The following is a 71,155-nucleotide window of genomic DNA, read 5'->3' on the forward strand; positions in this document are numbered from 1 at the left end:
TGAAAGTGTTGTTTTCAAGCCATTGAGATTTATTATCTAGTTTATGTTGTTGCCAAACAGTGTTACAAAATAAAGTGAGGTGGTTGGGCATGATCTCTCCCGTGAGTGTGCAGAGGGAGCGTCACATGGCCCATGAGAGAGGAAGGGTGAGTGAGAGACCACAAATCCGAAGGTGACTGTTTAGGGCAGGTGTCCCTGCTGCTAAACAAATCACCATGAGAAACGAGAGGTGACCCTCTGGACTGGGCATCCCCAATCCAGAATGACCCAAAGCCAAACGGCTGAGGATCTTCTGGCCCAGCACTAGGACTTCTGAGATGAGAGACTTTGGAGAAGTCAGTGAGAGAGAGTGAGCAGAAGACCTGAGATGAGGGGAACTGTGGAAGGTCACTCACCTAGAGGAGACTGGCCGGTGTGGGATGGAGGCTCAGCAATGGAGAAGGAGAGATTCCCGGTCCGCATCCTCCTCAGCTGGCTGGGGAAGACCCCGTAAGGGAGGGAGGCCTGATCAAGGCTGGCAATCGAGTCACACCAGAAGGATTTGGAGGTAAGCCCAGGACAAGCTGCCGCTGCCTACTGCTCCTCCATAGGCTCCTCCATTGGCTCCTCTACCCCAGTTTGGGAGGGCCCACAGGGAGAGAGGCTGAATCAAGACCAGCAATCGAGTTCCCTGAGTAGGATTCAGAGATAAGCCCAGGACGAGCTGCTGCTGCCTACTGCTCTCTGAGTAGCAAACTCGGGGTGACTGAAGCCAGGACGATGGCTCCCCATCCCCATGGAACCCTCCGGGGTTTTGGCACCAAATGTTAAGTCGCTGAAGGAGGAACACACAAGGCCAGAGTGGTGAGGGATTACGGATTTATTCGATCATCCACACACCAGGTGGCTGAGCCTGGATGGCTCCAGCACCCAGTGAGGGCAGTCAGGGGCTTCTAAAGGACTTTTGGCGGGCTTTTTCCTGGGTGGGAACTTCTTTATGTAGACCCGGAGGAGAGAGAATGGAATGTGGTCACTGCAAGTAAAATGTGGTCTTCAGCAAAAGGAATGTCCATAGTGAAATGACCTGAAAAGCCAGTTCCCAGGGGAAGGGTATCAACTCAATTGCTCCATCAAACCTAACATTGTGCAACACAGCTGGTCAGGTGCAGAATTGGGGCCAAGTAGCTGGATCCTGTGCTCTTCATCACTTTGCTGGTGAGTTTCAGATTTTAAGTCTAAGCCTCTATAAGAACTGCCTTTTACTGTGACCCAGATTAAGACGTATGTTCTGTAACACAACCCAGCACCATATATATAACTGGAACCACTAATATTTCCTATTGTATTTTATTGTTTGAAACTGCTGGTCACTCCCCACCAAACTGACGTCAGGGTCCACTGAGGTTTGTGAGCAGAAGTTTGAAGAACAGGCCCACGTTTCCTCCTGCAGCCAGGGGAATTTTGTGAGGATAAAATAGGGTGGTGGGTGCCAAACGCTGAGCAGAGTGCCTGGCGCACACTGTGTCCCTACAGAGTGGGGATTATTGTTGACCTTGTAAACAGGCTGTAGTTATGGGAGGCAGGGACATGGAGGGGGAAACCCGAACTGGGCCAGAGTTGAATTCTTGCCAGTTAGCAGTGAGACTGGGAATTCCCCAGTATTTTTAACTTGTATTATCATGGAAATCACTTCCAGAAGAGAGCTGGCTGGCACTCCATCCTTTTCCCCTTCTGCACTGGAAGGGGTAGTTTACAGGCTGCTAGCCTCTCGGCTGAGACCCTAGGGAAGCAGTTTATTGATCTCTGTTTACATCTAACACTGGACACTATCCCTATTCAGATTTGGTCTTCATAGAGGAGTCCAGCTGGGAGACGCACTTGTTTCCTATTGATGCTTTGTAAATTACTGCTAGTTCAGTGACTTCAGACAACACACCTTTATTATCTTGCAAATGTGCCAGAGACCAATTCCAGCATGACAGCAGGGCACATCTGGGAATGGTTAAAGGCATTTCCCCAAACCTGAATAGGATACATTAAATTGATTTCTTGGCTGCCAGACAGCTAAAGGGCATCTTAATCTACATGTTATTGCCTCCTACTGGCCAAACACCTGAACAGGCGTAGGCTAATTCCCCCATTCTGACAATGCTTGTGAATACCCTTTGAAGTGTATATCTCTGCCTCGCCTCAGGACAAGTTGTGTTAATAAAAAGCTTGGGGTCCTGGGGACAAGGAAAACCTAAGACCTTAGACTTAAGACCTTAGAACAGCGGTTCTCAACCTTCCTAATGCCGTGACCCTTTAATACAGTTCCTCATGTTGTAGTGACCCCCAATTTCATTGTTATACATTGAACATAATTAAAGCATAGTGATTAATCACAAAAACAATATGTAATTATATATGTGTTTTTTGATGGTCTTAGGCGACCCTGTGAAAGGGTCGTTCGACCTCCAAATGGGTCGCGACCCACAGGTTGAGAACCGCTACCTTAGAACTTAGCTTCTTTAGCTAAGCTCCTCTGACCCCCAATGCCTTTCAAAATTATATTTCATCTCCGGATTCTTTATTAGTCTCTGGATTCCTATTTAACATCTACGCACAGCCTTTTCCAGATTCCTGAACCCTTCTTGATGCTGGGACAAGAACCCCGGCACAAATGCACTGTCTTCTAGAGGTCAGAAGTCTGAACTGGGTCTCACTGGGTAAAAGCAAGGTGCTGGCAGGACTGCATTCCTTTCTGGAGGCTTGAGGAGGATCCATTTCCTCCCCTTTTCCAGCTTCTGTCTCCAGGCCCCTCCCTCCTCCTCCCAAGCCTGCAGCAGCTGGTTGAAGCCTTCTCACACCAATCGCTCTGATTGGGACACTGACTCCATCACCTGGCCTGACTGCCTCTTCCATCTGCTAAGGACCCTGTCAGGACCTGGGGTCCACCTGCATAACCCAGATAGTCTGTTTTCAGATCCTGGATTTAATCATGCCTGCAAAGTCCCATTTTCCCTGTAAGGTCACACTCAGAGGTGCCAGGGATTAGAACTCAGACCTTTGGAGGGGAAAGGGGCAACTGTTCTGCCTACGCCAGAAGACAAGCCACACAACAGTGCCTAGAGCAGCAGGACAGCACCTAACGTCACCCAGCACTTGCTGCGTGGGCACTGTGCCGAGTGTTCTGCTTACGTGGACTGTTTCTTGCTGAGAACCCGAGGCTCTGGAAGACAATGCCGACTGCCCAAGGTCACACCCACAGTTAGCACCAGGGCTGCCTGTCCTCAAGGTCATGCCCTCAAGCACGAATGTGTGAATTCAGTGGTTGCAGCTTCTCCCCATCACAGACTCACTTTACTCTCTTCCCCAGGAACCTTAATTTGAAAGATTTTGTATGTGAATTTTTTTCATTAATGAAAGCAAATTTCTAGTAATGTCTGAGAACTTTGAGCTAACCTCTTTGTCTCTTTTGAGATTTATATAGCTTTAGCCACAATGATGCAACTTAATATTTTATTTAATGTAATTTGGCATCATTTTGGAAAAATGAAAACAGGAGCTCACATAACCCTGTTCACAGATGCCTAGGAATCCAGAGCAGAAGGGAATCAATGAGTGAGGCAGTCAGGAGAAATGGGTCTGACTCAGTCTCAAAGAAACAGATTTGGGACAGACCAAAGAATGAAGAACATGAATGACACCTAGGGCGTGGGACCAGGTTCACGACACAGGAACCTGCTAAGGAGAACAGGAAACAATGACTTTGTACAGATACCTGCACCGAGGCCTGGGAACACAGCCCCACAGGTTAAATCACTCAGTCAGGAAGGGTGCTGCTCGGCTTGGGGAGGCGCATCAGCTAGAACACGGACGGGAGGCATGAGAAAGAAGCCTGTACCTCACCTCTGGGAGGGAAACCTGCCTGGAGACTAACGTCACTATATCCCCTTTTAATTTTTCTAAATTTTATACAATGCACATGTATGAGAGAATGTAAGAGATAGATACATGCATGTAATGCATGATATATAAATTATGTGTAACATACAGATACAACCATGTAATGTATGCATGTAATATATATATATATACGCCTGTGATATATAGATACATGCATATAATATATAGATACACATGTAATATGTTATCCGTACAAGTAAAATACAGATATATAACATATTAAATATCTACAATATATAGGTGTGTGTAAAATATAGATACATATGTGTACTGTATCATACATGCATGCACATATAACACATGTGTGTATATACCTGTTATATATTATATGCAACATATAGATGCATGCCTGTAATGTGTTTTATGTGCCTGTAATATATAGATACATGCATGTAGCATAGATACATACACATAATATATTATGTAATGCATAGATACATTTACATAATATATACATGTACATAAGACTGTCTTTACTGACCCCCAAGTACCTTACTTAAATAAACTAGGCATCTATTCTAGGCACACATAGGAGCTAGGATGAACCGCCTCCCTTCTGCTCACCCCCAAGTAAAGCTAGTTCAGCAATTTTCTCACTGTCTTGAAAAATCCCTCTTTTGCTCAACCTGCTTCATGCTAAGCATCAAGAGCCTGGCGCCAAGCATGTCACTTTCCTTTTATACGTCTGCCCAGTTTGCTGAGAACCTACGATAGAACTGACTCAGAAGGCTCATAGGGCACCGTCACTCACCCCGGGACCCATGATCAGCTGCAGTCACACGCAGCCCAGCCCAGCCCAGGATCCTGGCTCAGACAACACCTGCCAGACGTCCTCATTCCCACCCCAGGCTCCACACCACCAGGGAGATGGCAGCAATTTGCCTTTTCAATTAGCATGCAGCTCCAAGGGGACTTCTATCTCATAGATCAACAGGGACCTACTGCTGTCCACCCGGCTTGTTTTTAAGAGCTGGCTAATGAGACAGCTCCTCCAGTGCCTCTGTGGGCGGCTGCTGGATCTCCGCGCTGCCTGAGCACTACTGCCTGCTCTCTCTGTGGTACGGGAAGCTCGGCAGTCAAAGCAAGTGCCCCGTAGGCCTGGGCAGCCAGCCTGTGGCATTCGTGCTGCGAAGGAGGCTCAGGCAAAGGAGGCGCTGGGCTTCCTTCCCTGCTGCGCGTGTAGGGAGAGCTGCATTCGGAAAGAACTCCTTGATCAGGCTGTGGCTTCCCTACATTCAAAGTCACAGTGTTAAGCACTTGTTCAGAGTTTAGATGTTATCCATGAGGTTATTTAAACAAGAACAAGTTACAGCAGGCACAGGAGGGATAACAGATCAAAACTCACTGTGCGGCCAGATCCAAAAAGCCATTTTACTTGTATTTTACAAGTAAAATACAGATATATAACATATTAAATATCTACAATATATAGGTGTGTGTAAAATATAGATACATATATGTACTGTATCATACATGCACGCACATATAACACATGTATGTAATATACCTGTTATATGTTATATGCAACATATAGATGCATGCCTGTAATGTGTTTTATGTGCCTATAATATATAGATACATGCATGTAGCATAGATACATACACATAATATATTATGTAATGCATAGATACATTTGCATAATATGGTTACTCTTCACGCATTTTGCCAATGTTCATGTGTAAGATCACATGCTACATTGTGTGAATGAAAGTGTTATAGCCAATTACCTGGTCTGCCTGTCTTACTTATGTCAGTCAGTACAGAAATATTCCTTGCACTCCTCATAGAAGAGTAATTTTAGAAACTATCTAAGGATGGAACAATTGCTAAGCCTCTAAAACCTGTTCTCTCCTCTTGGAACACCCGGGAGGCAGGAAATATGTTGCCTCTTGCTGCATGTGTCGCACAGCGTTCACCCTCAAATGACTGGAAACCAGGTTAAAGAAAACCTTAGGGTAGAGCCATGATTCAGAATTGAAATTAGTTCATGTGTCACATTGATGAGGCACTTCCAGGCATGTCATCTCATTTGTTCCCACTGTAACCCGCATGAACGAGGAAAGCAGATAGGTGCCGTGGGCCCTGAAGTGGAGACTGCAACCCAGCACGACCCTGCTAACATGTTTATCTGAGTGACTGAGGCCAAGCACTGCGGAGACTCCCAGAGCCTGTGCCCCGCTACCCACCAGTTACAGAGAAGATATTGCAAACACATAGTATGGCGCCTACTCTTAAAACATTCACCCCTGGGGGTAGCCACCAGCGGTCCCTAAAGACACCTTCTGGTGCTGGAACTCTGTCGCCCTCTGTAAAATGTGCCCGAAGTCTCTGCGAGCAGCTTTGCCCCAGCTGTCACTCCAACAGCGGTCCTCCACCTTCATATCACCTCTCCCCCTGTTTCCTAGGCAGTTCCACTCTACAGAATGACTGTGAGTCCATTCTGCAGCCCTGCCTCTCTCATCACCTCCCCTCTTCAGCATGAACGTCACGGAATGTCCTCAGGGTTTCAATACTGGTGTCCTACACATACACACAAGCTTCTTAATGGCCACGTGGTTTATGCACCACTCGAGTTCATCACCTTATCACAAAGCAAATATGAAGGAAGCTCCGTGGCTGTCCTGTTAGGTGCCTGTTAGGGACCCATTTTCACTGTAACTCTGGGAGACCACACCATGGATTCATGGACAAGGCCTCTGGTTTCCTCCCAGGCCTAGCACCTCTCCCTGGAGAACTTGCAGCTAGTACTTTGCTCTTAGGCTCAGCTTCCCCACTGTTAAAACAAGAGTTGTTGTGGAGAAAAAGCCTTTACCACCACCCGCCATTCCAAATATTTCATCCTAGGAGGACAGTCCTTTCATTGGAATAACGCAGCCAGCCCTCACTGCACACCAATCTCCCTCCGCACCTGCCTGCACCCCACCCTAGGGGAAAAGAAGCGTCTTACCTGACTTGTGAGCTTGGGGACCTAGTGGCTGACCCCTTTCTCTTTTTTTTCTCTTTGGATTCTTCCTGCCTCCGAGAGAATGTGTGCTGCTCCTCCACGTAGCACCCTGATGGGCAGCCTCCTCGGGGCAGGCTGGGTCTCTTCTGCCTGTTAGGTAGGTCAGGATTAGGAAACCCACTTGCCAATAGCTCTAAGTCATAATCTTCACATTTCAGGAGGAAGTTCACATTGTGGTCTCCATCTCCACTGCTCTTTTGCTCACTTCTCAGTTGGTTCTGAACTTTGGATAAAGAATATTACTTTTTAGCCCTATCATATCTCAACAGGGATAACAGTTATACCACAAGGTTGTCTTAATAATATTATATTTGGAAGAATATAAAACATTTGTATCTATAAGGAGTTAGTATTTCAATTTCATAGCCAGTTTTTAAGGATTTAGTCATTCAATCAGGTGACAGTTTTGACTAATTCTACTAAGAGGGATAAACTTAAGGTAATACCTAATTATGCTTGAAATAAAACATCTTCCATCCAACGTTGTCAGTTGTACATGGTTTATTTTTAAATATTTAATACAATTTTAATTTTGTAAGTAGGTGACATAAAATATTACTGCACTGGATACAGTCTAGAGTTTAGAAAATTATTGGAATATTGGCTGCAAAGAATTTTTTTAAATCTGGTACTTTTTCATAACTTTGCCTCTGTGAACTATAACACCTTTTAAACATGAACTTGTGTAGAGACCGCCTGGGAAGGCACATAGGCATTTCTTTAATTATTGTCAGCTGAATCCAGTGGCGTTGGCAGAGCCACATCCTGGAAACAGGCCTTGACAGAGGCAGGAGTTGTCAGCCTGACCTTCAGCCCAGGAGCCAGGGGGTGGGTTTCATTACCTAAATCCAGCCAAGCACCAGGAATGAATAGGACTGGGGCCCACCCAAGAATGCACATAATCTCCTTTGTCTTGACCTTTAGTAAAACTTCCTGGTTTTTGCTGTATAAAGTAAACTCGCTGTATTGGCTCTGGGTCCCTGTCTCTCCATCAGAGGACAGTGGTCCCACCCAGTCCCAGCTTTCCCTACTGTATTTGTGTCTGTCTCTTTCATTTTCTCAATCCCCTGTCGCCCCTACTCAGGAACTGGACCGCTCTCCAGCCGTGCTGGATGCAGAAAAGAGAGAAATATTTATAAACTTGTAACTTTGAAAAAACTAAAACTTGAAATGAACACACCTAATAATTCTGCATGCTTTTAACCTAAGAACGGCAGTCTTCAGCTGGCCACACAGCATCCTCCCATGGCCTCCAGTGAAAATGGGTGCACTATCATCAAGCTCACTCATTGTCCTGGGCACTGGTAAACAAAACAGAGATGGCCCTTGTATTCATGGAGATCGCATCAGAAAGTAAAGTATAGCCACATAGTTTTGATTTGCAAATCACTTTTCAATATTTCATAAGCCAGCCTTGATAATTCTCACTAAACTAAAATTGGCAAGGCCCCAAATACTTTGGGAAAGGAAATTAATATTGTGTATAGCCTTATACATAGTCCTGTTTAATTCTCATAATAGCTTTAAGAAAGATACTTTTTCACTATTTAATAGATGAAGGAAGTGAGTAAGGCTTGTCAAAATTACATAATACCAACGAAGTCAGGCACTGCGGTTACTGAAAGAGGAGACTTCTAACTCATGTGATCTGATTCCAAAGCCCCATAGTTTTTCGCTGGAATGGTTCAGTTCATATCAATATATATCCAAGTCAAAATTGTTATGAGAAAGACTTTTAAAGAATAAAAATGATGTACATAACAACTTTAATAAACTAGTAAAGTATTACTAGAGACACATCAATACTTTGATTGCTAGACTGAACTCCTTTAAACATATCCTTGCTCACATGTACAACAACTTTTCATATCACAGTGTTGACCTGTAACATAATTCACACTCCATCTCTCCTAAGTCTCACTGCCTGAGTGCAGTTGAACAGATTCAAGATGCAGCAATGGAATTTCCTTGGTTCAAATCCTGGCTCTGCCACAGAATAGCTGTGGGACCTTACACAAGTAATTAACATTGCTGTGCCTGTTTCTGCATCTGCACACGATGAGTAGCATCTAGTGCAGTGATGAAGAACCTTTTGAGCTCGGCGTGTCAGCATTTTGAAAAACCCTAACTTAACTCTGGTGCCGTGTCACATATAGAAACTTTTTGATATTTGCAACCATAGTAAAACAAAGACATATTTTTTATATTTATTTTATATATTTAAATGCCATTTAACAAAGAAAAATCAACCAAAAAAATGAGTTCGCATGTCACCTCTGACATGCATGTCATAGGTTCACCATCACTGATCTAGTGCCTAGTATTTTGGTATTAAATGACCGAGATGCAGATATGAGGGCTCTTGGCTGGGCAATAACTGCTCCATGAACTTGTCAGTGTCCTCTAACCAAAGACCACCAGGGGCACATCTGCCGCTCTAGAAAGCTCTTCCCTGTCTCACTGCAAGGAGAAAGGTGCACCCTGGGGGGAGCATGGGGTATCTCAGTAAGAGGCTATTAGGAAGAACTTACTACAGGATAGAGCCTGTCTTAGGTAATTTGGGAGCATTCAAGGAAATTGGGGATCTTCCCTGCACTGGATGCTGTCTGGAAGAAAGAGAAATTCTCTGATTGGGTATCTTAATTCTTATCTGCGCTATGAGAGGAGTGAAATCAAGCTAAAGCTGCAATTGGTAAAGAAGCAGTAGGTTCTCATTGTTAGCCAGGAAAGGGTGATGTGTGCTCATTTTGGGTTTTGGACTATTTCTTATTTATCTTTTCAGATATGATCATGAAGTGGCCTTATTTTATCTTGCTCCACTGCCATCACAAAGTAGTCTTGTCTGAGGCTGGTGTTCTCTGACCACGTTTATATTCAACAGGACTTCACAGATTCACAGTGATAGGCATGTTCCCAGCTGAGAGAGGCTGTGTTCTTCCTTCTTAGTAAAGGAGATAAGAATCGTTATTATTTACTTATAAACACCTTTTACAGTCATTGTATATCTTGAGCCACTCAGAACAATCCCAGGAGGTAAGCAGGGCCTCATTCATGTCACTCCCAGTGTGACAGTGATCCCTGGAATTGTTCAACAAGGCCGCGGTGGCAGGGCAGACATTGCCATTTCACTTCCTGAGAGTTCCTGGTTTCCCAACAAACCTTCAAGTGCTCTCTGGCCCCTGTTCAGCTGCTGACGTGGGAGCCCTGATTCAATCATAGTTTCCACACCATTTGCCCTCATGACCTGGACAGCCTGGCCAGCACTGCCTCTTCCACAGCTTTGTCTGTGTTTGCCCAAAACAGGACACTACAGAGAGTGCTGAACTTACAACCTCTTTCACACAGTCACTTCAAAGCAAAAAAAACGTATGTGTGTTTTGGTTTAAAAAGTTAATATACCTTAGTATATTTTGCTCAAATTATTCTGCTAAATTCAGGGGCTGAAAGTTAAATGCAGATGAGCGACTAGTAGCATAGCTTTCCACACTCTTGAAAACCTGCCAAATAAAATGTCAAAGGAAAGTGGAATTTCCCATGAAATACCTAATAATAATAAATTTTTACCCAGCACCATCTTTTTGTAGCTGGGAAATTCCCTCTGGCTAGTAAACTTCTCTCTTGAGGCATTATATAAAGTGAAACTGAAAGTGGAATACCCCACTGATAATTGCAAGCAGTTCCCAGAAAGAATATGGGCTTTGATTCAAACATATTGGTTCAGGAACCCAGTCTCTGTAATTCACAAACTGTGACTGGGCAATTTACTCCACCTCCCTCATTGCATTACCATGCATGCTTCTCTCCTCTAGCATCTGAGCGCCCTGCACTCCCCTGCCAGAGCACATGCGTCTGTAATTGCATTTCAGGTCTCTCTCCCTTGAACACTAACAGCATGGACCATGTACAATTTGTTAGCCTTGTATTTCTAGCACCTATAGTTATGGCACATAAAACATTTGCTCTTTATTTGTTGCCTTAGGGGAGGTGGACTGGAGATCTGGAGAATCTGGAAGGCTTTCTTTACATTTTATATGTTTTTATAATTCTTGAATGTTCTACCATGCCAATTTGGTACATGTGCTTCTTTTAAATTAAAAATGATATTTATACAAAAGGAAGAAAATGTTTCTTATGCATAAATAAGCTAATAAATAAGTTAATAATAGTCTCCTGATCTATCCAGCTTCCTTTTTTTTTTTTTAAGCATGGGATCAAAATAGTTGATTTTAAGGCAAATTGTTTTCTCCATCTTCTTCTACATAATAAACCATATGTATAATTTGAGGACTAACATGTAACTTCATTTGAATGTAATTTTTCTTTTCTTATGAAAAAGGGATAGTCAGTCAGGGGTGTCTTAGATTCAGAACATCCCAGTGTGAGGTTAGGTGGAGGAAGGCAGCAAATGGGGAAGATTCCTTGGGCCTTTTGTTTCTCGCTCTAGTCAGCTCATCAGAGCTTTGAAAATAAACTACCCTTTATCTTCTTCTCTGTGTGTATAGATCTATCTGGGCACCTACTTCATGGGACAGGAGGACTGTGGGTTGCGGCATGATGTAACTAACCCTGAGTCCCTTGGCCTAATGCCATCAAATACCACCAAAATCCTTACTCCATTCACTCCACTCTGAACTTTTAGCAAGCAAGTTTTCCTGCATCAAATACTTCCAAAGACTTTAGCTGCTGATCATCATACTCTGAATGACCACAATAAATCCATCAGCTTTTCCAAAGGACTTCTGTTTCTGAGCCACACAATGCAGATCACGCTGAAGTGAAAAGATCTGAGTCAGAATTTATGTACCAATTGAATGTTTTCTACCAGTTTATGCTCTATATTTCCCATTTTAAAGGCTTATCAAAATGATCGGTTTCAATCCTATCTAATAAAAGAGAAACATGGTAATTAGCTGTACCTCTGCTACCCTTCCCATTGGCTAATCAGGGTGATATGCAAATTAACTGCCAGCCAAGGTGGCGGCCAGCAGCCAGGCAGCTTAAAGCGAACATGAGGCTTGCTTGCTTCAGTGACGGAGGACTCCAACGCTCCCCGCCTGCCGCTGCCGGCCTCTGAGCTTGCAGTTTGAAACATTGTTAAAAATATAGAAGCTAAACAAAACCCCAGAAACCTGCTTTCAGCCAGCCGGGATCTCAGAGCTGAAGTTGAAACAGTGTTTTGATTATAGAACCCAAACAAACCAGATGCCTGCTTTCAGCAGCTGAGGCCTAAGAGCTGGAGCCAAGCCTCAGAGCTAAAGCTGGCCCAGAATAAAAAAGAAAAAAAGAAGCGGTTGGGAGCTTCAGTCACCCGCCAGCTGAAAACAGCCCTCAGCCCCTCACCCAGACTGGCCAGGCACCCCAGTGGGGACCCCCACCCTGAAGGGTGTGTGACCAGCTGCAAACAGCCATCATCCCCTCACCCAGGCTGGCCAGGCACCCTAGTGGGGACCCCCACCTTGATCCAGGACACCCTTCAGGGCAAACCAGCCGGCCCCCACCCATGCATCAGGCCTCTATCCTATATAGTAAAAGGGTAATATGCCTCCCAGCACTGGGATCAGCGTAGCCCCGAGGCCTCCCGGCACCGGAATCAGCGTGACAGGGGGCAGCGCCCAAACGTCCTGATCGTCCTGCGGCTCTGTGTGTGACAAGGGGCAGGGCCACAACCTCCCTATCCACCCTGCTTTGTTCGTGACAGGGGAAGGCGCCCCAACCCCCTGATCAGCCCTGCTCTGTGCCTGATACGGGGGAGCTCCCCAACCCCCTGATCGCCCTGCGGCTCTGTGTGTGACAAGGTGCAGCGCCCCAACTCTCTTGTGGGCCCTGCTCTGTGTGTGACAGGGTGCAGCGCCCGAACCCCCCCCCCCCCCATGGGCCCTGCTCTGTGTGTGACGGGGTAGAGCCATAACCTCCCCATCGGCCCTGCCCTGAGTGTGACAGGGTGCGGCGCCCCAACCCCCTGATCCGCCCTGCTCTGTGTGTGAATGGGGGCGGTGCCCCAACTCCCCTATCAGCCCTACTTGTGAGTGACAGGGGGGAGCTCCCCAACCCCCTGATGGGCCCTGCTCTGTGTGTGACAGGGTACGGAGCCCCAACCTCCCTGATTGGCCCTGCTCTGTGCGTGACAGGGGGTGGCGCGGCAACCTCCCCATCGACCCTGCTTTGAGCGTGACAGGGGGCGGTGCCCCAACCCCCCAATCGGCCCTACCCTGAGCGTGACTGAGGGTGGCATCGCAACCTCCCGATCTGCCCTGCTCTGAGCATAACAGGGGGCAGCGCCCCAACTCCCCAATCAGCCCTGCTCTGAGCCCGACCAGGGGCTGCACCTAGGGATTGGGCCTGCCCTCTGCCACCCGGGAGCAGGCCTAAGCCAGCAGGTCGTTATCTCCCGAGGGGTCCCAGACTGCGAGAAGGCACAGGCCGGGCTGAGGGACCCCCTTCTTCCCCCCGAGTGCACAAATTTTTGTGCACCGGGCCTCTAGTGGGAAAATAAAATGAGAATTTGATTAGGCTACAATCTAACGGGTGAAGGGAAAATTTCCTGAGATTTTATAATCTAAGTGAAAAATAATTTCTAGATTCTAATTCACCTGGTTAATTAATGAAGAGAGGTCTCTATTTCTGAACTTATTCTGGTCTACATTTTTGTTGAGTTGAAAACACAGAAGGGAAAGCAAGCAACATCTACTGAGGGTATGTCATCTACTAAACACCACACATACATTACCTTATTTCATAGTTACAAAAGTTAGTTAGAGCAGTACTTTCACAGAAGGAGAAAATAAGGCTCAAACATGTGAAGCAGCTGCCCAAGATACAGAGTTCATATGTCAGAAAGCAGAGAATTAAAGTCAGGTCTATGTTCTTCCAAACATCGTACTTCCTGGAAAAGACAGCCAATATAGCAAAATGCAGACTTAGAGATTCATGAAAGACTAGAAGAATGAAGCTACATAGAAATGAAAAAAGTTAACATGATTAAGTTCAAAATTGAACTAGGTCTACAGGTGAGATATTACTACAGACTTACTAGATAGATAAATAGTAGCAATACTAAATGCTGATGGGATGCAGAGAGATAGAGCCTCTCAGATATTGCTGGCTTTAATGTAAAATAACACAGTCACTCTGGAAAATGGTATGGCAGTCTCTTCAAAACACTAAACATGCCCTTACTATTCAACCCAGCAATTATACTCCTGGGCATCTGTCTTATAAATGAAAATGTATGTCTGCATGAAAACCTGCACACAATTGTTCTAACAGCTTTATTAGTAACTAGAGGCCCAGTGCACAAAATTCATGCATGGGGGGGGGGGACAGGGAGAGTCCCTCAGCCTGGCCTGCACCCTCTCCAGTCCAGGACCCCTCGGGGATGTCGGACTGCCGGTTTAGGCCCGATCCCTGCAGGATGGGGCCTAAACCAGCAGTCAGATATCCCTCTCACAATCCGGGACCACTGGCTCCTAACCACTCACCTGCCTGCCAGCCTGATCCCCCTAACTGCTCTCCCCTGCTGGCCTGATCACCCCTAACCACCTCTGGGGTCTTTCCACATTAAGGGTTCGGGAATCTGGAGAAGAGCTGCGTATAAATTAATGAAGAGACTAGAGAAGAAATATGAATTTGGGAGGCATGGGGGAGCCAGGGGAGGCTCCACCCTCTAGTGGAGTGGGCTCCCATGGCTTGTTATTCACACATTTAGCCTCCAGCAAAGCAGATATACATATCAAAGGTGAGGTGGTAAATAAAGGGCCAGCAGGTGGGAGAACTGCCTGGCTGCTCCAGCAGCAGGTGGTGACCTGCAGAGCCCGGTCTCGGCTGGAGGGGTCCGTCTGCCCCCGGAACCAGCTCCAGCTCCGCTCGCTGCCCTCAGTGTGCAGACCCAGTGCTCCTGGCCCCGCTAAGCGGTTCCACTATTTCTGGGTCATTTCTTTCCCCCGGGTTTTCTGCTCTTCTTTTCTGATAGTCTTTGTTACCTGAATGAGTGAATGAGTGAGTGCAGTGAGGAGAGGATATGAGTGCTGAGTGACTGACTGCGGGGAGGGAGGAAATGAGTAAGGGAATGAATGAGTGAATGACTGACTGAAAGAATGAATGAGTGAGTGAATGAGTGAATGAATGAGTGAATGAATGAGTGAGTGAGTGAATGAGTGAGTGCAATGAGGAGAGGATATGAGTGCTGAGTGACTGACTGCGGGGAGGGAGGAAATGAGTAAGGGAATGAATGAGTGAATGACTGACTGAAAGAATGAATGAGTGAGTGAATGAGTGAATGAATGAGTGAGTGAGTGAATGAGTGAGTGCAATGAGGAGAGGATATGAGTGCTGAGTGACTGACTGCGGGGAGGGAGGAAATGAGTAAGGGAATGAATGAGTGAATGACTGACTGAAAGAATGAATGAGTGAGTGAATGAGTGAATGAATGAGTGAGTGAATGAGTGAATGAATGAGTGAGCGAATGAGTGAATGAATGAGTGAGTGAATGAGTGAATGAATGAGTGAGTGAATGAGTGAATGAATGAGTGAGCGAATGAGTGAGCGAATGAGTGAGTGCACAAGTGAGGGTGTAGGGAATGAGTGAATGTGTGACTGACTGAGGGAAGAGTGCATGAGAGAAGGAATGAAATGAGTGAACAAGTGAACAAATGAGTGAGGAAAGGCGTGACTAAAGGGGCGAGTGAAGGAGTAAGGGAAGGAGGGAGGGAGGGAAGGAGGGAGTGATGGAGCAGCGCAGCCGGCTGACTGCGCACCCGCCAGGCACGCCGGGATGGACACGGGCGCCCCTGGAACTAGGGCTGGAGGCCGCGCTGCCCGCATCTCCGTCACGCGAGCGCGGGGCCGCCGGGCTGTGCCCCGCAGCGCGTCGTCGCTGAGGCGGGCGGCCCTGGGCGACAGGACCGCAGGCCACGGGCTCAGGAGCGCGTGAGGCTCTGCCGTCCTCTCCCTGCCCCCGCCCCCACCGCAGACCCGCAGACCCGGCCATACCTGGGCTCGCGCTCCCGCAGGGGCGAGGCCGGGTCAGTGCAGGGGACGAGTGGCGCCCGGCTCCCGCACGGCCAGCAGGGTCGCCCGCCAGCCAGCGGGCGAGAAGCGCGAGAGGCGCGGAGAACAGGCGCGGGGAGCAGCCAGGCGCGTGGGGGCGGAGCCGGCGGCGGGTGGGCGGGGCTGAGGAGGAGCCAGTGTGAGGAGCGGGGCCTGCGAGGGGCCGGAGGGCGGGGCCGGCGAGGAGCTGGTGGCGGGTGGGCGGGGCTGAGGAGGAGCCAGCGGAGGGGAGGGGCCTGCGAGGGGCGGGAGAGGAGAGCAGGGCGGGGCGGGCGGGAGGCGCGTCATCGCTGCGGCCACTGAGCTGCCAGTCTCGCTCCGGACTGCGGTCGGTGCGGCTCCGGAAAAGTGGTGGCGGGCAGTCGCGCGGGCATGGCCGCCTTGGCGACCTAGTGCCCACCTGCAGCAGGAGGTCTGGCCGCCCGCAGGGCGGAGCGGGAGCCGAGCGGGGGCGTGGGCAGCGGGGGCCGGGGCAGCGGGAGCGGCTGTGGGCCGGAGCCATGAGCGCCGAGCCCATCTGCAGCGCGCTGCCCGCCGTGCCCTCCCAGAAGCTCGCCGACCTGCGCTTCCTCAGCCGCGGCGCGTCCGGCACCGTGTCGTCCGCGCGCCACGCCGACTGGCGCGTGCAGGTGGCCGTGAAGCACCTGCACATCCACACGCCGCTGCTCGACAGGTAGGCGCCCCGCCGTCCCGCCCCCTCCTGACCGCGGCTGTGGCTGCGGCTGCGGCTGCGGCTGCGCGGGCGCCTGGCTCCGCGTCTGGTGCGGCTCGCGCTCCGGGCTGCGCTCCCCTCGGGGTTGAGCCGCGAGCGTGGCCGCCCGGCAGTCAGCGCGGAGCGCCGGGTGTCCCGGGGTCGGGCGTCCGGGCTGGGCCCGCTGGGCCGCGTGCGGCCGAAGCGCGGCGCCGGCTGCTGTCGCGGGAGAGCCGCCCCGAGGCAGGGCTGTGCGGCGGCACAGCGGCCTGGACCCGACTCCCACGCGACCGGTAGCACGGGCCGCCCGCACGTCCCGCGCGCAGGGCGGCGCGCGAGCAGGGTTTGGGGAAGCGGGACTAGTTTCTGTTTCCAGAAAGCGCTGCAGCCACGCGCAGCCGCGACGCCGCGTTGCTCAGCGGTCCGGTCCCTGCTGAGCTCACGGCCGAGCCCACGGCTCCGCGGGCGGCCGGTACCGGCTGCCCTGGTATCAGGCCCAGGTCTCGCTCACGGGAGGCCTGCGACACCGAAGGCGGTTCCCTCCCGGCTCACGCGGATCCCGGCCTCGTCAACACTGGGTGTGGCCTTGGCTTCTGCCAGCCGACGGCGAGTGCGCGGAGGTACCCGCGGCCTGCGCGTGCGGGTGGAGGGGTGGGTGTGCTGTGCAGTGGACTCTGCCGATGCGTGGGGCCCAGCGCCGAGGCCCCGTTACAGTTATTCTACCGCAGACAGCCTCCCGCGCGCGTTTTAATAAAAGTCTGTGCCACGTGAGGCCGAGGAATGAAGAGGGAGTTCCCCTTCCTTACTCACTCACACTTTTCATCATGGAAAACTCTCCACTCAGTGGGTAGGAACTAACTGTGGTCAAAGCCGCCATGAGACTGTGCGACGCAGGCATCACGAGCTTCCCTCCCACTTGCCTCCTGGGGCGGGACATCAGCGGAGGATTTGCAGAGTCTGATCCATGCCGGGCTGTGGAGGCGGTCGCGGGCTCTGCCTCGCTTAGAGCGGGGACAGTGCAGGCGTGGACCTGCCGGCCCGGCCTGGGTGATGTCTGCATGTGCTTTGGGATCACTGGAAAGGAAACCAGTTTGTGTTTAGGGATTGGTCACTCCTTCTCCATCACCTGATTTCTGTCCCCAACACTCTCCCAACGCCTGATGAGTAGATGGGTCCCATTGGTTCTTCAAACACCCTGTAGACGCCATAGTTTTTTGGCTGGTAATTTTGGTGGTATGTCTATAGAAGCTGTATTTCACAGTCTTATGTTTAAAAATATAAAACCCTATTTTAAACTGTTTAGGCTTTTTCTGTTTTCCCACTCACTCAAAATTCCCAAAACCTGATTTTAAGAATCTCCCTTCTTCTCTGATCACACACTGGAATGGAAAGAACACGGGCTTTAGAGTCCCACGAGGGCAATTCAAATCTGACTCCACCCTGCCACATGCTCTTGGTATAACCTCTAGAAAAGTATGAGTCTACTGAAGCCTCAGAGCCCTCAGAGTACAGTGGGATAATGAACCCACCTTTAGGGGTGATCTGCTATGATAGTGCCTGTGAAGTGGCTGACACACAGTAGGGCAGAGTAGAAGGAAGAATACCGCATACCCACCCTGGGAGGTGTGCCCTCTTCCAAGTCTTCAATTTTAAACATGTAAATATATATATAATCATTTATTCAAAACATAAATGACTAAGGTTTTGGGCTTGTTCTTCTCTTTGTTTATTTTTAAAGCAGGCCTCATTATCTGGTCTGGAACGTCTGCTGCTTTTCTTATTGCAACAGCCATTCTTGCAGAGCCTGGTGACAGACTCATCACCATCACTTACCTAGCAGGCTTCTTGCCATGGTTCTCTTCTGTTAGTGCTGCTACCAACCCATTCATCCCGGGTGAACACTGATGGCATCTTCAACTAACTTTCTTTCTTTCTTTTCTTCTCTCGGAGCCAGTCACCACCACAGCAGCCTGGACATCCTAGTCAGCTGATGTTTTCCTTTCCATTTCCACAGTGGCCTTTATAGTTTCAGGCTTTCATTGCTTCACATCTTAACTAGTATTATAGCTAATGCCTGACTCAAACTCTACCTCTTTCTGCTGATCCTACATCCTGCTGCCAATGAATCCTAAAAGTTGGTTCTGCTTATGTCATTTCTCTGCTTAAAAACCTGCATTCACAACTCAGAGACTACCAAATAAAGTGTCAACGCCCGCATCTGGCTTTAAGACTCTGAGACATGGCCCTGCTGCCCTGGTCACCTCCACCCTTTTCACCACTGCTACATGGCCTGATTCACAGGAAACTGAGTCCTCGCTCTAACTTCCTGAATACATTTGGTGCTTATCTATTAAACCTCTACTAAGTGCCAGGCACTGGTCCGGTCCTGGGGATTCACAGATGAAAAAGGCAAGGTCCCGCTCATCTCGGAGGCCACATGAGCCTTAGATGCCCTTTCTCCAAAGGCCGAGATTCTCTCCATTCATAAAGTGTAGTTGAAATCCACCTCTCTGAAGACTGGTGACTCCCGAGCCCAGTGTTTCCTGTCTTTTCTCTGGGTTCCCTCAGTCCTCTATTTATTCATTTAGTTATGTGTGTGTGTTTGTATATGTGTGGCACTAATCACATCTGCCTTATATTTTAAGTTTTAATTTTTTTAAATTCCTTATTTTAATTTTACTAATGAATAATTGCCTTATATTTTGTTTATTTTTCTTTTTAAATTTCTTTCCTTATTTTTAACTTTATTAATGAATAATTAATTATATCTACACTAATAAAAGACAAACATGCAAATTGACCATACCTTTGCTACACCTTAAGCCACGCCCACCAGCCAATCAGAGCGACTATATGCAAATTAACCCAACCAACATGGCGGCCAGCAGCCATGGAGCTGGAGTGAACAGGAGACTTGGTTGCCCCAGTGATGGAGGAAGCAAACCTTCCCCCCTGCCGCGGCCAGCTCTGAGCTCCACTCAAGGCAACAAAGTTTTAATTATAAAAGATAAATAAACCCCAGATACCTGCTTTCAGCGGGCGTGGCCACAGCGCTGGAGCAAGTAGGAGGCTTGGTTTGCCCCTGGCGATGGAGGAAGCCAAGCTTCTCACCCGCCCTGGCCGGCTCTGAGCTCCACTCAAGGCTACAAAGTTTCAATTATAGAAAGTAAATAAATCTCAGAATAAAAAAAAAAAAGAAGAAGAAAAAAAGGAGAGGCTGGGAGCTTCCTTCGCCGGGGGGCTTGGCCAGCCTGAAAATGGCCCTTAGCCCCTCACCCAGACTGGCAAGGCACCCCATTGGGGAACCCCCACCCTAAAGGGGGTGTGGCCAGCCTGAAAACAGCCATCAGCCCCTCACCCAGGCTGGCCAGGCATCCCAGCGGAACCTCCACCCTGATCCAGGATACCCTTCAGGGCAAACAGGCTGGCCCCCACCCGTGTACCAGGCCTCTATCTTATATAATAAAAGGGTAATATGCAAACTGACCCTAACAGCAGAACGACTGGGAATGACTGGTCACTATGACACACACTGACCACCAGGGGGCAGACGCTCAATGCAGGAGCTGCCCCCTGGTGGTCAGTGCGCTCCCACAGGGGGAGCTCTGCTCAGCCACAAGCCAGGCTGATGGCTGCCAGCACAGAGGTGGTTGCGGGAGCCTCTCCCGCCTCCTCAGCAGCACTAAGGATGGCCAACTGCAGCTTAGGTCTGCTCCCTGCTGGTAAGTGGACATCCCCCGAGGACTGCCAGGCTGCCAGAGGGATGTCTGACTGCCAGCTTGGGCCCGATCCCCCAGAGAGTGGGCCTAAGCCAGCAGGTGGACATCCTCCGAGGGCTCCCAGACTGCAAGAGGGCATAGGCCAGGCTGAGGGACACCCTGCCCCTGAGTGCACAAATTTTTTTGCACGGGCATCTAGTACAAATATAATTGTATACAATCGTGTGCCACTTAATGACAGGGATACAGTATAAGAAATGCATCCTTAGACGATTCTGTTGTCGTACGAACATCAGAAAGACACTTACACAGACCTGGTGGGGCAGCGTGCTGCTCACCTGGGCTGCATGGCAGAGCCCATTGCCCCTGGGCTACAAGCTGTGCAGCATGCTACTATATAAAACAGCAGAGGGTTAAACCTCAGGATGGCTGCCGTGTCACTAAGCCATAGGAATTTTTCAGGTCCGTTATAAACTACAGGACTACCATCCTGTATGGTCCATGGACTGCATATATATATGACTGGTATTTAAAGTATACTGCATGATGATTTGATACACATATATTGTGGAAACGTTACCAAATCGAGATAATTAACACATCCAAAGGCATACACTGACCACCAGGTATTTGAAAAGGTGTTCAACATCACTTACCACCAGGAAAATGCAAATCAAAACCACAATGAGTATTTATTTTTCTTTAAAAAGATTTCCGGGCAGCTTGAGAGCACAGACTGTGTTCTTTTTCATCTTTATATTCTCCATAATGCTGAGCACTTTTTATTCTTAATGAAGGTTCCTTATTTATTTGTTTTATGTAGGAATAAGCAAATGGACCTGGACCCTGATTTCCTCCCTCCCCCCGCGTCCCCCCCCCCCCTCCCCCCTGCATCTGTTAGAAGCACTCACCTGCTCTCAGTGTTCTCTTCCTGGGTCCCAGAGGATAATCCCTCAGGAACATTGGCCCTCATGCAGCTAGTACCTCGTTATTTAAATCTACATTGAGATGTCTCAATAGTCAGGATATTTGGGGAAATTTTACATGGTATGCAACTATAAATTTAATATAATTGAATCAGATCTGATTGTTTTAATACAACATAAATTTAATAGTTTAATTAGTTCACACACCAATCGTTCGAATACTGTAGACTTTATAAACTTACCCAGAGTGTTCTTTCCTTTTCCTAGAAAAGTATCATGATAGCCTAGGCGTAGCACTTTTTTCTGTCAGTGGCTTAGAGAAGTTATTTTGGTCTGTAAACAAACCTATAGGCTATACAGGGTAGGTGTTTTCCCTACTTTAAATGTGATGAAACTAAAGGACAGAGAGTTGCATAATTTACAAGAAGTCAAAAGCTGATTACTGAAAAAGTCCAGGCTAACTTAATATCATGGGCATGATAATTGTGTATTTTCCATTACTTTAAAATAATTATGCTTTTTTTTTCTTTAGTGAAAGAAATGATGTCTTAAGAGAAGCTGAAATTTTACACAAAGCTAGATTTAGTTACATTCTTCCAATTTTGGGAATTTGCAATGAGCCTGAATTTTTGGGAATAGTTACTGAATACATGCCAAATGGATCATTAAATGAACTCCTACATAGGGTAAGTGTTGTGCATTTTCAGTGGCTGTAATTCTGTTAATGAAGCTATAAAGTGCTTTGGTTATTTGGGGATAAATATAGATGAATCACAATAAGAATAATGAAAAACAACGTGGTGCTAAAGTTTCACCATCTATGGCTTCTTTTGTGTTGTTAAGAATAATGTGAAGTCAGGCCTTGTCTGCTAAGGAATGGAGGTTCTTTTGCTTAGGTTACTGCGTTCTACACTGAATTCCACTCTCCACGTGTATAATCAGGTAGGCATAAGAGAGAGAGAAGGTAAAGGGCACACTGCATGGTCCACTGTCCGGATTTTATATTATGTTAAAGACAATTTAGGATTCAAACTAAATGTCAATAGTACCAGTTCATAAAATCCTGAATTACTAGGCCAAATAAATCTATCTCTGAGTGCCAGATGCATTGCTTTTCCATGATTGGCAGTGGTGTGAGCTATTTACTTGTTTTCTCAAGGTACCAGTTACTCTGGCTTTGATTGTGAATCCCATTAGTAAACAAATTTGGGGATCCTCATTCTCAAAATATGTGTATGCTTCTATGGCTGTTTGCTTGAGTTGGTATGATCTCCAACCTGCAGTTTCTCTTAATAAATCTTTTTAAAACGCTCAGTCTAGCCCTAGCAGTGGATACAGCATCAACCTGGGGATTGAAAGGTCCGGGTTCGATTGCAGTCAAGGGCACATGCCCGAGTTGTGTGCTCGGTCCCCAGTAGGGGGTGTGCAGGAGGCAGCTGATCAATGATTCTCTCTCATCATTGATGTTTCTATCTCTCTCTCCCTCTTCCCTCGTCTCTGAAATCAATAAAAATATATTAAAAAACAACAACAGTCTATTTAGCGAGTTTGGTTTAGTTAAAACTTGGTAATATAAGGTGTAAAATCCTAAATCCCTACCCATCAGTGTTCTGGTGGGAGAAAGGGGGCTGCTGGCAGCGCAGCCTCTGGGGGAGGGACTTCCTCTTTGCCTGGGACACATCACGTTCTGTGTATGGTGTGAGCATCTCAAGCAGGATGGGGTGGGTGTGTGAGGTGTGTGTAACTACCACCGCAGCCAAGATGCAAGTATTAATCCAGCACAATTTCTTTTTGAGAGATAAGTAGGAATTCTAATGTTTACTTCCCACACCCAGCACCCACTAGATATTCTGGCAGCCAGGTCTGAGCCTCTGGATTCAGAATCCGAGAGCCTCCCCAGGGGACTGCTCATTCCTGGAAGGAGCCGGGACCAGAAGCTCCCATTTCACACACGTGCAGAGAGGACTTCTTCCTCCTTTCACCTACATAATTTTTAGAAAGTTACCTTTTTATGGAGTGAAAGGTTCAGTCACTGAGTGGACGGGGCTCTGTATATATCAGAGGAACTAATGTGTGACATGAGTATTTGTGTTTCTTTTGGTTTCCTGGATCGCATTGTTAGGATGGGTTTGTCTTGAAGCACCCTTCCCCACCCTCATGAACGATTGCTGAAATAAGTCAAAATACAGTGTAAGCACAAAAGTTTGACCCACTTTCATGCCAGGTGATCACTGAACTATAAGCTGATCCATTTGCAGAAAAAAAATCTCAAGAACAGTTTGGAGCTTTCAGTAGAAGCATACTGCTTCCTGTCATGGAGAAAAATATGCCCAGTGTCACGGTGCCTGATAGTCACTGCAGAATCTTCCCCAAGTATCTAACTTTTCTGAGTATACTCATTTTCCTGAGGTTCTGCAGTAATTTTTATGTTCGGAATTTATTTAATGAAAGTTCAAATGGATATCACTTGTAAGTACCAAGAAATATAAAACATTGCTTTAAATGTCTGTATTACATATGCTTTATAAATAAAGATGAACGTCTCCTTCTTAAAAACAAAATTCAAGGCTAATTTTTCAAGTTGAAATGCAAATAAATTAATTATATGAATAAAAGTATGAGATATTAATGCTTAGTTAATAAATATAATATGGTCACACTTTTTAATGGGTATAATGATTAGTTTTATATTAATCAAAAAATTAAAACATTAATTTGAACAAATGGTTTGGTATGTACTAGAAACAATTATGTGTGTGTGTGCTCATGTGTGCGCACAGTCTACTTGCTATAAGCCATAAAATGGGGAGATGGGTGTGGGTATGTGTGTACCTGTGTGAGTGTTACATAGATTAAAAAGTAATTGAAACTGTGTCAACTGAAAAAAGAAGAACCGATATCATGTAGTTACATTACCAATATAGACTAAAAGGGAATAAATATCAACACTATAAAGTTATTTTCTCTAAAAAGTAAGGGAAATAGGATACAGGGATGTTGATGTCAAATTTGTTACTATGTTAAAAAAAATGAGCATATGTTTTGACCTTAGTTTATGCTGCATTTCTCATGGAATATTTAATTCCTAAGTGTGAATATATGGGAATTTGGCCACTGATTTTGGTTTTGTGTCTTCTTGCATATATGAAGAAAACAGAATATCCGGAAGTCGCCTGGCCGCTGAGATTCCGCATCCTGCATGAAATCGCACTGGGCGTGAACTACCTACATAATATGAATCCTCCTCTACTGCATCATGACCTGAAGACGCAGAATATCTTACTGGATAATGAATTTCATGTTAAGGTCATTACTTTTTTTTTAAAGTTATGTTTATCTTTGTGATTACTAGCGTTGAAAAGACATTAGTTATTTTTTCACCTGGCCAAATGAATCTCTCTCCCTTTTCCATGTCCCTATTACAGCACAAAATACGAAAAAAATTACATTCTTGATTGAAATTGTGGAGCACACTTTTTTTTAATTTCATTTTGAAATTGTTATAAGTTCATACAAAGTTGCCAAGATAATACAGAGAGGTCCCATGTGTCCTTCACTCAGTTTCTGCCAGTGGTGGCATCACACACAATGATAGTACAATTTCAAGAGCAAGAATTTGGCATTGGTACGATGGACACATGTAGTTCTGTGTCACTTGGTCACCTGTGCACTGTCCCATGCCACAGAGAACACTCATGCTGCTCCTTCCAGCCACACCCTCCCTGCTCTGCACCGTCCCCGGGCCCTGGAAACCACCATCAGTGTTCCATCTCTCATTTCGTCATTTGGAGGATGCTTTATAAATAGAATCATACAGTGTGGGATGTATTGAGATTGGCTTTGTTTACTTAGCATAATGCCTTTGAGATCCATCCAAGTTGTTACTTGCGTCAGTAATTGTTCTTTGTTTACTGCTGAATTCCTTGTTTATTTGCCAATTGAGAGACATAGGTCATTCCAGTCTTTAGCAATTACTAGAAAGTTCCCACGAACAATCCTGTGCAACTTTTTGAATGAACATTAGTTTTCATTCCTCTAGGATCGATGCCCAACTGCTTGGTCACATGGTAAGAGTACGTTTAGCTTGTTAAGAACTATTTTACCCAACTACTTTCTGTCCAAAGTGGTTGCACCATTTTATATTCCACCAGCAATGCATCCTAAGACCCAGCTTCCCACATCCTCACCAGCATTTGGTGTTACCACCGGTTTTTATTTTGGCTGTCCTGATAAACGTATTGTAATAGCTCTTTGTGGTCTTAATTTGCATCTTCTTAATAGCTAATGATGAACACCCTCTCATGTGCTATGTGTCATCTATGTACCTTTTCAGGGAAATGTCTATGTCTGAAGCCATTTTCTAATGGGATTTTTGAGGTTTTCTTTACTGTCAGTTTTGAGAGTTATATCTGTTTTCTTGATATGAGTCCTTCATCAGATATGTAGTTTGCAAATATTTTCTCCTGGTTCATAGCTTATTCTTTTCATTCCTTAAACAGGGTCCTTCACAAAGCAAAATCTTTCATTTGATGAAGTTCAACTTGCCATGTTTTTCTTTTAGGATCATGCTTTCACTGTTATGACTAAGCGCTCTTCAGTAAACATAGGTATTGGAGATTTTCTTCTAGGTTATCTTCTAAAAGTTATATCATTTTATGCTTTTGAGTTAATTTTTTTACTTTGAATTAATTTTGTATAAAGGAAAAGATGTAGGCATCTAAAGACAGTAGATGTAGTGATTTCAGTTACCTTCTTAATACTAAATGTGGCTCTTTTTTTATATAATATAGAGGCCCGGTACATGAAATTCATGCAGGGGGTTTGTCCCTCAGCCCAGCCTGCACCCTCTCCAATCTGGGACCCCTTGAGGGATATCCACCTGCCCTCCTCTTCCGGTCTAGTCACCCCTAACTGCCCTCCCCTGCAGGGCTGGTCCCCCCCAACTGCCCTCCTCTGCCGGCCCGGTTGCCCGCAACTGCTCTCCCCTGCTGGTCTGATTGCCCACAACTGCCTTCCCCTGCCAGCCATCTTGTGTTCACATGTGGGGTGGCCACTTGTGTGTTGAAGTGATGGTCAGTTTGCATAGTAACTCTTTATTAGATAGGATTTGGGTACTTTTCTTACAATAATATATATAATTGAAGATTATTGCAAATATCAAAAAATGTTCAAACAAGTAACTAATAGGGAAATTGGAACAATAGAAAAATTAGTACAAAAAATGTAAGAAAATTTAAGTGAAAAAAATAAACCTTTACTGACAGCACTTCCTCTTCCTCAGCCTTGCTAGAAAGAGAGACTAGTCGATGACATCAGTTAGGGAGCCCTACGCCAGCCCCCTGCGGCCTCACTGCAGCCATCCCTGGCCCCCAGGGCAGTTATCCGGTGACAGGGGAGTCTCAGCATCCACCCTGGAATGACTGACATTTTCTTATGTGATCAACCAAAACTCCTCCCCTGCTGCTTCTGCCCCCGCGCTCCAGTTCTGCCTCTACAGGAGCCCTTTCTCTATTTGAAGATGGCTACCGCCTGCCCCCAGACTCCCAGCTACCACCACTAGCTCTTCAACCAGTTTCCTTGTGACCTGGATTTAATCCCAGGTGCTATCTAGATGAATCTGTATTTCAATCACTCTTAAATTTTGATTCTTAGAACTGAACAAAATACTCTCCATGGGGTCTGGCCATTGTAGAATTGGAGGGAAGTGTCCTTTACCCTAGTCCTAAAGACGTTACTTAACAGTTCCTTAATAATTTATTAGCTTTGGGGGAGCAGCCATATCACCACACTCAGGTTGGGGTCAGTGTCAACAGAAAGCCCAGAGAAGTTCTTTCTTTCATGTATTATCGCTTGAGCTACGTCTCCTTATCGTGTGCTCTACAGAGTACATTCTGGACATCAGAGCTTTGTCTTGTTAAGCCTGAGCGATCACTTTAACCTTGAAGACCTTTCTGAAAGCTGTTTCTGTATTCCAAGGGTTGCAATTTCTTTCCCAGCTTTGTGTCATCCTAAAATTTAATTAGCCAGTTTTTTGTGTCGAGTCATGATTAATGTTAACGGTGCAGAGCTCGGATCAGAGCTGCACTACGCAGCGCTAAGAACTCCCTCAGGTCCCTGTCAGTCAGCACTGCTGGAAAATAATCCTTGTTTGTTTGGAGTAACCCTAAAAGCACTGATATGTCCTCATTTTGTCCATAAGAATATTATGACTATGCCGAAACCGGTTTGGCTCAGTGGCTAGAGCGTCGGCCTGGGGACTGAAAGGTCCCAGGTTTGATTCCGGTCAAGGGCATGTACCTGGGTTGCGGGCACATCTCCAGTGGGAAATGTGCAGGAGGCAGCTGATCGATGTTTCTCTCTCGTCGATGTTTCTAACTATCTCTCTCCCTTCCTCTCTGTAAAAAATCAATAAAATATATTAAAAAAAAAAAAAAAGAATATTATGACTGTTTTCCAGACATCTGCATGGCTGCTCCCTGTGTGCAGCCTCATTTTCAGGTGGCTGTCCTTGGACTCCCGCCAGGCCCCCTCCCCCTCGTGCCTCCATTTCAGCTTCTCCACAGTGGTTTTCACTATCTGACATACATTTTTTATTAATATCTTTACTGGCCATCTCCCTCACTTGACATGTGAGCTCCATGAAGACATAAATGTAGTCTCTTTTGTGAACTGCCATATAGAAGTATTCAGTAAATGTCTGTTGAATGACCAAAGGAATGACTTCCAGATCTCTGCACCAGATAGGCCTGCCAGCTTACAGTCAAGGATGCTGTTATTAAAGCACTTCGGAATGTTTTGTGATATACACATTGCTTTCACATTAACTCTTTGTCAGTAGTAACACTTTGGAAAGAGGATTGGAGTCCGCATTCTTTCCTTCAGTGAGTCAGTCCTGTGAGCACTGTGCTTCAGGGACTGTCCATGCACGTGGCACAGCAGTAACCTGAGGTCTGAAATTGACTGCTGGTTTAAGTTGACATTTGTTTTTCATAAATTCTTGCTGGCTCTTTCATTAATTGCTCATAGAGTATCCCTTTTATAAAATTTTCTAAAATTTTTAAGCCAGGGGTTAAGGATAGTCTCCTGCCAGTGTGTAGATTTGTGAAATAAATAATATCTTTCCTTTTTATTTATTTTTTAATTTTTAATTAAATCTTTATTGTTCAGATTATTACAGTTGTTCCTCTTTTTTTTCCCCCATAGCTCCCCTCCACCTGGTTCCCACCCCACCCTCTGCCCTATCCACCCCACTGTCCTCATCCATAGCTGTACAATTTTTGTCCAGTGTCTTCCTGCACCCCCACACCGCTTTCCCCCCGAAGAATTGTCATTCCACTCCCTTTCTATGCCCCTGATTCTATTATATTCACCAGTTTATTCTGTTCATCAGATTTTTTATTCACTTGATTTTTAGATTCACTTGTTGATAGTATGTACTTATTGTTCCTAATTTTTATCTTTACCTTTTTCTTCTTCCTCTTCTTAAAGAATACCTTTCAGCATTTCATATAATACTGGTTTGGTGGTGATGAACTCCTTTAGCTTTTTCTTATCTGTGAAGCTCTTTATCTGACCTTCAATTCTCAATGATAGCTTTGCTGGATAAAGTAATCTTGGTTGTAGGTTCTTGGCATTGATCACTTTGAATATTTCTTGCCACTCCCTTCTGGCCTGCACAGTTTCTGTTGAGAAATCAGCTGACAATCTTATGGGTACTCCCTTGTAGGTAACTAACTGTGTTTTTCTTGCTGCTTTTAAGATTGTCTCTTTGTCTTTTCCTCTTGGCATTTTAATTATGATGTGTCTTGGTGTGGTCCTCTTTGGATTCCTTTTGTTTGGGGGTCTCTGCGCTTCCTGGACTTGTAAGTCTATTTCTTTCACCAGGTAGGGGAAGTTTTCTGTCATTATTTCTTCAACTAGGTTTTCAATATCTTGCTCTCTCTCTTCTTCTGGCACCCCTATAATTCGGATATTGGTTCGCTTGAAGTTGTCCCAGAGGCTCCTTACACTATCTTCATATTTTTGGATTCTTTTTTCTTTTTGCTTTTCCGGTTGGGTGTTTTTTACTTCTTCATATTTCAAATCTTTGACTTGATTCTTGCAATCCTCTAGGCTGCTGTTGGATCTATGTATGATATTCTTTATTTCAGTCAGTGTATGCTTAATTTCTATTTGGTCCATTTTCATATCCTCGAGGGTCTCACTAGATTTATCAGCGGTTTCTAGAAAATTCTTGAGAAACCTTACAACGGTGGTTTTGAACTCTATATCCAGTAGTTTGCTTTCCTCTATTTCTGTCATTTGTGACCTGTTTCTTTGTCTCCGCCTTTTTTATGCTTCCCTGTGTTGATAGTGTGGCTTTCTGTGCTAGGTGTCCTATAGGGCCCAGTAGCTCAGCCTTCCCAATTACCTGAGGTGGACACTCTTGGTGCACCCCTTTGTGGACTGTGTGCACAGCCTTGTTGTAGTTAAGCCTTGATTGTAGTTGCTATCACTGGGATGAATTGACCTCCAGGCCAATTGGCTGTGAGAATCAGCTGTGTCTATGGTAGGAGAACTTCTGTGCTGGAGACACCCTTCTGGGGCAAGACTTGCTTCAGTGGGGCTTTGGTGCTCACTGTGTCTGCCCCCTGAGTGTGTCCCTTATGGATCTGAGGAGTTGTAATCTGGATGGTCCCACTCTGACCACTGGGTACACTGGCACTTGGATCTCTAAGAAGGTGCTAATTTCGCCTCTGCTTGAGGTTACCCAGCAGGAGCTATGGAGAGATCTGCAGATTCCCCTTCCTTGTTTGGGGTTTGGAGGTGCCCAGATGAGGCCCAGCTGTGAAGCAATGCAAGCTGCTGTGAGGCCTTGGATCTTCTTTTGGATGTTCTGGGTCTCTCTGACCCAGCTGCAGTTTGTTAGGTAATTTTCAGATTGCAAAGGGCCAGGCCTTTCATATGCAAAAGCCTCTGCGCACAGCTTGGGTGGGGTGGGGTCTCAAGGGATCAACAGGGCGGAGCAAACAGCTATGGCTGATCCTCAGCCCTGCCCTAAGAGGCCCCTCATCTCAGTGTCCCGGTAATCACTGCAAGCACCTCTGAGAGAAAGCCACCCTCGAGTTCCGCCCTCTGCCAGACAGTCCAGTTTCTCCCGGTATGAGTCTGGGTCCCCAGAGTCTCGCCCCATAACTGGAGTTCAGAGCAGTCGGGAGCTTATGACTCCCTCCCAATTGAAAAAGACAACCGTGTCCTCATTTGCCAGTCCTTTCCGCGCACCTCCGTAACTCTGCACTTTACTTCCGCACCTCCTCTGAGTCTCAGTGTGCTTTTCTCTTTCCTTCTAGTTGTAGAATCTCCACTCAGCCAGCCTTCCTGTGGTTCTGGATGATGTCCGTTTTGTCTTTTAGTTGTATTTTTGAAGTGGTTGTGCGAGGCAGCAGTTTCAGGTGTTTACTTATGCTGCCATCTTGGTTTCTCTCTCTAGTTTTCCCTTTTAAAAATCAGAATGACTTTCACTTTTCTCATATGGTATCTCACAAAGATCACTGATAGTACTGGGAAGTATTTGCAAATTCTCAAGAACCTGAAATGTATATAAAATGTCCAAGACTTGCCCTAACTGGTTTGGCTCAGTGGATAGAGCGTCGGCCTGCAGACTGAAGGATCCCAGGTTTGATTCCGGTCAAGGGCATGTGCCTTGGTTGCGGGCACATTCCTGGTAGGGGGTGTGCAGGAGGTAGCTAATCGATGTTTCTCTCATCGATGTTTCTGGCTCTCTATCCCTCTCCCTTCCTTTCTGTAAAAAAATCAATAAAAAATATATAAAATACCTAAGACTTGCATTTTATAACCCTTTCAACCTCCTTGGACTTGGCTTTTTGCGTCTCAGTCCAGAGAAAACAGAAGCAAAGTAATAGGCGATCACCTTTCTTTTCTTCATTGATCAGTAGAGCACCCTTGGTCTCTCTTTGATATGAATAGAATGTTTAAATAGTTTGACTTAATGTATTTTTGTGATTTTTAATTAACTGTAGCACATAAAGATAGAACTGTGACTTTTCTAATACTGTTCTTACAAATTAGCAACATTCTCTTGTATGTAACTGTGTGTCTTCACTTGTTATTTTATACATGTCCCTAAAAGCAAAAAGTCAGCCTGACCAGCGTGGCTCAGTGGCTGAGTGTTGACCCATGAACCCTGAAGTCATAGTTCCATTTCCAGTCAGGGCACATGCCTAGTTGCAGGCTCGATCCCCTGTAGGGGGCATGCAAGAGGCAGTCAGTCAATGTTTCTCATCATTGATGTTTCTATCTCCCCCTCTCTCTCCCTTCTTCTCTGAAATCAACAAAACCATATTTTTTTTTTAAAAAAAGGCAAAAATTTCTGCCCTGACCATGCTCAGTGGTTAGAGCAGTGATGGTGAACCTATGACACGCGTGTCAGAGGTGACACGTGAACTCGTTTTTTTTGGTTGATTTTTCTTTGTTAAATGGCATTTAAATATATAAAATAAATATCAAAAATATAAATCTTTGTTTTACTATGGTTGCAAATATCAAAAAATTTCTATATGTGACATGGCACCAGAGTTAAGTTAGGGTTTTTCAAAATGCTGACACGCCGAGCTCAAAAGGTTCACCATCACTAGGTTAGAGCATCAGCCCAAGGACCAGAGAGTCACAGGTTTGATTCCCAGTCAAGGACACATACCTGGGTTACAGATTTGATCCCCAGCCTGGGTTGGGGCAGGTGCAGAAGGCAACCAATCAATGCGTCCCTCTCACATCAACATTTCTCTCTCTGTCTCTCCCTCCCTCCCTTCCACTCTCTCAAAATATCAATGGAAAAAATATTTCAGGTGAGGATTAAATATATATATATATTAATTAAAAATAAAAATTCATCATGACTCACGAAAATGTAAGAATTATCAATCTACTTATCTTCTTGGAAGGACCTTTAAATGAAGTGCAAAACATCTGTAAAAGTACTTAATAAAATTAAATGTAAATTTACACCTTTTTACAGATTTTTTAAGTACAATTTCTTACTGGAATGCTAACCAGAAACATAGTATCTAAAAGAAAAATGTTGAAGTGTGAGAAGAACCAAGATGGTGGCATAGATAAATGCCTATACTCGCTGCCTCCCACAACCCATCAAAATTACAACTGAAATACAGAACAACTATCATTCAGAACCACCTGAAAGCTGGCTGAATGGAAGTTCTACAACTAGAGAAGTAAAGAAGAAAGCACGTTGAGACTGGTAGGAGGACAGAGGCGTGGAATGGGCTGGTCTGACACCATGTGTGTGCCATTTCTTTAATTGGGAGGGAGATCATCTCAATGGAGGCCTCCCTTGAGGAGCAAGGGATCCTAGCCCCACACCAGACCCCCAGCCCAGGGTTCCAGAGCTGGGAAGAGAAGTCCCTGTAACTTCAGGCTGTAAAAACCAGCAGGGATTGTGGCTAAGGGACACGGAGGCCTTCTCCCAGACAGGTATTCTTGCAGGGGTCATTGTTCTTGTGCTGGGACCTCCCCTATCACAGGGCTGACCAGCAACCAGATGGGAGTCTCCATCAGCCTAGAGCACACTGTTTGCTCTGTCCTTGGGATTTCTTGAGACCCCCGCCTCATCCAATTCACAGCCCCACCCAAGCTGTTTGGAGCAGCTTTTCCATATGAATGGCCTGTCCTGGCTCAGGCTTCAGACTTTGCTAAAATTTCTTAAACAAGCTGCAGCTGGTGACAGCATACCCCAAGCCTATCAATAAAAGGCCCAAGACCTGCCACTAGCACCGGCCTGCCTTGCATTACAGCTGGGCCTCCAAACCCAATACAAACTGCAAATAGCCACCATTTGCAGATCCCTCTGTAGCTCCTGCCAGGGGGCCCCAGGCAGTGGCTGACTTTGCACCTCCCTGGTGACCCTAGAGCCAGTGCACCCATGGACAGCTTCAGACCATAGCAGATTACAGCTCTACACAGCCACAAGTGAGACTCTCAAGGGGCAGACTCAGTGAGCACCAAAGCCCCACTGAAGCAAGTCCTGCCCCATAAGAGTGTCTCCTGCACAGCAGCTCTCCCACTGTAGTTGCAGCTGGTCCTCATAGCCAATTGGGCTGGGAGGTCAATCCCTCCCTTTGATGCCAACAGCAGTCAAGGCTCAACTACAACAACACTGTGCACACAGTCCACACAGGGTCACACCTAGAGTGCTCAGCTCAGGTGACTGGGGAGGCTGAGCCACTGGGCCCCACAGGACACCTACTACACAAGGCCACTCTACCAACTCCAGGAGACATGGTAGCTCTACCTCATACAAAGAACAAAAACAAGGAAGCAGCAAAAACATGGAGACAAAGAAACATGTCACAAATGAAAGAAATGGAAGCAAGCAAACTACTGGATACAGAGTTCAAAACCATAGTTATAAGGTTACTCAAGGATCTTGGTGAGAATACCACAGACATGAAAAAGACCAGTCAGAAATTAAGCATACACTAACCGAAATAAAGAATAATTTACAGGAATCCAACAGTAGAGTAGAGGATGCTGAGAATCAAGTCAGTGATTTGTGGAATATGAGGAAGCATAAAACACCCAATCAGAAGAGCTTAAAAAAAATTCCAAAAATATGAAGATAGCGTAAGGAGCTTCTGGGACAACTTCAAGGGTACCAACATTTGCATTATGGCAGTGCCAGAAGGAGAAGAGAGAAAGCAAGATACTGAAAACCTATTTGAAGAAATAATGACAGAAAACTACCCCTACCTGGTGAAAGAAATAGACTTACAAGTCCCCAAACAAGAGGAACCCAAAGAGGCCCACACCAAGACCCATCATAATTAAAATGCCAAGAGCAAAAGACAAAGAGAGAATCTTAAAAGCATCAAGAGAAAAGCAGTCAGTTGCCTATAAGGGAGTGTCCATATGACTGTCAGCCAGAAACTTTGCAGGCCAGAAGGGAGTGGTAAGAAATAGTCAAAGTGATGAATAGTAAGAACCTACAACCAAGATTACCCAGGAAAGCTCTCATTTAGAATTGAGGGTCAGATAAAGAGCTTCACAAACAAGAAAAAGCTAAAGGTATTCATTACCACCAAACCAGTACTACATGAAATGTTGGACACTCTTTAAGAAAAAGAAGAGACAAAAAATGTGAAAAATAAAATGACAACAAATATCTATCAACAATTAACTCTAAAAATCAAAATAAATGAATAGGAAATCTAATGCACAAAATAAACCAGTGAATAAAATAGAAGCAGAAACATGGAACAGACTGACGAATCTCAGAGGGAAGTGGGGAGGGGGTCAGGAAGAGATTAACCAAAGATCTTACCTGTGGACACAGACTAAGGTGGTGAAGGGGCGGAGTGGGAGCTGGGGGGAGGGGACATCTGTAATACTCTCAACAATAAATATTTTTTTTAAAATATATTTTATTGATTTTTTTACAGAGAGGAAGGGAAAGGGATAGAGAGAAACATCGATGAGAGAGAAACATCAATCACCTGCCTCCTGCACACTCCCTACTGGGGATGTGCCCGCAACCAAGGTACATGCCCTTGACCGGAATCGAACCTGGGACCCTTAAGTCCACAGGCTGACGCTCTATTCACTGAGCCAAACCAGTTAGGGCAACAATAAATATTTTTTAAAAGAAAACAAAAATGTTTACTATTTAAGCTCAATTGAGACTTTTCTACTTTAAAAAGTATACATTCCATTTGGTTATCTGTTGGTCAGGTGTTCATTAGGGCGTCTTAGATACAAATGAAGCAGTGACAGGCATCTTTGAAAAGAAAGTGTGTGTGTCTGCGGTTCTTTCTGCCCTCCCTGGAGCCAGAGCACTCAGGAGCTTCCTCACAGCTTGTTTTCCTTGCACAGGACAGAATGTGTGAATGGAGGGGGCTGATGCAGTAGGCTGCAGGGTTGTGGCTGATAGTCACGAGTAGTGTATTTTAACGTTCTCTAGTTTGAGAAGAATACCTTCAGCTTGGAAATGCATGTGGAGATCCTGTGTAGGGGGGATCCTGCTGCTCTGTCTGCATGGCTGAGAGAGGGGTTATCAGGCCTGGCAGAGCTGCATTCCTCCCAACACATGCTCCCCCTTTTCCTTCTGCTGGAGACCCAGCCTACAAGCCTTGCCTTTCATCTGAGACACTGTGTGACAGGAAGGGGAGACACCTGGTCCCGTGTGAAAGCCAATCTCATCAGCGAGGAGCAAGAATCCCGGCACGTCTCCAGGCCAGGGGGGGACAAAGATGAGGCCGTGTGTGAAGTGGAGGAGCAATGGGAAGCAAGCTCAGGCTGTGCTGCTCCCATCCCACCCAAGCCAACACGGAGACCAGTTTGCAAATTAGGGCTCAGGTATAAATGAGGCTACACCCTAGTTTTTTAAGCACTTTTCTGTGCACGAGGCTAAACTTTACTGGTCATAGAAATGCCTCTTATCCTGGCAGACGTGCGCCGGGAGTAGTGTTTTGCTTTCAGAGGTGGAGGGAGGAACAGTTTCAGTGCCAAGTGGGATGGAGTGGATGTGTCCTCCCCGGAGCCCTCACACTCAGAGCCTTAGCCTGGCTCTGTGATTGGTGGTACTGTGTGAACAAGAGCAACCTTCAGAGATGGATTCCTGTGATGAGCACAGCAGCAATACCTATTCAGCCCGTTCAGTTTCCTCAGTACAACCCCATGCTCTACAGCAGCGGTTCTCAACCTGTGGGTCGCGACCCCTCTGGCAGTCGAACGACCCTTTCACAGGGGTCGCCTAAGACCATCCTGCATATCAGATATTTACATGACGATTCATAACAGTAGCAACATTACTGTTATGAAATAGCAACAAAAATAATTTTATGGTTGGGCCACAACATGAGGAACTGTATTTAAAGGGCCAGAAGGTTGAGAACCACTGCTCTACAGTTATTCCTCCCACTTTACAGATGGGTCATCTGAGGCTCAGAGAAATTTTAACACTTGCTCTTGTCCAACCCTCCCTCTTTGGAGTGGGACCATATTTTATCTCAAATTCATCTACACACTGAACAAATGATTTCTTCTGTTAAAACCGGTGAAAACATAGGCGTTAAACAGCAAGCGCAGTGGAGTCCTGGCTGGAGCTGCCCACTGCTCCTGGGAGCTCCGCAGCGTCAGGTCTGAAGACCCACAGCGATGCTGCAAGGCCACAGCTTCTCACCCACTGAACTTGTTTCTGTTCTTATCGTTTGTCTTCCATTTTTAAAAAATAAGGTACCTTTTAAATACTTAGTTGTCCGATATAGTGTGACACATGCAGGAGATCTACAAGCAGCATAAAACTGAAGGACAGTCAGAAGCACGGGCTCCGTCAGTGGCGATTCTTGAGGTGCTCCTTGGCGTGGACATAATATTTACGTGCTAACAGTACTGCTGCCCACAGACGTGGTTCATTTGAGAGCAGGCACAAGTCATAGAATAATGAACTGTACACTATAGGAATTCTGCTTTTTTCAAAATGCAAGGATGCTATTTTTAGAACATTATAAATAAGAACATATAAGCCTGAGTGATAACACCTTGAGTGACACTCCCATGTGATGAGTAGGTTAGCTCTGTGAGCTGCAGGTGGATTTGAAAAGCACATGTATGAAGCTGCTTGTCAGAAACAGTGAAGTGTTCTCTGTGTACACTCCCTCAGAATACAGGTAAAATACTCCCCTTCCTTTTCTAGAAGCCTCCCTTTGGAAATCTGTAATACTGTGCTAAACTTCACTCAGGTGTACTGCTTCTAGCATGATTGGGCTCAGCACTGTGGAATCCAAGAACCTGGTGGAGTATGTAGAAATAAAACAATATATGTAATATTGTTTAAAGAGAAAACTTTTAAATTCGATCACTCACTCCTTTCCCTCGCAGATCGCAGATTTTGGTTTATCGAAGTGGCGCATGATGTCCCTGTCACAGTCGCGGAATAGTAAGGCTGCCCCGGAAGGCGGGACCATCATCTACATGCCGCCCGAGAACTACGAGCCGGGGCAGAAGGCGAGGGCCAGCGTCAAGCATGACATATACAGGTGCGGCTGCTGCTTGCTCAGAGCTCACCGCTCTGAGAGCCAGAACAAGCAGTCAGCATTTTGAAGCTGCATTTTAAAGTGTGATTTTTATTCTTTCCTACATGTGGGAAAATAAAGTAGAGCGCACAGTGACTAGTATTTCTGAATTTAAAGATGCCTTGCTTTAAGCCACATTTAGATCCTTGAAAACATTTTGAAGCACATCTATTGTCCTGTCAATTTATAATGTAACTAGAGGCCCAGTTCATGAAATTCGTGCACTGGGCAGGGAGTGTCCCTCAGCCTGGCCTGCACCCTTTTGCAGCCCAGGACCTCTCGGGGGATGTCCGCATGCCAGCTTAGGCCCTCTCCGGGCCTAAGCCGGCAGGCAGACATCCCTCTCGCAGTCCGGGACCCCTCGCTCCTTACCACCTGCCTACTCGCTGTTCCTTACTTCTCAGCTCACTGCTCCTTAGTTCTGCCACGGAGGCAGGAGAGATTACCACCACTGCTTGCCAGCCGTGAGCCCAACTTCTGGCTGAGCAGCACTCCCCCTGTGGGAGCACACTGACTGCCAATGAGCAGCTCCTGCATTGAGTGTCTGCCCCCTGGTGGTCAGTGTGCATCATAGCGACTGGTCGTTCTGGTTGTTCCACTTTAATGGTCACTTAGGCTTTTATTATATACGTGCTCCAGGGTTTTATCGCATGTGACTTTGATGTAGGTGGGGGAGGGGACTACCCAAGAAGGCAGAACAAAGTTCATAAAAAAGGACAGCCTTTTTTATTGCTATTTTGTGTGAATAATAAAATCCTATAATTAGAGGGTATAGCTTATCTAGGTGTTTAAGAATGATTACTAAATGATTCTTAAATTATTTTTACATATAACTTCAAGTTTTTATAACAGTAATTTCCTAATTTTTCAAATTAAGATTAATTCCCTTTCTTTTTTTTAAATCTACACCCAAGGATATTTTTCCATTGGTTTTTAGGGAGAGTGGAAGAGAGAGGGAAAGACAGGGAGAAATATCGATGTGATAGAAATAAATCAATTGGTTGCCTCCTGTACAAGCCCCACCCAGGGCCTGCCGGGGAGGAGCCTGCAATCGAGGTACGTGCCCTTGACCGGAATCGAACCCAGGACCCTTTGGTCCACAGGCCAATCCTCTATCCACTGAGCCAAACCGGCCAGGGCAAGATTAATTCCCTTTCAAAACAAGCTGAATAATCATCATCTTGGTTGTATATGCTGATTCTTAATACAGCAGCTCACTACCTTATCACTTTCAAAAACAGTATCTCCACAGTCAGCTTTTGGATTTGGTGTTACAGTTTACCACACAGGGCTGGTTTGTAATCTACTGTGTACATTTTACATTCAACAGCTATGCAGTCATCATGTGGGAAGTCTTATCCAGAAAACAGCCTTTTGAGGGTGAGTTGCCCTGACCTCCTCCTCAGGGATGTCCTGCTGGTGGGCCACATGCAGAATATCTACGACTCATCTACATTAAATCTGCCCACCAATCATTTTGTGGAAAACACACTAAAAAAGGCATAACAACTCACCGTGAATCCAGTGTACACTGAGAAGCATACCAGATTCAGGATCAGGAAAATTAGATTCTCATTCTTGCTCTGACAGTAATTAGTTCTATCATCAAGCTATTAAATTTCTTGAGTCTTCAGTTTGTTCTCTATAAAACGAGGATTTTTAATTCCTATTCCTAAGATTCATTCCAGTTATAAAACTGTTCATATGAAAAATTAATTAGTGTCCCATATAAAGACTAGAAAACACTAAAGAATAATTCTTAAAGTTTCTGAAAATATTATTTCTTAATGTTTTTTTTTGTTAACCTTCATGGGAGCATATTTTTTCCATTGCTTTTTCAGAGAGAGGAAAGGAAGGAGGGGGGAGGGAGGTAGAGAGCCAGAAACATCAATGTGAGAGAGACTGATCGATTGGTTGCCCATATGAGCCCCGACTGGCGACAGGGAGCAAACCCACAACCCAGGCACATGCCCTTGACCTGGAATCAGACCTGTGACCCCGCCTGGCTGGCGTGGTTCAGTGGTTGAGCTATGACCAGGACGTCATGGTTCATTTCCTTGTCAAAGCACATGCCAGGGTTGTGGGCTTGATCCTCAGTGTGGCGTGTGCAGGAGGCAGCCGATCAATGATTTTCTCTAATCATTGAAGTTTCCATCTCTCTCTCTGTCCCTCTCCATTCCTCTCTGAAATAAATGAAAAAATATATATTTTTAAAAACCCACGACCCCTTGGTGAAATAGCTGATGCTCTAACCATTGAGCTGCTGGCTGGGGCCATTTCTTATTTCGAGGTTTATATAAGTCACTTGCTGTACAGCAAACAACCTCAGGGTCTCAGCAGCTTACAAAACAAAACAGTATTTCTCAGTTACATTGGATGCTAGTTGCTGTAGCCCAAGCATGTCAAACTCAAAAGGCTAACATGGGCCAAATGAACAAGGATTAAGTTTATGTAGGCCGCAAAAAATAAAAGCTTCAATTTTCATAGAAATATAGTTTATTTCAATAGAGACATGCCGAATACAAAGGGCTGAAATAAATGAGTCATCGTTCACATAAAATAATAGAACATTTTAAGAAAATGAATATTTTCTAGAACGTTAACTTACCAGACACTGAATAACTGCACAAATTAATAAGCGTAACACAAATAAACCTATTTTTCTTGTTCTCCAAAAGCAAAATGTTTCCTGTTGCGCACACCAAACAAGTCAGTCCAAGACTAATGACGTGGCAATCCGCTGCTAAAATATTCGCTGCCAGTATTAGTGGAGGGAAATGGTGCGCCTGCACGTTGGGTGCATAGGGAAATGAATGCAACACGATTATAGCCATCAGTCACTAGCGAACGTTGTAGTTTGTTATTAATAAGTAGAGACCCGTTGCACGAAATTCGTGCACAGGAGTGGGGGGTTGTCCCTCAGCTCAGCCTGCGCCCTCTTGCAATCCCTGACCCCTCAGGTAGGGTCCCTAGGCCTCGCCAGTGTACAGGGCCTTTCGGGGCTTTCCTTTCCCTGGCTGCCGGCAGCTGGCCCCGCCCCCGCCACTGGTTGCCTCCCTCTGCAGGCCACAGGCATGAGGTGCGATCCCGTGGCTGCCCTGGGCCTCCCTCTGCAGGGTGATCCCTGGCCGGCCCTGCTCACCTGCCGCAGAGCTGCCAGCCGGGAGGCCCCGCCCACCTGGCCAGGGTTCCGGGACTGATCACTGTGCAGAGGGAGGCCTGGCCTCCTCCTGTGGGGCAATTGTGGGGTGATGGTGGGGCCTCCAACCAATTGCATCGCACCTGCCTTGGCTGGCCTGGCACCAGTGCGTGTCATAGTATGATTGCCCGGAAGGTAGTCAGAATGGTCGTTCTGTTATTCGGTTGTTCAGTCGATTTGCATATTACACTCTTATTATTATAGATTATGTATAACAGGATATTGTAAAAATTAAGTTATTAAAACATTTCTTGCATACCGTTGTGTTGACGGCTGCAAAAATATTCGTTGTGGGCCGCATGTGGCCTGCAGGCCATGAGTTTGACATGCTTGCTGTAGCCCTTCCTGGGTCTAAATAAGTTGAGCTCAGCTCAGCGCTGCTCACGGCCTATTGCCCAGATCAATCCCACGCCCAGCGCAGTGCAGCAATGCTTCACACTCCTCAGAGGAGCCAGGCAGGCCCGTGATGGCTGGGATGCACCTGTTGCTTTAGCAGAAAGGGCAGTGAATTAGTCCTAAGACTTTAAGAGTCCCTCCTTTTCACTTGGTTGGCTTTAGAATGCATTTAGCATACTGGATCATAAAAAGTCTCTAATGAATGACGTACATTTGTTTCGATAGACGTCACCAACCCTTTGCAAATTATGTACAGTGTGTCACAAGGACACCGGCCCGACACCAGCGAAGACAGCCTGCCACCCGGTACCCCCCATCGAGCGCGGATGGTCGCACTCATCGAAGGCGGATGGGCACAGAACCCGGATGAACGGCCGTCCTTCCTCAGTGAGTCACCCTCCATTACAAGCAGTTCAGATTCTGTGAATAAACGTTCCTTGGAAAGTTATACAAGTTAGATGGCAAGCTCAAAGTTATTGTTTTTATTTTCTCCCCTCTTGTTATTCACAGCATTTATAAAAGGGTCACTGCTTCTAGAGCGGAACTGAGACTCCTAATAGAACTCTGAAAGGGTAATAGTCCATTCCTGAAGCCTCGGGTAGCTCCCGCGCCTGCCTGGTGCCACGCGCTGAGGTGGTGCTCGGGGAACGGAATAGTGACCATGACGAAGCCGCTCAGTCCCTGGAGCTCACATCCGGTTGAAAGCAGAGAAGTAAATAAATAAATAAATAGCCAAGCCAGACGTGGTTCCAGTCCTGTAAGGCAGTGAGCAGGGACAGTAGGTGAGGGAGGGAACGAAAGCCCTTTATTGGGGAAAAAGCGTGAGAGGTGAAATTCGAAGCTTGAAGAGGAGGCAAAGGCAGGGTGTCTCAGGCAGAGGACACAGCCAGGCTGAGCCGCTGGAGCGGAAGTCCATGTCCTGGAGGAACAAAGGAAGGCCAGGGGCTGGCGGACCTGTGCACAGAAGGGAGTAAATGGGATGCGCATGGAAAAGGGAGGAGAGGCTGCCTCTGTCATGAAGGGTTGGCTGTTGTTCCCAGGAAGTGGGGAGCCATGGAGGTGTGTCTCATGGGACTGAGCTGATCCACTGTGAGTTTAGAAGTCACTCCTGCTGCTGTGGCCTGAGGCAGAGACCAGCCAGGAGACCAGACAGGAAATGAGGCCAGTTGAGATCTGCCTGGGAGGCAGAGCGGACCTCAGGCATTGCAGACACAGGAGGAGGCCTGCCTGACCCCTGTATGACCTCGGGGCGGAGCTCTAGGGTGAGACCCAGGCAAGATCCATAGAACAACTGAGACTTGGACTTCCCAGAAATTGAAAATTTTTACATTTTAAAGACTATAAAAAGTAAAAAGACAAGCCACGCACTTGGCATATTCATTCCAAATAAGCAATGAAGTCTATTTTCCATTCAAAACTTATGTCCAGTGCTCATCAGCATTATAGTAAAACATCAAAAGCTGCTAAAATAATGGGCTGACATTGTATCTCTTATTTCCCACAGCTGTGTGGGAGGACACATACCTCCTTTGTCCCCAGTCCCTCTCCGAAGTAGTTACTTCTCTGTTTCCTGAAAACCCTGGCTCTTCTGCAGATCATGCACCAGGCAGCACCCACTTCCCTACGCACTTCCTGGGTTTCCTGTTGCTCCCTGAAGCCTGGGGCGACGGCTAACTGACTCCCGCACCCTCATGGGTCAGGGCTCTGGCCCCTGGAGGAGCCCTTGAGCATCTCTGGCCTTCTGTGTGCTTTTCCTCTCTGCCTGTGAACTGTCTGCCTGGTCCCCAGGCTCCACCTCACTCAGGTCCCTCTCTCAAGGCAGTAAGCCTGCAGTCCTAAGGCTCCTTCGTCTGTCTCTCTGTTTCTCGTCTCCGATCATTGTCCTTTGTTGCCCGATAGCTGCTGTCTTAAAAACCACTCTTTCACCCGGCCGGTGAGGCTCAGTGGTTGAGCGTCAAGCCATGAGCCAGGAGGTCATGGTTCGATTCCCAGTCAGGGCACATGTCCAGGTTGTGGTCTCAATGGTAGAGGGTGTGCAGGAGGCAGCCAACCAATGATTCCAATCATTGGTGTTTCTATCTCTCTCCCTTTTCCTTCCTCTCTGAAACAAAAAAAATATGTATTTTTTTTTAAATATATATTTTTTTTATTGATTTTTTACAGAGAGGAAGGGAGAGAAATAGCAAGTTAGAAACATCGATGAGAGAGAAACATCGATCAGCTGCCTCCTGCACACTCCCTACTGTGGATGTGCCCGCAACCAAGGTACATGCCCTTGAGCGGAATCCAGGCAATCGGTACATGCCTGGAGTCTGCAGGCCGACGCTCTATCCACTGAGCCAAACCGGCTAGGGCAAAAAAATATGTATTTTTTAAAAACCCACTCCTTCATACATTTTGTCTGGCCTTTTTGGTTTTTTCAAGCAGGAGGGTTGCCGAAACCGGTTTGGCTCAGTGGATAGAGCGTAAGCCTGCGGACTGAAGGGTCCCAGGTTCGATTCCGGTCAAGGGCATGTACCTGGGTTGCGGGCACATCCCCAGTAGGAGATGTGCAGGAGGCAGTTGATCAATGTTTCTCTCTCATCAATGTTTCTAACTCTGTCTCTCTCCCTTCCTCTCTGTAAAAAATCAATAAAATATATTTAAAAAAAAAAAAAAAGCAGGAGGGTAAATCGGTCCCTATTACTCCATCTTGGCCAAGTGGAAGTCCCTGGTTTCTCTTTATTTTATTTTATTGTTTTAATCCTTACCAAGGATATTTTCCCATTTTTAGAGAGTGGAAGAGAGAAAGACAGAAATATCGATGTGAGAGAAACACGTCAATTGGTTGCCTCCTGCATGCACCTGACCAGGGCCCAGACCAGGGAGGAGCCTGTAACCGGGCTACGTGCCCTTAACCAGGATCGAACCCGGGACCCTTCGGTGTGCAGGCTGACACTCTCTCCACTGAGCCAAATCAGCCAGGGCCCTGGTTTCTCTTTCAATCAATGGCCCAAACTGGGCACTAAAACTGCTTCTGAAAGATCTGAACTTTCCCTCTGAGGCACCCGCTGTCTTGAGGGGCGGGGCTCCGGGGGCTGCTCCCAGAGACTCGGTTCTCAGAACCAACACTGTTTTCAAAATAATAAATACAGGGACACGCTTCCCTTTTACTCATCCTTCAAGAGTGGATTTGCAGAAGCTAAACAGGCATGATGGTATCATTGCTCTCACAGATAACGCAATGTGTTCGCACATACTCTTATTTTAAGCTTTTCTGTTTTAATTTCTCATATACTAAATAGCAGGAGACACGGCCACATGTGCAGAAGCTCTTGGGGCGCTGGGTCATTGTGAAGAGCCCTGAGCCCTAAGGCTGGAGAGCTGCTCTTAGATGATCATCCTGATGCCTTCTCTTCTCCAAAGTGAAGCTCTCCTTGAGACTTTCCCTCTGGGGGTTTCAAGACACAAAAGAATACATCTCTTCCTCCCTCATTTCTCTTCCTCCCTCAACTTCTAACTGTCAGGGCCTCAGCCCCTCCAGGTCCTCGTCTCCTTGCTCTATACTCTTCCCAGTGTGGCAGGCCTGCTGTGGCCCTGTCCCACCACCTCTGTGTGAGTGACACTTCCCGCCGTGGCCCTGTCCACCACCTCAGTGTGAGTGACACTTCCCGCCATGGCCCTGTCCGCCACCTCAGTGTGAGTGACACTTCCCGCCGTGGCCCTGTCCGCCACCTCAGTGTGAGTGACACTTCCCGCCGTGGCCCTGTCCGCCACCTCAGTGTGAGTGACACTTCCCGCCGTGGCCCTGTCCACCACCTCTGTGTGACGCTCAGTTTTCTACCTGGAGTGCTGGCCTCTCCCTCGAGCAGCAGGTTCATTTTCTCCTAGTGATGATGGTAATTCTGAGTGTTCCCACGTGTGGGCCGCCGGGAACATTGCTGCTGTGACTGCTCACCTGCCCATCTGTGTGAATGTGTTTCCATTTCTCTCAGTAACTATAAGTGAAATTGCTCAGTTTATGATAAATTTATCTGCCATTTTTTTAAAAACTGCCAAACTTTCACAGTGGCTGCATCATTTGTGTTGCCATCAGCAGCGGGAGGACTTGAGGTTGTGTCTGCATTGCTGTCGGCACTTGCTGCTGTCTGCGCTTTAATTGCAGTTCTTTCCGTGGGTATGGAGTGCTATCTCATTGTCGTTTTAATTTGCATTTCCTAATGGCTGATGATGTTAAACCTATTTTCATGTGCTTTTTACTCATTTGTATCTCCCCTTCGATGAAATTTAATTTTTTGCCCATTTTAAATTGGGCCATTTATCTGATTAAGCCGCCCAGCGTTCTTTGTATACTCTAGAGACGCAAGTCCTCCAGCAGACACGTGACATGCAGACGTGATCTGTCTGTCTGTGGCCAGTATTTCATTTTTCTTAATAGTGTCTCTTGAAGAATAAAAGTTTTCAATATTTTGAACTTCATTTGCCAGTTTTGTGTGGACCCTGTTTTTAGGTCATAGCTAAGAATTCTGTGCCCAGCCTAAGGTCATGAAGACTCTCTCCTATATTCCACTTGGGTGCACGTCCATTTCAGGTTAAGTCCACATTTGTTGTGGGTAAGAGTAAGTTTATCTGTGTCCCTGTGGCTCTCCGACTGTCCCAGAGCCACTGGTTGGAATGACGATCCTGTCCCCGTTAAATGTCCTTTTCAATTTTGTCAAAAAGCAGTTGACCATAATTGGAAGGATTTAACTTTAGACTCTCAGTTCTGATTCTGTTCTATTGATCTAGATGCCTATCTTATTTTTTCCATCTCCCTACTCCCCTCCCCTTTCGCAACCATCCGTTTGTTCTCTGTATCTGAGTCTGTTTCTGTTTTGTTTCTGGATTCCCCATGTAAGTGAAATCATATGGCATTTGTCTTTCTCTGTCCTACCTAATTCACTCAGCATAAGACCCTCTGGTCCACCCATGTTGTCTCAGACGGCAAGATGGCATTACTTTGTATGGCTCAGTATATGCTTTCCATTGTGCACTGAACCGCAGCCTGATCCCTTCGTCTGTCAGTGGACACCTATGTGCTTCCATGTCTTGGCTGTTGTAAATAATGTTGCAATGAACACAGAAGTGCACATACCTTTTCAAATTTGTGTTTTTATTTTCTTTGGATAAATATTAGAAGTGGGATTGCAGAGTCATATGGAAATTCCATTTTTAATTTTTTGAGGAACCTCCATACTGCTTTCCACAGGGCTGCACCAATTTACAGTCCCACCAACAGTGCACGAGGGTTCCCTTTTCTCCACATCCTCACCAACACTTCCTATATGTTGATCTTTTTCTTTTTCTTTTTTGCTATTTGTAGATTATTGATGGTCAACATTGGTAGGTGTGAGGTGATGCCTCATTGTGGTTTTAATTTGCATTTCCATGATGATTAGTGGTGCTAAGGATCTTTTCATGTATCTATTTGTCATCTGTATGTCCTCTTTGGAGAAATGTCTGTTCAGGGTCTCTGCCCATTTTCAGTTGGATTGTGTTAAGTTGTATGTGTTTCTTATATATTTTGGATATTAACTCCTTATTGGATAGATTATTTGCAAATAATCTTCTCCCATTGAGTAGGTTGTCTTTTCATTTTGTTGATGGTTTCCTTTGCTGTGCAAAAACTTTTTTGTTTATGTAGTCCCACTTGTTTATTTTTGTTTTTGTTGGCCTTGTCTGAGGAGACATGCTTGGCCTGGGGCCTTTTAGAGAGAGGTATGGGGCATGCTGAGGCTAGATGCTGCTTCTTTAGGAAAATCTGAATATTAAAAAGATATTGCTAAGACTGATATCAAAGAGTTTATTGTCTTATATTTAAGTTTAATCCATTTTAAGTTTACTTTTGTTTGTGGTGTATATATGATATCTGTATGCCTGTAATAAAGTCTGTTAAGACAGTTGGTTGTCATTAGTGGGAAAAATTGACGTAGGCCTTATCAGTTAAATATTATCATTTATATTATTCAATTTAATGACTAGATGCAATCTGAACTCTAATTTTTTTCTTATTTAGAATGTTTAATAGAACTTGAGCCAGTCCTGAGAACATATGAAGAGATAAGTTTTCTTGAAGCTGTTTTGCAACTAAAGAAAACAAAGGTAAATCATTGCTAAATGAAATGCTGGAAATCAGACTTTAAACAACTATATGTTAGTCACGGAGACATTCGATTTAGTTTGTAATTCTTACCTGTGTACTTTTCACAAGTATGGGCTATAGTATTGGGGCGAAGCGTTTATGAGAGGTTATAAATGCTCTCCTTCTGTCACTGAAAGGCTTTTCCATGCCATTCAGATGGCCATCTCCAGATTCCAGGCATTTCCAGAACTCCTATATATTACATTTTAATGTAAAATGTGTCATGACACTTCTCCAAAGAGGACATACAAATGGCCAAGAGACATATGAAAAAAATGCTCAAAGTCACTAATTATCAGAGAGATGCAAATTTAAACAACAATGAGATACCACCTCACACCTGTCAGAATGACTACCATCAACAGATGACAAGTGCTGGCGAGGATGTAAAGAAAAGGGAACCCTCATGCACTGCTGGTGGGAATGCAGACTGGTGCAGCCACTGTGGAAAACACTATGGAGTCTCCTCAAAAACTTAAAAATGGAACTGCCATTTGAGCCAATGATCCCACTTCTAGGAATATATCCTAAGAAACCAGAAACACCAGTCAGAAAGAATGTATGCACCACTATGTTAATAGCAGTGCAACTACAATAGCTAAGATTTGGAAACAGCCCAAGTGCCCATCAGCAGATGAATGGATAAAAAAGCAGTGGTAATTTACACCATGGAATACTGTGCAGCTGTCAAAAAGAAAGAACTCTTATCTTTTAAGGATGGGCCTAGAGAGTATTATACTAAGTGAAATGAGCCAGTTAGAGAAAGACAAGTATCACATGATCTCACTCATATGTGGAATCTTATGAGCAAAATAAACTGATGAACAAAATAGATCCAGAGACATAGAAGCATGGAACAGACTGGTGAATTCCAGAGGGAAGGTGGGGGTGGGTGAGTAGGTGGGGAGTGATTAGCCAGGGAACTTATACGCAAATATGGACACAGACAATAGAGTGGTGAAGGCCTGGGAGGGGCAGGTGCGGGGTGGAGGGGTTCAATGAAAAAAACAAACATGCCCAGCCGAGTGGCTCGGGTTGAGCATCCACCTATGAACCAGGAAGTAACGGTTTGATTCCCAGTCAGGGCACATGCCTGGGTTGCGGACTGGATCCCCAGTGTGAGGTGTGCAGGAGGCAGCCGATCAATGATTCCCTCTCATCATTGATGTTTCTATCTCTCCCTCTCCCTTCCTTTCTGAAATCAATAAAGATATATATATTTTTAAAACCAAGAAAGTGGGCATCTGTAATACTTCCAACAATAAAGAAAAAAAAGAAAGGAAAGAAAATAAGACAGAAGGAAAAAAAAGTGTCATGAATGCCAGTGTGTACAATGAATTCCGTAAATCAACTTTTTAATCCACATGTTATTTCCCTAAAGTCTTCAGAGTAATAGATATCTGGGTTCTTACACTTCTCTTTGTCCAGTGTTCTCAGGCTTTTCTATGATTTATGGTAAGTTAAGCTGCAGGATTTTTATTAAGTGTATTTTATTTTGTGTATTATTTGAGGATTGATACACAAAATGTTTATTTTTTAAATTGCTTTTTGATTTTGTTATCCTACTCACTTGTTGCATAGCCAGTCTGTTGATGTGGATCTAGGACAGTTGTCTTCCTGGCTCTTGCAGATCAGAAAAACTGAAGGGACCCAACACTGCAGGGTTTTCTCAACATTAAAGTTGTTTAAAAGCCACTGTGGTCCTTTCGGGGGCAGAGTAAGCATAGTTTAGCACTTGTTGGGTTTCCTTATGTTGCCTTTGAAATATGATCCAGTTTGCAGGATCGATTGACACAGCCTCTGATGTAGAAGGGACACGCATAAAGGAAACGGCTTCCCTTAACCAAACTAAGAATTGATGGGGACAATACTAGTTAGTGCCTGAGTGTTTTAAGGCACTAACAGCTTACCTTACTGTAAATCACAGAAAAGCCTGAGAACACTGGACAAAGAGAAGTATAAGAACCCAGATATCTATTACTCTGAAGACTTTAGGGAAATAACTAAAGAGAAACTGTGTTAATCCTTTTGATAACTTTTTACTGACTTATCCACTTCTGATAGGTACAGTGTTTTCCAGAACATTCCATCTTATCCACTTCTTAGTAGATACAAACTTCAATAACATTTCTTTTTGCTTTATCTTTTCAGTTCTCTTTTCTCTCCTTATAACTCTCTCTTCTTCTAAGCAGGTGTACCAAAGGATCTGCTTTCTTGGTTTTAAAGTAGAAAAGAACCATTCCAGTTCCTTTGTCCACAAACAACTTATATTAGGATCTATATTTAAAACTGTTAATTTTTAGAAGTCTGGCTTTTTAAATAAAGTAAGTTATATAATTATAAATACCTGAATATCCTATATAATAAAAGGCTAATATGCACATTGACCGAACAGTAGGAATGACCGGTCACTATGACGCACACTGATCACCAGGGGGCAGATGCTCAATGAAGGAGCTGCCCCCTGGTGGTCAGTGCGCTCCAACAGGGGAAGCGCCTCTCAACCAGCAGCCAGGCTCATGGCTGGCAAGCGCAGCGGTGGTGGTGGGAGCCTCTCCCGCCTCCACGGCATCACTAAGAATGTCTGACTGAGCGGGCCTAAGCCATCAGTCAGACATCCCCCAAGGGTTTCCAGACTGCAAGAGGGCACAGGCTGGGCTGAGGGGACCCTCTCCCCAGTACACGAATTATGTGCACCGGGCCTCTAGTCATTTAATAATAGCATCACTTTCATCATTGTTTTTAACTTACTGTATTGTTTTCACTTAGGGTTGTTACAGTTATTCTTTAATTTTTTTAAAAAAATTTTATATTGTGTGGCCTGTGTGTCTCAGTGGTTGAGCATCAACCTATGAACCAGGAGGTCATGGTTCAATTCCTGGTCATGGCACATGCCCTGGTTCCAGGCTCGATCCCCAGTAGGGGGTGTGTAGGAAGAAGCCAATCAGTGATTCTCTTCCATCATTGATGTTTCTCTCTCTCCCTCTCCCTTCCTCTCTGATATCAATAAAATATATATATATATATTTTAATCCTTATATCAGTACTGTGAAACTCGTAGGGCAGGATCTTGTTGCCATCGCACTGGTAAGATCATGGAGGTGCGTGGATGTCAGTGACACAGCACCCACACAGCCAGCCCACATCGGGGCCAGGAATAGAATATAAATTTAATAAGACTTTTCATAAAGAAATTGTTAAAAACAAAGATCACCATTTAGGATAAGCTGATTTGTTAAAGAATTTTACTCATGTGATTTGTTACTCCAGTTAAAGCACATGTATGTGTCTGCTCCAGGTGCAGAGCGCTCTGAGTGCTGTCCACATATGTGACAAGAAATCGGAGGCATCTCTGAACTTCTCTCTAAATCACGGTCCACTAGAGGTAAACAGAACTTCTGTTGATAAACTCAAAATCTGAGAATCTGGGAAAGTCACCCAATCTAACTCCTGGGGAGGTGCTGGGATCTGCCCATGGCCCAGGGCCATGCCCGGCTAGAAATCCCTCATCCAGCCCCTGCTCCTCGCCCAGCCAGCCCTGTGGCCTGTGTGACGCACTGTGTCCCCATGGATCGGCAGGGGGGACGTTGCTCTGGTGGTGCTGGGCCCACCCTGACCGAGCTCTGCGCTGTCCATCTGCCTGTCCTTCCCTCTCCCAGGAGGAGGGAAGGGGAGTGGCACCGTGTGGCTGTGCACGAGGAAAGGGCTCCTGAGGGCATCTCCTCGGGCTCACTGCATCTTGGTCATTTCTCTTCAGAAAACGTATGTCCACTTCACAGACTCAGAAAAGGCTTCAGCGTGAACGCTACAGCACAGCACTGGGCTCTCCATCTGCTGTGCCCACCGTCTCCGCTCAGAGCCACATGCACAGTGTAGACAGAGAGGACAGATAGCACCGGCAAGCCCGGCCCCGAGGGCGGAAGCCTGGTGGAGGCGCAGCCATGCTCCACCACTTCTGTGGGCCCTGTGCGGGTGGGGCGTGGGCAGAAAGGGGAGGCGCCTGCTCTACATCAGCCGGGAACCAGAGTTGCAGATTTCAAATTTCTCATCAACTGTACAGAGCCTCTAAGATCATATAGCAAATACTGGAAAAGTTATCATTTCTAATATGTTATCATTCACCCCCCAATTTAAGTTGATTTTAAAAATCAGGTTTTTTGTTTATTTGATATATGTGGCTTTTTACTTTGTAAGGTGTAACTGTCATTTTGATTCTTTGTTTATAATAAGCCACAAGCAAGAACTGTTTAGAAATTAAAGATGTATAACTTTTGAATGATTTTTCTTTAGCCTAAATCGTGTGTCCCTGTTCACCTCAGGAATCCTGTGGATCCTCTCAGTGTCATAAAAGTAGCGGTTCTCCCAGAGCCGCCAGATCCCTGTGCGCTGCTCAGCACGATGGCCTTGTGTCTGGTACGTACGGTTTGTCGTCGGTTTGGCTCACAGGTTTCCACTTTCTTTCAAGCTGATATTCTTGCAAACAATCACAGTGTGTGTGGCACGTGTCTCCCATTGGCACCCATGACGCATGTTCACAAAGGGACAGATAGTACAGCGTCCTGGGATGTTCAGGAGACCCCTCCCGTGTGGAAGGCATGCTGCGGGGCAGCACAGGAAAATACGGACAGCCTCGGGAGAGGGAGGAGCAGTGTGTCTGCGTGTGCACAGTGTGGCCGCAGCGGGTGCAGGGGAGGTGACAGGGCTGTGGGTTGGGGGAGGGCGTCTTCACAGCAGCCTGAGGGGCTCTGGGTCCACGGTCAGGAGCTGCACGTCCGCGGCTGGAAGCAGGTGTTTTGATCAGTGTTTTCCTGTTGCTCTGCTCGGCTCTGCCATCACGAAGAACTTGCTGGCGGGGGCTGAAGCTGTCCTTACGAAGGGTGGGTAATGGGTGGGCGTTCCAGGCCGAGCCACAGCGTCGGGGCTCGGATTCGCAGGGCAGGGCGCATGGACGGGGAGGCCAGGTGTGGCGAGGCCGACCAGGGTGGGGAGCCATCACTACACGCTTCTGAGCAAGGGAGTGACGGGATGAAATCCTTTGCTTTAGGAAGAGTCCTTCCGGCCGGACTCTAGGCTACTTGGGGAGAGCAAGGAGACGAGGTGGGGGAACAGCTGGGAGACTTGGTCTGTTGCTGCAGCACAGCCACAGCGGGGGGCTAGGAGGCCTGACCAGAGCACAGGAGGGGGTGGGGGTGCTGTCTCCGATAGGGTGAGGCCCCTCCTCACTGGCAGGAGGGATGGAGAAGCCAGGACTGCCAGAGCATTGGTGCTAGTCACTAGAACGGGTTCTAGAGTTAAGGTGAGCAGTTCAGTTTTTAATGTTTTTTAACGAGGTGTTCAGCAGCATGCATGAGGGCGCTGTCCAGTTGGCTGCTTAAAATGTGAGACCGAGGTTCCATGAAGTCAGAAAAGGTAATTACACGGACTTGGGAAGAGGTGACCACTGAGGCCTGCGGTGGCGAGGGTAACCAAGGAGAGCATAGGAAACACGTCACACACCGAGTCAGAGGACAGTTCAAAGTGCGGAGACGCAGAGGAGGGAGGGGCGACATGGAGAAGTAAAATCCCATGATGTGTCCCTTACATGGGACAGACAGACAGCGAGAGTGTGGCAGGACATTCGGTGTGACCCTCCTGGCCTAAGCAGTTACTTGCAGAATCAGGTGGACATGCAGCGCAAGCAGCAGTGCAGTGGACACTGCGTGCCCTCCCCGGTGTCGCCCTGCTGACAGCTGAGCTGCAGGAGGAACTAAGGATATCCTCCCCCAGTAGCAACATTGTCTTTCAGGAAAAACCCCGGACCTTTCCACCCTGCTCCCCCGCCCGGCCAATCACAGCTGGGATGACGTGTCTGCGGCTCAGACGGCCCTGATCTGTGACCATGAGACCGCCCCGCGCTCTTTGGCAGTACACCCCCTCTCCGCCGAGGGGAACTCAGGTAATTCCTGCTGCGAGACACCTCTCCACTCTGCCCAGTAGGTCTGCCACGTCAGGGCTACTGTCTTCACTCTCCCAATGTGGGGACACGGACATTCTGAAGTCGGGAAGCACTTCCAGCCCAAGCACCAGGGGCTGTGAGGTCACAGCTCAGGGGCCAGCGCGTGGTCACAGCTCAGGGTCGTACAGTCACAGCTCAGGGGCCGGCACATGGTCACAGCTCAGGGTTGTGCGGTCACAGCTCAGGGTCGTGCGGTCACAGCTCAGGGGCCGGCACGTGGTCACAGCTCAGGGTCGTGCGGTCACAGCTCAGGGTCGTGTGGTCACAGCTCAGGGTCGTGCGGTCACAGCTCAGGGGCCGGCACGTGGTCACAGCTCAGGGGCCGGTGCATGGTCACAGCTCAGGGGCCGGCACGTGGTCACAGCTCAGGGGCCGGTGCATGGTCACAGCTCAGGGTCGTGCGGTCACAGCTCAGGGTCGTGCGGTCACAGCTCAGGGGCCGTGCGGTCACAGCTCCGGGGCCGGAGCATGGTCACAGCTCAGGCTCGTGCGGTCACAGCTCAGGGGCCGATTCCTCACGGTCTGGGGAGGGGAAAATGGCTGGGCCCAGGTGTGACCGAATACATTACTAAAGGCAAAGTTGCTTTTGTTTATCTAACAAACATGCAGGTATCTTTTACACATTTTTTTAAAACTTAAAAAAAGGTTTTGCCCCATGATTTATAGCAGATAAAAAGGAGTGCTTTTTCAGGAGGGATGAGAAGAAATAAGTCAGATATCTGTTTACTGAAAATTAACAGCATCTCCCCAAAGTACTGGTTTCCTATTAGCACAGTCACAGTAAAGACAGGTTTTATGCCTCCTCATTTCTTTTTCATCTTGTTTTCTTCATTGCACGTGTCTGTCCTCACCTTTTACCTGTCCCCTGGCTCTGTGCAGAGCGATTGCAGCCTGGGGTGGCCCAGCAGTGGATCCAGAGCAAAAGGGAGGATGTCGTGAGCCAGATGACCGAGGCCTGCCTCAACCAGGCGCTGGACGCCCTGCTGTCCCGGGACCTGATCATGAAGGAGGACTACGAACTCATCAGCACCAAACCCACGAGGACCGCCAAAGTCAGGCAGTTACTGGACACCACTGACATCCAGGGAGAGGAATTTGCCAGAGTCATAGTGCAGAAGCTGAAGGACAACAAGCAGATGGGCCTCCAGCCCTACCCGGAAATACTGCCCGCTTCTCGGTCGCCATCGTTACTCTTATTTCAAAATAAAAGCTTATAGGGGACTCTTTTTCAAGAAGAACAGTCAGCTTATTAAAAGGTATTTTATATTTCTCTTGCCCTGATCAGATTGTTTTTATGAAATCCACGTGAGTCTTAGTAGCTTCAATGAAGTTTCTCCTTCATGTAAATATTAGTCTTCTCCATGACATTACAGTCTTTTTAAAATTAAAATAGTAGAAAGTATGCATTTTGCTACATAGTTCAATTTTTGTCTCTTTGGTTAATTGAAGCTTTTTTTGGTTTTATTTATTTTTATTGATTTTAGAGAGAGGGGGAGAGGAGAGCGAGAGGGAGGGAGAAACATCGATTGGTTGCCTCCCATTCGCACCCTGACTGGGGATCGAATCTGAAACCTAGGTATGTGCCTGCCTGGGAATCAAACCCGCAGCCTGTTTTTGGAGCATGGACCAGTGCTCCCACCAGCCGAGCCACCACCGGCTGGGCGGTTGAAGCTGTTCTCCAGTGTAATATTGTGCACTTCCTGTACACGGTGATTGTTGGCATCAGGCGTGTCCATGGAGGCACTCACGTTCACTCTGGGGTCTGCACGGCTTGTCTGAGCTGTGGCTGGCGTCTGCACTGCGCCCTCTACACTCACCAGAGCACACGGCCTTCTGACTGGCCGTCCAGCTCATGTCCTCTCCCACAGGCTGTGCATTAGATTCTTGTCCAGAATACATTTTTGTTTTTAATATATTTTTATTGATTTGGAGAAAGGGAGAGGGAGAAACATCAATGATGAGAGAAAACCATTGATCGGGTGCCGCCTGCAACTCAGGCATGTGCCCTGACCAGGAATCAAACCGTGACCTGCTGGTTCATAGGTCGACACTCAACCATTGAGCCACGCCGGCCGGGCCAGATTACGTTTTTAAATGTTATTTATTGAATTCTTCTTTTAAAACTTGTTTCACAGGTAAAACAATGCAAAGTATATAAAGAAAAATATTAATCTTTCAACATATGTTTCTACCTCCATTTCTGACCTCAGCCAACAACCTGGGCATGGACAGGTGCTGGTCCTTGCCTCCTCCCGGAGCAACCTCCTCGCCCATCCTCCTTAACTGCTGCGTAATACCACCAGGGAGCCTTTTTTCTTTTCCCTTTTTTTTAATGTGTTTTATAGATTTTTAGAGAGAGTGGAAGGGAGAGAGATAGAGAAATAGCAACATTGATGAGAGAGAACCATCGATTGGCTGCCTCCTGCACGCCCCCTACTGGGGATCGAGCCTACAACCCTGGCATGTGCCCTGACCTCTTGGTTCCTGGGTTGATGCTCAACCACTGAGCCACACTGACTGGGTGGCTTTTTTCTTTTTTTTAAGATATAGTGTGGGTTCTTTTTTGGCTAATTGGGTTATGTCACTAAGTGAAAATGTACAAGGAATAATGCCCTTTTCTGAAAATGTTTATCAGCAATGTCAGCAAACAGTGTGAACAGGACAAATTCGAAAGCACCACACCCACAGTGTGAAAAAATGAGGAAAAGCAGAAATGACTGATGGCGTTGAGGCAACGAAGTATTTTATTAAAATTATAAGAATGTGTATTTCCATCTCCATGTTGGAGCTTGACATTCACCGGTGGTGCCTCGAGAAAATGGAAATTAACGTGAGAGACGGAAGCAGTGTGTGAGTTGTCTGTTATTACGCCGATCATTTTTAAAGTGCGAGGATAAAGATTCAATTTGAGAAATAAATTGAGAAAAAAAGCGTCTTTTCTTTTGAAGGTTTTCCCCTTTCTGTATACATATTCCAGAATTTTAATTATTTTAAATCTTGATGGTTTCCAATTGGCCTTTTATATTGGTTTGATGATGTGGTGATCTAATTGGTAAAGTGAACTTTGCCCTGGGTCTTCCATTCTGCATAGTTCTAAACACTCGGCCTTCCAGCCGCTCTGTGTGCATGTGGCCTTGCGCAGCAGCCATTGTCTCCCATGATTTAACATAAGGGAGCATGTAGCCATGCACAGATCACCACGCATGGTGAGTAAGAAGATGGAGACGAGGGTTCAGGGGGCCTGCAGTCAGCCTCGTAGACCTGCTGCCACCCCTGTGGCCAGGTTTCATTGTAGCCCGTGTGCAGCGTGATGATTAGGGAAAGGGTGACGGGTGTGCAGTGGGTGTGTTTAGGGAAAGGGTGACGGGTGTGCAGTAGGTGTGTTTTGGGAAAGGGTGACGGGTGTGCAGTACGTGTGTTTAGGGAACGGGTGACGGGTGTGCAGTGGGTGTGTTTTGGGAACGGGTGACGGGTGTGCAGTGGGTGTGTTTAGGGAACGGGTGACGGGTGTGCAGTGGGTGTGTTTTGGGAACGGGTGACGGGTGTGCAGTGGGTGTGTTTAGGGAAAGGGTGACGGGTGTGCAGTGGGTGTGTTTTGGGAACGGGTGACGGGTGTGCAGTGGGTGTGTTTAGGGAACGGGTGACGGGTGTGCAGTGGGTGTGTTTAGGGAACGGGTGACGGGTGTGCAGTGGGTGTGTTTAGGGAACGGGTGACGGGTGTGCAGTGGGTGTGTTTAGGGAACGGGTGACGGGTGTGCAGTGGGTGTGTTTTGGGAACGGGTGACGGGTGTGCAGTGGGTGTGTTTTGGGAACGGGTGACGGGTGTGCAGTGGGTGTGTTTTGGGAACGGGTGACGGGTGTGCAGTGGGTGTGTTTAGGGAAAGGGTGACGGGTGTGCAGTGGGTGTATTTAGGGAACGGGTGACGGGTGTGCAGTGGGTGTGTTTAGGGAACGGGTGACGGGTGTGCAGTGGGTGTGTTTAGGGAAAGGGTGACGGGTGTGCAGTGGGTGTGTTTAGGGAACGGGTGACACATATGCCGAGTGTAACAGGTCAGATGAGAAGCAGGCCTAGCATGGAGAAGGTGCATTTGAATGTCTTTTTAGTGGTAGCTCCATGGGATGAGCTGGAGACAGATGAGGGCAAGACCCTGCAGGTGCAGCCGCAGCTGGGCTGCCCGTGGCCTGCGGACCCGGCACTCTATGATGTCAGGGGCGCTTGGTGACGTTGAGGGCTGCTGAGGCCTGCGGATCTGGCGCTCGCTGGCCTTGGGGCCTGTGGTCTGGAAGTTCTTCAGTTCTTCCTCCACCTTCTAGTTAAGTCACAGAGATGTCACAGCGTCACCTTTAACCCCCTTGTTGACAAACAGAGAACAGGCTTCAGGCTCAGACCTTCAGCCACAACATAACAACGATCTTTTCATTTTTTAAAATTGTACTTTGTTTGAAAACGACCTTCTACATCTGACACTGGTAGTAGTTTTCTGTGTGTAACATGTAAAGGTTCACGTACAATATTGACGACAAGGGAGCTGAGTGCCGAGGTCTGTGTGGTCCAGGCGGGGCCCCTCGGCAGGAGGACGCCGGGTTAGGGTGCAGTTGCTCCGGGAGGGTCCTCACAGTCCGGAACCCCCTGTGTTCCCTGGAGGAGGCTGGGGACAGCACTGCGCACTGGGTGAGGGCAGAGCCCCGAGCGGGCACCGCACGCCTGGGCGGCACTGGTGGAGCTGGATGTGCAGACCCATGGCCGCCCGACCTCTGTCAGCTGGGGCGGGGGCACGGCCAGGAATGGCCAGAATGGTGTTAAAAGCAGGAGATTTGTGCACGAGACAGTTTCTCTTAGGGGCCACTTCTGTTTCCTGCAGGCTGGGAACAGATCTGATTAGAACATTTCACATTTTGCATCCAACTTGAATTCCAAGAACAATGTTGTCACACTTTGTATTTTAGGAAGATCACGTAACATGAGAGCGCGCTCACTAGGCCGGGAGCCACAGTTCAGCTCTCCACGGAGGAAGACGGGCGGGGGGTGCCTCGGAAGGGAGCAGTGCGAGGCCAGGAGCAGGCTGAGCTGAGGCCACGAGGGAGCTGGCCTCCAGGAAGGCCAGGCCGCTGCTCACTGTACCCCCCCCCCCCCCCCGGCACTGACCCTCTGCCACCCCACCTCCCAGACAGACACTGATTTATGCAGAAAAACACGACCATCGGGAGAGCAGAAGCAGGGTGTGTTCGCGGTTAGCCATCTCACAAGCATCTCCGTCGAAGCAGAACGTTTCTCCTCTAAAACCGCACGCACCTCCCACGCCCCGAGCCTGGTTCCCCACGCCACCCTGTGTCTCCAGGGACCATTTTCCTCTCAAACCTCTAGGTTCCTTCCAAAGCCTTCGCTTCGCCCGCCCCTCCCTCCTAGTCCTCTTCCTGGAAAAGGGTTCTCATGCCGCATCCTCATTGATTTCCTTCTTCATCACTTACAGTCTGATGCCATAGGGGGACCGAGTCCCTGGTGGACAGGAGCAAGCATGCCTGGATGTGCCTCAGAGTCCTCCACAGGGCTGTGCGGCAGGACATTCCTCTCAGACTCCCGCTGATGGCAGGAGCTGCCACTCACACAGCCCTCACCCAGCTGTGCCGCCTCCCCCGAGGGCTGTGTCCCCCTCTGACAGCTGTGTCTCCCCTCCCCCTGATGGCTGTGTCCCTCTCCCCCCATAGCTGTGTCCCCCTCCCCCTCCCTCCAAGGGCTGTGTCCCTCTGAAGAATGGGCCCTTCCCTGGTAAGCTATCGCCAACACAGTGGTCCGTCCATATCGCTAACACACGGAGAGCCACGTACCAGCAGTCAGTGTCACTGTTGAATTGACATTTAACTGTCAGCCAAAAACCTTCTATCATGATGTTTTTGCCTTTCTTCTTTTTTTTACACTTAGAACTAGAGGCCCAGCGCATGATTAAATCGAGTACATGTAGGGTCCCATAGGCCTACCTGCCATCAGGTCCATGTCTGCCGCCCCGCGACGCCTCACAAACTCCGCAGACGCTGCCGGCACCCCGTGATGCTCCAGAAGTCCCACCCACCGTGGCCGCTGCGGGACCCACAATGCACCTCCTGGTGAGTCCGGTAGTTGGTCGTGAGGCTGTGTCCCCCTTTGGCCTTTTATGATAGAGATTGAGTTGGGTTTTCAGGTCCACAGATAACACTTCGCCTTTATCCCCCTTAAACTAACTTTCCTAATTTGATCCCATCCCTAGATCCAGTCACTCAATATAATTTGATTTCTGGATCTGGAATCTCCCAGCTGGTCACACACAGAGCTGACAGCGTTGCCTTTTAAAATTAGGATGTTGGATGGGCCAAGGACAAAGTCTGCAGGTGCCACAGGCTTCCTCCCAACTCAGCAAAGCTCAGTGGTCACCACTGTTTAGGCACAACCGTCCAACACTAATGATTGTGACTGAGGCGGTTAAAGTGCGGACATATTATTATTCATCATCAAAGAATGTGGGAGCTATAAGTGTAACCAAAACAATCTCTATTTCCAGGTCAGTTTTGAAAGCATTGGCTTGTTTGTGTGTGTGTGTGTTGTTTTGTTTTCATTTAAAATGTATATTTTGATGTCAGCACATTATTTTGACAATGAGGGTATTAAATATTAAAGGGCCCTTCTCCTCTCACATAGAAACAGAAGCACTGCTCAAGCTCTGCCTGTGACACCCTTGTAGAAAGAATCCCCAAATTCAACATTGGAAAACAAACAAATCTTGGAAAATTAAAGATTAAACAGAAAACAACCCTAAAACCTTAAGTAATATTTTAGAGAGATTTGTGTGTGTGTATCTTTAAAACTAGAAATTACTATGCAATAGACACACCTGTGAATCTGGGAAAGTTCTGAACTATGACCCTCAAGGTAACAACCCCAAAACTTCATTCTTGACAGCTGTCCCACTTCCCCTTGGACGCCCGACCCCGCAACCCGGCGTCTGCCCAGGTGGCAGCCCAAGGCCACCTGCCTCCATCGGCTTGATTCCTCCTGAGGACATTCAGAGGCCTGAGCTGGGACCTCCAGGCCTTTCCGCTGGGTCTCAGAGTCCCCGCTAGTGACAGTGCCCCCCACCCCCCTCTCCGCCCAGACCAGTGCCCCCCACACTGCCCCAAGGCTGTTGCTGTGGCTGCGGGCTGAGCTCACTAAGAAAGGCTGGGCTGGCAGGATGGCCACACCCTCTTTCCCACCTCTGCCCTCAGTAGATGGTGTGTTGAGTGTTTCCTTCCCACGACCCGCGTGGGTCAGGGTTCAGGAACTGGAAGCAGAGCCGCACACAAATGAATATGAAAAGACAAGAGATAATTTGGAAATATTGGGGGACCAGGCGGGCAAGTCCAACTCAAGGGGAAGGACTTCCTCCCGTGCTCAGACCTCACCAAGCTTTTATTGATCTGGGATGCACCCATAGCATAGCCCTTAGGCAAGTGACCCCCTGCAACAGGCAGACTAGCCCATCAGCAAGGATTTACATAATAATAAATGGGGGAGTAGTTTCAGCTACCACTGCCTGGACAAACAGAGGTGGCGCCTAGCTCCAGCCTTTGCTAGGGCTTCAAAGGCACCCAGCCTTCAGGGGGTTCTCTGTCTATGTTTATCAGATAGTGAAGGCAATAAACAGTTTCCCACAATGGTGCACAGTTTAAAGAGACAAGAAAACAAAGTTGGGAAGTGAACCATCTGCAGTTTGGGGGACAGAGCCGTGCAAACATAGGAGAGGGAGCTCCCCCAGCCTCCCGAGAAGGTTAAAGGACTCAGAATTCTCCATCTTTCACTCCCAGGAGCGCTAACAGATTCCGAATCTTAGGCTTCTGTGGGCAAGAATCTGACCAGTCCTGGAGGGAGGGGGGTAAGGGGGGGTGGCCCACATGTCCAAGCTCCAAGGGACAGGGCCGGGCTGGGGAGATGTTTTCGTGCTGATTTCTTTTACAATCAGAAGGAAAACGTGACTGTACCAGCAACAAATACAGCTAGTGCGCAACTAGTCTTTCTAGGAATGTAGCCATAAAACATCCTATTTTCTATTTTGCTTGGCGGGCAGGAACCTACACAAGTCCCGGTCATAGGGAAGCTCTCCTGGGTGGCAGGGCCTGAGCCAGCCGGTGCGGCCTCCCAGGTGCCCCGGGCGGGCAGGTGTGGATGGCCTTCGGGAAGGACGGAGCCCACAGCACAGCTGCAGCAGAAAGCGGCCAGTCAGACAGCAGGCTGAGGGCAGGCTCAGGAGAAGAAAAGAGAGCTCTCCCCGCCCACCTGCCAGCGGGACTCAGAGAAAACACTGGTTCAGACTTCCCACCAACCCCTTCAGGCCAGGCTGAGCCAGATTTAATTAGACACAGAGATGTATCTCCTTCCTGGTGCTGTAAGCAAAACACTCCTGTTACCAGGACCAGACGAGTTTAGGAGTAAGCACAATTCCTGGGGAGCACATTGTTATGCCCAGATTTCAAGATCCCCAAAGAACCACCAGGGAGCGCAGAGTCCGATGCAAAAGCATAGAGCCTTTATTCAAGCTCAGCTCAGTCCCTCTGCCTCCATTACTGGTGCAGCAGCAGGATGCAAGAGAGCCCCGAGTCTTGAAAGAACAAAGACTTTATAGGGCTTGGGTGGGGGTTGGGGGGGTGAGGGCCCACTCGGACTACTGATTTGGCCGATTCCGGTCGGTTGAGTGAGGGCCAGGGGCTAGTGACGCAAGGGCAGGGTGCGGCTAGGGTCTGGTTAGACAAAGACAGGGGGGTGGTCAGCATACTTTTGGCCTTGGGTTTGTTTTCCTTGCATTCCCATTGGCTGAGATAAGGGCAGGCTGAGTAACTGATACATTCTGTGGCTTTTTCTTGGAAGAGGAGTTAGGGACACAGCTATCAGTCCCGTTCTGTCCTTTCAACGTATGCTCTGCTGAAGGCCCTTGGTGACTGCCCTGCCCTGGAAGCACCTCCCTCCAGCTCACAGCCCCACCTGGGAGCACCTCCCTCCAGCTCACAGCCCTTCCTTGGAGCAACTCCCTCCAGGTCACAGCTCCTCCAGGGAGCACCTCCCTCCAGGTCACAGCTCCTCCAGGGAGCACCTCCCTCCAGGTCACGGCTTCTCCTGGGAGCACCTTCCTCCGTGGAGCTGCACTTGGAGCAAAGCCAGCTGTGTGTTCAGAACCTGCAGTAGAGGCTAACGGGTCCAGCACCCAAAACACTACCCATTGAGCATGTTCACCTGAAGGCCTTTGAGAAACAGAGAGCAGGACAGTGCCCCCATCACCTTCTTCCCACAAACAGGTCACAGAACCCGTGTGGCAGGTGCTCTGCCTGCACTGGGAGGACACCTGGAGCCGAGACATCTGTATCCACAAATCCTCATGGTAGGCAACCCCTCTCAGCCAATAGTGATATTGCTGTATTAAGAACTTAACAATTAAAGTTTTCTTTAAACCTGAAGGATATTTACTATTGCTATCAGAACTATAATTAAAAATAAAATCTCTCCCAAACCCAGAGCTTCTCTCCTCAAAGGCAGCAGAGGAAACCTGAGTCACTGCATAAGCGTTAAGCCACATGGTGTGCACCAAGGCAGTTCTCAGTCGGAAATGTGCTCAGGAAGCCTGCAGACACCCCGCTATCCAGGCAAACAGCCGCCGATCCGCCCATCCGAGGCCTGGACGGCACCGTTTGTCACCCAGTCCATCCTAGACTCACCCGGCCACTGGAGCACCTCCAAGGAGCACCTCTCTCCAGGTCACGGCTCACCCGGGTGAGTCTGTGTGAGCCAATTCACTTTATCCAAAGGAAAATAAAATCGTGTCTTCAGGAGCCAGGCAGCCCCCACCGGGCTGGGCCAGACCCTCTGCAGACATGGAGACGGGCTGTCTTCCTCAGTGACTGCGTTTCCAAGGGGCCCCAGGCCCCTGAGAAAGACCCAGCTGGGTTGCAGGCTGAGCAAGGGAAATACTTGTGTGCATCCCAATAAGTGTGGCGGCGCTTAACATCAACAATTCCCAACATCAGGGTTCTGAGTGGAAATGAGGGAGTGAAACATCCTCACTGGAGAGAAGGAGGCCACCAGTTTTGTTTGCATCTGTCCTTACACTGACTACACCAAACTGGGCATTTTGAAACCCTGGAAATTGGGCTCCTGGTTCCACAATGTACACACAACTTTTCCTTCATATAATATCATTCAGAAATTACCTTCTCATGCTGAGTAAAACAGTGTTCTCCCAAACAAACAATGAAAAGGAAGATCCTTGCAAATTCTACAAAGAGCTACAAATGACATGAACAGGTCTCACAAGAGAATCTGTGTGTGAAATGGAGGGAATTAATTTGCCTGGGCTGGTAGGCAATCCCTCTCAGCTGTGACACTGAGCACTGAGTTCAGTGTGAAGGAGAATGGGGCATGATGGCTGAGGCCACAGAGAGGGATGGGAGGAGAGTGAAGAGATGAATGAAGTCTAGAACCAGAGTGCATTCTAGAAAGAAGTTTAATCTTATTCTAAACATGAAGGGAAATAGCCAAAGAGTTCTAAGGAGTAACTTATGCCACTGACGGTGGTTGTGTGGGAGGCAGGGAGCCAGAAGGGGGCTCCACTGGAGGCCGGACAGCATGGGTGGTTTAGACAGACACCAGAGCAGATTCCACATGCACTGCAGGCTTAGAGCCAGCACAGTGTGGTCACGGGAGGACTAAGAACTACTTCTAGGTTTGGGCCTGACTAATTTAGTGGATGGAAAAGAGAGTAAGTTTTGGTTTGGTTTGGGTTGGGTTGGGTTGGTTTGAGATGGGTTGGTTTGGGTTGTTGAGTTGTTTGGTTTGGTTTGGGTTGGATTGGGTTGGTTGTTTTGGGTTGGTTGGTTTGGGTTAGTTTGGGTTGGGTTGGTTGGGTTGGGTTAGTTTGGGTTGGGTAGGGTTGGTTGGTTTGGGCTAGTTTAGGTTGGGTTGGTTGCTTTAGGCTGGTTTGTTTTGGGTGGGTTGGGTTGGGTTGGGATGGGTTGGGTTGGTTGGGTTGGGTTAGTTTAGGTTGGGTTGGTTGTTTTAGGTTGGCTTGATTTGGGTTGGTTGATGTGGGTTGGGTTGGGTTGGGTTGGGATGGGTTGGGTGGGTTTGGGTTAGTTTGGGTTGGGTTGGTTTGGGTTGGGTTGTTTGGGTTGGGTTGGGTTGGGTTGATGCTGGGTTGGGTTGTTTGGTTTGGGTTGGGTTGGGATGGGTTGGGTTGGTTCGTGATGGGTTGGTTTGGGTTGGTTGGTTTGGGTTGGATTGGGTTGATGCTGGGTTGGGTTGGGTTGTTTGGTTTGGGTTGGGTTGGGATGGGTTGGGTTGGTTCATGCTGGGTTGGGTTGGGTTGTTTGGTTTGGGTTGGGTTGGGATGGGTTGGGTTGGTTCGTGATGGGTTGGGTTGGGTTGGTTGGTTTGGGTTGGGTTGGAATGGGTTGGGTTGATGCTGGGTTTCGGGGTGGAACAGAGACCTATATAGCACATTGGAGAAGTCTGTGGACCCCAGTTGGAGACATCAGACAGGAGGTTCCTGGAGATTCCGCAAGAGTACCAGCCAGAGACAGACAAGGGTCGTGAGCGGAATGATTTCTGAACCTGTCAACAGCGATGCAGCCATGAGCACCTTCAAGTTCTTGCCGTTGCCCTGTCCAGTGCTTTTGCAAGGACCACTAGCTCTGAGCATGTGCTGTCATTATCCCACACAGAGATGAGGAAACAGTGAGGAGTCACGGGGATAGGACCTTCCTAGGGGACCAGCTACCAGTTGAGTCTCTGCTGAGTCATCAGCAATGCTGCAACCACCGGACCTCCCTAGCCAGCTCTCAAACTCTTTCTACTACTGAACAGATGATTCCTCCTTCATTGCCAAGCCCCTGACGGCACACATGGCTGCTGTGATGAAGCCCAGCTCTGCATTTTTTACACTAAACGAAACGTGGTCCAAGCCAAGGGGGACCAACGTGAGCGCATCTCACAGATGCGGCAGTCCTGGCTGGCCTGAGAGCTGGCCATCTTATCAGGCCTGTGTACCAGGCTCTGTGTCGGGACCACCAGCCTGGAAAGAGCCAGCACCTGGCCGTGCTCTCAGTCGCTCTCTTCCAGTCGTAAAGGAAACATACGCCCACAGTAAAAATGATAAACAGATGTAGAGATGTGCGTGCAGAGGGGCAGAGACTGACCAACGATTCATTGAACAAAAGCTGAGCCCGCATGCCAGGCACCGCTCAGGGACTGGGCACAGGTGCCCTGCAGGCCAGGGGTGTCACCGGGGCGTGCGGGTGTGATGTGGCCCATGGCGCTCCTTCTCCAGCGCTTCTCCCTCGGAGACACCACAGCCTGTGAATCTCCAACGTGGGCTCCTCTCCCGGCCCAGGGTCTGCAGGCATTATTCCTACTCCAGCCTGGCCTGGCCCTCCTGCCTTCACGCTCTGCACCCTTTCTCTGGCCGCCCCATCCCCTCTGGGTTTGGACATGAAGACATTAGTGGCTCCCCTCTGACCTGCACGCTCACCTGCCCACCCTTGATTCCAGGGAAGCCCACAGTCCTGCTGCCTTCCATGCCTCACTGCCACACCCACAGCCTGCTTCCCTCCCCACGTCATGTCCCAGGAAACGTAGCCCTGTCATTCTACCTCCAAAGGAGTATTTTCAGGTGACAATGTTCTCCATCCGCACTGCACTCCCGGCTTCCAGGCAAGCATCTCTGTCTGGCAACCATGTCAGGTGACACATCTCTGGTATTTAAAAGGCTAGCCCATCCAGTCACCCTCTCACCTCACACACTCCATCATGCTTAGAAAAACAACCCACAGGGTCTGTGTCTGATCCCTCCAACCCCATGACCACATAACCTTAGGGGAGAGGGAGGCTGTATGGCTGGGACCAGGGGCTTGGCGGTGCAGACAAGTGGCTGAAAGAAGGACAAGAATAGACTTGTGCACATATGGCTGCGGACAGGGACGGGGCAGAGAGAGGCTTCAAGACAAGTCCCAAGGTCTTAGCTTTAGAATGTGGCTGATGATAGTACCATTTTCGGAGACACAAGAGGCTAGAGGCACCGGCTTGAGGTGCATTTAGCTGGGGATTGCTATGAGAAGTCCTGCAAGTCTGTGACCAGAGAACTAAGTAACCTTGAGAGGCATCTCTGTCTGGAGGGTGTGAACTTCACCAAAAGTAATGAGGCAGGGAGGTCCCAGAAGCAGGAGTGGAGGAGGTGGGGTACACACACCCCACAGAACCAATCAAGTAGCAGAGTAGCCAGGCAAGGCACCAAAGTGACAGACCTAATGATCACTCTCTTCCGGAAGCATAAACCGTCCCCCATAATACTCCCTCCCACATCATACTCCCTCCCACAGCAAACTCCCTCCACAGCACACTCCCTCCCCCAGCACACTCCCTGCCCCAGCACACTCCCTCCCCCAGCACACTCCCTCCCCCAGCACACTCCCTCGCACAGAATACTCCCTCCACAGCACACTCCCTCCCCCAGCACACTCGCTCCCCCAGCACACTCCCTCCCCCAGCACACTCCCTCCCCCAGCACACTCCCTCGCACAGCATACTCCCTCCACAGCACACTCCCTCCCCCAGCACACTCCCTCCCCCAGCACACTCCCTCACAAAGCACACTCCCTCCCCCAGCACACTCCCTCCCCCAGCACACTCCCTCCCCCAGCACACTCCCTCCCCCAGCACACTCCCTCCACCAGCACACTCCATCCACAGCACACTCCATCCAAAGCACACTCCCTCCCCCAGCACACTCCCTCCACAGCACACTCCCTCCCCCAGCACACTCCCTCCCCGCACCACACTCCCTCCCCAGCACACTCCCTCCACAGCACACTCCCTCCCCCAGCACACTTCCTCCCCCAGCACACTCCATCCACAGCACACTCCCTCCCCCAGCACACTCCATCCAAAGCACACTCCCTCCCACATCATACTCCCTCCCCCAGCACACTCCCTCCACAGCACACTCCCTCCCGCAGCACACTCCCACCCACAGCACACTTCCTCCCCCAGCAACTCCATCCACAGCACACTCCCTCCCCCAGCACACTCCATCCAAAGCACACTCCCTCCCACATCATACTCCCTCCCCCAGCACACTCCCTCCACAGCACACTCCATCCACAGCACACTCCCTCCCCCAGCACACTTCCTCCCCCAGCACACTCCATCCACAGCACACTCCCTCCCCCAGCACACTCCATCCAAAGCACACTCCCTCCCACATCATACTCCCTCCCCAGCACACTCCCTCCACAGCACACTCCCTCCCGCAGCACACTCCCACCCACAGCACACTCCCTCCCCCAGCAAACTCCATCCACAGCACACTCCCTCCCCCAGCACACTCCCTCCACAGCACACTCCCTCGCCCAGCACACTCCCTCCCGCAGCACACTCCCTCCCGCAGCATACTGCCTCCCGCAGCACACTCCCTCCCCCAGCACACTCCCTCCACCAGCACACTCCCTCCCCCAGCACACTCCCTCCCCCAGCACACTCCCTCCCCCAGCACTCTCCATCCACAGCACACTCCCTCCCCCAGCACACTCCCTCCACAGCATACTCCCTCCCCCAGCACACTCCCTCCCGCAGCACACTCCCTCCCCCAGCACACTCCCTCCCCCAGCACACTCCCTCCCCCAGCACACTCCCTCCACAGCACACTCCCTCCCACATCATACTCCCTCACACAGCACACTCCCTCCACAGCACACTCCCTCCCCCAGGACACTCCCTCCCCCTGCACACTCCCTCCCCCAGCACACTCCCTCCACAGCACACTCCCTCCCCAGGCACACTCCCTCCCGCAGCACACTCCCTCCCGCAGCACACTCCCTCCCCCAGCACACTCCCTCCCCCAGCACACTCCCTCCCCCAGCACACTCCCTCCACAGCACACTCCCTCCCGCAGCACACTCCATCCCGCAGCACACTCCCTCCACAGCACACTCCCACCCACAGCACACTCCCTCCCCCAGCACACTCCCACCCACAGCACACTCCCTCCCCCAGCACACTCCATCCACAGCACACTCCCTCCCCCAGCACACTCCCTCCACAGCACACTCCCTCCCCCAGCACACTCCCTCCCACAGCACACTCCCTCCCCCAGCACACTCCCTCCACAGCACACTGCCTCCACAGCACACTCACTCCCCCAGCACACTGCATCCACAGCACACTCCCACCCCCAGCACACTCTCTCCACAGCACATTCCCTCCACAGCACACTCCCTCCCACATCACACTCCCTCCCCCCGAACACTCCCTCCCCCAGCACACTCCCTCCCCCAGCACACTCCCTCCCCCAGCACACTCCCTCCACAGCACACTCCCTCCCCCAGCACACTCCCTCCCCCAGCACACTCCCTCCACATCACACTCCCTCCCCCAGCACACTCCCTCCCCCAGCACACTCCCTCCACAGCACACTCCCTCCCCCAGAACACTCCCTCCACAGCACACTCCCTCCACAGCACACTCCCACCCCCAGCACACACCCTCCCCCAGCACACTCCCTCCACAGCACACTCCCTCCCCCAGCACACTCCCTCCCCCAGCACACTCCCTCCACAGCACAATCCCTCCTCCAGCACACTCCCTCCACAGCACACTCCCTCCACAGCACACTCCCTCCCCCAGCACACTCCCTGCCCCAGCACACTCCCTCCACAGCACACTCCCTCCCCCAGCACACTCCCTGCCCCAGCACACTCCCTGCCCCAGCACACTCCCTCCACAGCACACTCCCTCCCCCAGCACACTCCCTCCCCCAGCACACTCCCTCCCCCAGCATACTCCCTCCACAGCACACTCCCTCCCCCAGCACACTCCCTCCCCCAGGACACTCCCTCCACAGCACACTCCCTCCCCAGCACATTCCCTCCACAGCACACTACCTCCACAGCACACTCCGTCCACAGCACACTCCCTCCCCCAGCACACGCCCTCCCCCAGCACACTCCGTGCACAGCACACTCCCTCCCCCAGCACACTCCCTCCACAGCACACTCCCTCCCACAGCACACTCCCTCCCCCAGCACACTCCCTCCCCAGCACACTCCCTCCCCCAGCACACTCCCTCCCCCAGCACACTCCCTCCACAGCACACTCCCTCCCCGAGCACACTCCCTCCCCCAGCACACTCCCTCCCCCAGCACACTCCCTCCACAGCACACTCCCTCCCCCAGCACACTCCCTCCCCCAGCACACTCCCTCCCCGAGCACACTCCCTCCACAGCACACTCCCTCCCCCAGCACACTCGCTCCACAGCACACTCCCTCCCCCAGCACACTCCCTCCCCCAGCACACTCCCTCCCCCAGCACACTCCCTCCACAGCACACTCCCTCCCACAGCACACTCCCTCCCCCAGCACACTCCCTCCCCCAGCACACTCCCTCCACAGCACCCTCCCTCCCCGAGCACACTCCCTCCACAGCACACTCCCTCCACAGCACACTCCCTCCCCCAGCACACTCCCTCCCCAGCACACTCCCTCCACAGCACACTCCCTCCCCCAGCACACTCGCTCCACAGCACACTCCCTCCCCCAGCACATTCCCTCCACAGCACACTCCCTCCCCCAGCACACTCCCTCCCCCAGCACACTCCCTCCACAGCACACTCCCTCCCCCAGCACACTCCCTCCCCCAGCACACTCCCTCCCCCAGCACACTCCCTACACAGCACACTCCCTCCCCCAGCACACTCCCTCCAGAGCACACTCACTCACACAGCACACTCCCTCCCCCAGCACACTCACTCCCCCAGCACATTCCCTCCCCCAGCACACTCGCTCCACAGCACACTCCCTCCCCCAGCACACTCCCTCCCCCAGCACACTCCCTCCCCCAGCACACTCCCTCCACAGCACACTCCCTCCCCCAGCACACTCCCTCCCCCAGCACACTCCCTCCCCCAGCACACTCCCTCCCCCAGCACACTCCCTCCCCCAGGACACTCCCTACACAGCACACTCCCTCCCCCAGCACACTCCCTCCCCCAGCACACTCCCTCCCCCAGCACACTCCCACCCACAGGACACCCCCTCCCCCCAGCACACTCCCTCCCCCAGCACACTCCCTCCCCCAGCACACTCCCTCCCCCAGCACACTCCCACCCACAGGACACTCCCTCCCCCAGCACACTCCCTCTCCCAGCACACTCCCACCCACAGGACACTCCCTCCCCCAGCACACTCCCTCCACAGCACACTCCCTCCCCCAGCACACTCCATCCACAGCACACTCCCTCCACAGCACACTCCCTCCACAGCACACTCCCTCCACAGCACATTCCCTCCCCCAGCACACTCCCTCCACAGCACACTCCCTCCACAGCACACTGCCTCCACAGCACACTCCCTCCCTCAGCACACTCCCTCCACAGCACACTCCCTCCACAGCACACTCCCTCCCCCAGCACACTCCCTCCACAGCACACTCCCTCCACATCACACTCCCTACACAGCACACTCCCTCCCCCAGCACACTCCCTCCAGAGCACACTCCCTCCACAGCACACTCCATCCACAGCACATTCCCTCCCCCAGCACACTCCCTCCCCCAGCACACTCCCTCGACAGCACACTCCCTCCCGCAGCACACTCCCACCCACAGCACACTCCCTCCCCCAGCAAACTCCATCCACAGCACACTCCCTCCCCCAGCACACTCCCTCCACAGCACACTCCGTCCCCCAGCACACTCCATCCACAGCACACTCCCTCCCGCAGCATACTGCCTCCCGCAGCACACTCCCTCCCCCAGCACACTCCCTCCACCAGCACACTCCCTCCCCAGCACACTCCCTCCCCCAGCACACTCCCTCCCCCAGCACTCTCCATCCACAGCACACTCCCTCCCCCAGGACACTCCCTCCACAGCATACTCCCTCCCCAAGCACACTCCCTCCCGCAGCACACTCCTCCCCCAGCACACTCCCTCCACCAGCACACTCCCTCCCCAGCACACTCCCTCCAC

At 48.6% G+C, this 71,155-nt stretch overlaps 1 protein-coding gene and 2 long non-coding RNA genes across 10 annotated transcripts in view; 2 read left to right on the forward strand and 1 right to left on the reverse strand.

Annotated features, from left to right (window-relative positions):
- Positions 1-11,887, reverse strand: part of LOC118670471 — a 15,263-nt gene extending 3,376 nt beyond the window's left edge. The window contains exons 1-3 of one of the 2 annotated variants that reach the window (XR_004972345.1): positions 8,112-11,887; positions 6,875-7,149; positions 1-1,012 (exon numbers count right to left, since the gene is read on the reverse strand). The exon at positions 1-1,012 is cut by the window's left edge and continues 3,376 nt beyond it. This is a non-coding gene — a long non-coding RNA (uncharacterized LOC118670471). Of the gene's footprint in view, positions 1,013-6,874; positions 7,155-8,111 lie in introns of both variants that reach the window. The other variant, XR_004972344.1, reaches the window with a different exon arrangement.
- Positions 11,888-16,263: 4,376 nt separating this feature from the next.
- Positions 16,264-56,079, forward strand: RIPK2 (receptor interacting serine/threonine kinase 2). Of its 7 annotated transcripts, none has more exons than XM_036337508.1 (12): positions 16,265-16,649; positions 21,845-21,998; positions 24,463-24,618; positions 37,201-37,358; positions 38,725-38,774; positions 41,215-41,376; positions 47,024-47,109; positions 50,448-50,534; positions 51,469-51,562; positions 52,935-53,084; positions 54,024-54,400; positions 55,280-56,079. In XM_036337508.1, exons 1-11 carry the CDS (start codon positions 16,477-16,479, stop codon positions 54,359-54,361), a joined length of 1,608 nt encoding a protein of 535 aa, XP_036193401.1. In that variant the 5' UTR covers positions 16,265-16,476; the 3' UTR covers positions 54,362-54,400; positions 55,280-56,079. The 7 variants fall into 7 exon arrangements, with proteins under 7 accessions (XP_036193404.1, XP_036193406.1, XP_036193401.1 ...); XM_036337509.1 differs by having other exon boundaries at positions 55,355-56,079; XM_036337507.1 differs by having other exon boundaries at positions 55,780-56,079.
- Positions 56,080-58,293: 2,214 nt separating this feature from the next.
- Positions 58,294-59,953, forward strand: LOC118670472. The gene is made up of 2 exons (XR_004972346.1): positions 58,294-59,246; positions 59,387-59,953. It is a non-coding gene; the product is annotated as an uncharacterized LOC118670472 (long non-coding RNA).
- The last annotated feature ends 11,202 nt before the right edge of the window (positions 59,954-71,155 follow it).

The sequence above is a fragment of the Myotis myotis genome, unplaced genomic scaffold, assembly GCF_014108235.1.
Source record: "Myotis myotis isolate mMyoMyo1 unplaced genomic scaffold, mMyoMyo1.p scaffold_m19_p_16, whole genome shotgun sequence".
Classification (NCBI taxonomy): Eukaryota; Metazoa; Chordata; class Mammalia; order Chiroptera; family Vespertilionidae; genus Myotis; species Myotis myotis.

Excerpts from the sequence above, each read along its gene's own strand:
- RIPK2 (XM_036337508.1), top strand. The coding sequence starts at position 16,477 with ATGAGCGCCGAGCCCATCTGCAGCGCGCTGCCCGCCGTGCCCTCCCAG. Across the intron at positions 21,999-24,462 it reads TAAATGAACTCCTACATAGG|AAAACAGAATATCCGGAAGT; the intron begins GTAAGTGTTGTG and ends GCATATATGAAG. Across the intron at positions 24,619-37,200 it reads ATAATGAATTTCATGTTAAG|ATCGCAGATTTTGGTTTATC; the intron begins GTCATTACTTTT and ends TTTCCCTCGCAG.